The 70,561-nt window shown below is 46.3% G+C and overlaps 3 protein-coding genes across 3 annotated transcripts; 1 reads left to right on the top strand and 2 right to left on the bottom strand.

Moving 5' to 3' along the window:
- Window positions 1-8,442: 8,442 nt before the first annotated feature.
- EXOSC9 (exosome component 9) lies at window positions 8,443-19,722 on the top strand. The gene is made up of 12 exons (XM_048509221.1): window positions 8,443-8,601; window positions 9,186-9,280; window positions 9,687-9,806; window positions 9,911-10,013; window positions 11,140-11,277; window positions 12,242-12,324; window positions 12,531-12,663; window positions 13,751-13,839; window positions 15,905-16,051; window positions 16,832-17,019; window positions 17,901-17,976; window positions 19,525-19,722. Exons 1-12 carry the CDS (start codon window positions 8,536-8,538, stop codon window positions 19,610-19,612), a joined length of 1,326 nt encoding a protein of 441 aa, XP_048365178.1. The 5' UTR covers window positions 8,443-8,535; the 3' UTR covers window positions 19,613-19,722.
- A 3,475-nt stretch (window positions 19,723-23,197) lies between these two features.
- CCNA2 (cyclin A2) lies at window positions 23,198-32,931 on the bottom strand. Its single transcript, XM_048509222.1, has 8 exons — window positions 32,622-32,931; window positions 31,808-32,060; window positions 29,840-29,952; window positions 28,544-28,767; window positions 27,896-28,100; window positions 25,510-25,623; window positions 24,623-24,756; window positions 23,198-24,326 (listed from the first exon to the last, which is right to left on the bottom strand). The coding sequence occupies exons 1-8, from the start codon at window positions 32,778-32,780 to the stop codon at window positions 24,278-24,280; spliced, it is 1,251 nt and encodes a 416-aa protein (XP_048365179.1). The 5' UTR covers window positions 32,781-32,931; the 3' UTR covers window positions 23,198-24,277.
- Window positions 32,932-35,105: 2,174 nt separating this feature from the next.
- On the bottom strand, window positions 35,106-61,988 carry BBS7 (Bardet-Biedl syndrome 7). The gene is made up of 19 exons (XM_048509964.1): window positions 61,844-61,988; window positions 60,321-60,386; window positions 58,527-58,589; window positions 56,223-56,398; window positions 54,449-54,635; window positions 52,835-52,907; window positions 51,475-51,591; window positions 48,301-48,431; window positions 47,653-47,737; window positions 45,177-45,279; window positions 44,374-44,566; window positions 42,209-42,283; window positions 41,450-41,515; window positions 39,586-39,725; window positions 38,504-38,668; window positions 37,655-37,764; window positions 37,453-37,556; window positions 36,726-36,849; window positions 35,106-35,776 (listed from the first exon to the last, which is right to left on the bottom strand). The coding sequence occupies exons 1-19, from the start codon at window positions 61,877-61,879 to the stop codon at window positions 35,640-35,642; spliced, it is 2,151 nt and encodes a 716-aa protein (XP_048365921.1). The 5' UTR covers window positions 61,880-61,988; the 3' UTR covers window positions 35,106-35,639.
- Window positions 61,989-70,561: the final 8,573 nt, after the last annotated feature.

Here is a 70,561-nt window from a genome sequence, read left to right as displayed (position 1 = left end):
GTCAAAAATCCCTGGCAATATATGAAGATCTGAAATATTTATACCATGCTTCAGTGTATTTAGCACCAATCTTTATGTTGACTCTTGTTAAGGGGATTGTTTGGTAGTTAAAGTTTTAAATGCTGTTTAAACTGAGGTAGCATGCTGCAGAGTGCTTACACACAAGGCAGATTCTGAGACAGACTCCCTCTAAGTCAGTCTCGCTCTCTCTGTCTGAACTCTCACAGACCCTATTTGAGCTAAAAGCCTCATATTTTTTTCTCTCTCATCCCCCCTCCCAAAACCTGGCTTCCTAAGCCATTGATTAGCTCTGATTGGTTGTTAGCTACTCTGTACATGCACAAACAGACACACAGGGGAACTGGTAGCTGACAGAAATGGGCAGCACCTCTGCCCATCTGTCAAAAATTGTTCCTGGAATTTCTGGTCACAGCAAGTGTTTCAGTGCTTCACAATGAAATACTTGTTAAATACTATCACATATAATAAAGAAGCAGTCTCATATCAACTTAATAGGCAACCTGATATCATTTTGTGACACTACAGCAATAATTGTAGGGAGAGGGCAGGATGTTTGGTACTTCTGCTGAGTTTATTATCGCATCAGTGTCTGAAAAGATGGAAATGAAGATGTTCAGTAGGTGGGATCTGCCCCTTGTTAAAGTTCCAGTTGCAAGATCATAGGGGAGGGGCAAACCCCTGATGCCTGGTACAGTGTGGTACTGGAGCACTCAGATCTCTACTCCCTTGGTGCTGTTTCCTATGTTCATGAAGAAGCTAAGATGATTAACAAATGGAAGGAAGGTTATCAATAATGAGAGTAAAACCACAACTGTAAGAGTCACAGATTTTACTGAATTGCTTCAGTGGTGGAAGGAGTACAAACAACCTTACTGAAGAACACAGTTGCCAACTTTTATGTTCCCACACAGCCCCTATGCCTGAGAATGCTGCCTGACTGGCGTGCAACAGATGCAGCAATCCTATCATTGCATCTCCATGCTGGGTAGGTCTCTCTACCTGTTACAGCTTTCTCTGCCATGCATTTGGCCAAAGCACAGGAGTCTCATGAGTATCAAAAATGTGCCAACCCTATAGAGAAACAGCTGGGCTCTTTTGTTTTTTGTTTTTCACAACTTAATTTTCTTTGCTGGGGTTAGGGAAGACTTTCTTCCTTGCTTGCTGCCTGCTTCCTTGCTTGCTGCCTGCCCTTGGATGGGGAATGATAAATGAGTTACAGGTATAAAGCCACAGTAGGTTCCTTTGAAAAGGGTCTTAATCTGGGTGTCTGAACAAATGAGAAAAGATGCTCCTGTCAACTAGAATGTTCTTTCATTCTGCATAGCTCAGCCTAGCTCCCCACTTTCCTGATGGTAGACTCCTTATTGTGACAACACTCCCCCATCCACTGCAGGAGTTTTAGGACGCTCTCCATTTTCTGTTAGTTCCGCTGTCATGGGTTTCATAACTGAACCTGACTTTTATCATAAAAGGGAAAAGGAATCACAAGTGTTTGACATTGGCAACTAAAAATATTCATCAATACAGAGGAGTTGTGGTTTATCTGCATGAAGAGTAGCAGCCAGGGCCCCTTTGTTGAAAGCTGCATGTTTCCTGCATCCTTTTTGTGGGGAACATCTGTTAGTCTGTCGGACAAGGAAGGGTTGTTAAACATCTACAGTTCCCCTTGATTGAAGAAAGTAGGGTTCACGTTATGGCTACTGTTGTTTGCATAGTTTGAAATATATCTTTTACATAACTTTGTATGGTCAAGAAGCAGAACACAAATGTTTCCCTTATTTTAATGTATTCTTCCAAAATGACTTCTTATGTTAACTATAAGAAAATGAAGTGGTTTGATTACTTCCAGCCATTTGATTTATAGAATCTTGTTGGACCTAAAATGTCAAGATGATGTCTGCAACAGGCTGCAGTACAACAGGAATAAGGAATATAATGTAAAAAAACTAAAGTGTTTGGGTTTGTTTGTTTGTTTGTAGACCAGGACATTCTCCTTGCTTATAGGATGCTACTAAAAGCCTGACAGCTTCTGGTATGCAAACAAGTGATTTTGTAGCAGAACCAAGCTAAGTGAGTGAAGCTTTAACATTTTAAAATCCTGTGACTGGTGCTGTGATGCTAGCCAATGACAAACTGTGGTGAAAAGATTCTAGGAAAAGTTGAAAGCAGTAGGTGATGAGTAAGCCCCAACATGAGATTCATTGAAAGGGAAGCCATAACACTTAGTTGGCAAAACCTAAACATGTCTGTTAATGATGTGAAGTTTTGGTAGACATTATTCTTAGGGTTTTTGTAAGTTGGAAGTGACAACGCAACATGCACATTCCATTTACAAAATGCCTGTACTACACATGACTACTGGCAAATTGTAATCAGTAAGATTTAAAAGGCAGCCAGCAATTCATTAAAATGTAAATCAAAGCTGGAGCTAATCCTGTTTCTGATAAACATGGTTAGAGGTTTTTGCCTGATATTGCAACAGAAACAGAATAGGCCCACAAATGAGAAATAAAACTGATGATAAATTCAACTTGGCACCCCAGGATTATCATATTAAAGATATGAGCTACATGTATTGAAATGAAGGCTTTGATGGGTTTAGCCTGAGCCTTTTATGATGTGCAAACAGACTTGCTTAATAAAAGCACAACATCTTTTGAGTTCCTCTGAAGTGTTTGAAGCTTAAATGGTCCTGAGTTTGTGTGAGAGAACGCCATTACCTGGGAAATGCTGTTTCCCAAGAAACATCTTTAATGCCCTACCTAGACTTTGTACTAAATTAGGGATGTGAGTAGGCTACTAATGCTAGTAAAGGCTACTAATGTTTCAAGAAAATAGATTGTGTATGCTTCCTTGGTATGATCAGTTTCAAATCAAGTTAGAAAGTATGCTTATGAAGGTTATTTTCTGCAAGTATATCAAGATTATATAAATAGTTGGGTAAAGAACGTAAATTCATGCTACTTGGACTGAACTCACATAAATGCCATTCTAGGATCAGCAGAGCGGGCTTCTTAAAACATTGAATCTATATACTCCAGAGGCAGCCGTGTTATACAGTTGTAGTTAATTTAAAGAGGAGTCTACTAGCCTTTTAAAGATGTACAAAATTTATTGCAAAGTTTTCCCGGCATAAGATTTTGTGAGTCTAAGCTGCACAGGAGTCTATCTGAAGCAACTAAATGTATACCCAGTGTTCAAGCAATGGAAGGAGGAGGGGAAAGACAGTGGGAAGAAGTTACAAGGAGAGGCTGATATAAAACAAGACCCAATTAAAAAGTAATCAGGCCATCCAGGGTGGATGAGAACTACTCCCACTAAGATGTTAAATAAACAGCATACGATTAACATAAAATCTAATTTAGAGAAATAATGTGTAATATTTATGGTTCTCTGATAGGGCCCTGAAACAATGCTAGAGCTGAACATTAGAATTGTAAAGTTGTTATGAATGAAAACACAAACTGCATGATGGAAAAGATCACAGGTTTTGTTCAATTGCTAAGGCAGAAAAACATACCAGTACATTTGCTGACACTGCATTGCATCACCTGCATCACCTACCAAAAACTTTGACGTGACAAATCTATGATCTTCCGCCTTCTCAGCCTCTGACAGTGTAAATGCATTTTTTCTATAAAATATTTGCTTCTACATTATGAGCATGAATTAATTATAAAAGCTCCTGCTAGTTATACGTATGTTACAAGTACTGTAGTAGGATCAATAGGATACTCTCATGGGATGGCTAACTAAAGAAAAGTGATGTAGGGATCTTGTACACCAGAAAACCAATTACGATTTACAAACTGTGGGGGGAAAGAGAGCCAATACTAGAGGCATGTTGCAGAGAACAAATTTCTCTCATAATGCTTGAGGGAGTTGTCACCAACTCCACTGAGGAAAGAAAAGCAACACTTCCTCAAAGAGTATGTTTGAGCTTTGAGATGTTTTTCTGGGTTGCTATTCCTGCTTGTTACAAAACACAGACCTCTGCTCCTTTTCTGAAGATTTTGGATATTCTGTAAATAACACCATGGTTTTTCATTAAAAACTGCAAGTTTTTACCACTTAAAAGTCCAGCAATCCCAAGATACAAGCAACTATTATGAAAATTAGAGGTACAAAAATGTATTTATTGTACAATATGTTTGTTTCTTTCCCACATGGGATTAATTTTGCAGATATTCCACACACTAAAGAGTATAGATAATCCACCAAAAAAAAAAACCCACAACCCAACCCAACCAGGTAGGATAGCTGGTTGTTTTATCTTTTGGAAGTATGACAAGGACTGCTAACAGACAGGAGTGTACGAACCTGCCCCAGCCATGGCGGCAGCAGCAGCAATCAGAATGGAATAGGAGGCAACAGCATCTACATGGCCTGTTTCCATACTACTTGTCCCACTGTTTCTCCCCCATACACAGTTAAAATGTCTCTTCTCTCTGCTGTGTGGGAAGTGGCTGGAGCTTGGTTTTCTACCCACTCAGTCCCTGTCTAGTGAGGTTTATGCTAAAGGTAGTGCAAAACCTGGGGAGTGGGATAAGAAGGAAGGATCCAAATGGATTTCTGATAGTTCTGGTATGATCAGCAATTTCACTTAGTATGATCAGCAATTAGACTGCAAATCGAGTAGGCTTCTAGAACAGGGAGCAGTAGTTATCTTTGATCCTAAGCGTTCTCTCCAATGTGGTCACAGACATCAAGCACCCTGGTTCTCAGAAGAACTGGTTGCTGTGAAGCAATTGAGACAACAGCTAGGCTACAGAGAAAGATTCAAACCAAATCTGCTTGAACATGAGTAAGAGATAATTTTAGAACCTACTCCATTGTAGTAAAAAAAGCATACTTCTCCATATCATTGTGTCCATGTAGTACAGACTGGTACTCTTATTCCAAGTTGTAAGATGCTTTCTTGAGCTATAATGCTTAGCCCACTAATTCCTGTCACATGCTCGCCTGACCCCTGCTTGAGTCCTGGCCCATTAAAACCAGGGTGTGGTGTTATTTCAATGGATGACAAATTTCAGGAGGGCCAGTTCCTTCAGTTTTGCAGAAGGCAATTGTAAAACTTTTGCTGAAAAAGTCAATGCTGAATCAATCACATTTATACGACGATAGGCTAGTCTCAAGGAACATTAGTTTTGAGTATAAACTTGGAGCAAGGTGGTAGCTACTGGGATCCTGGTTTTATGAATGAGAGGGAGAGGATAGGGCTCAGTGGTCGAGCATCTGTTTTGTAAGCAGAAGGCCCTGGATAAATCCCCAGCATCTCCAGTTAAAAGGATTGGGCAGTGGTTGTCAGAGTAGACAGTACTGAACTTAACAGACCAATGGTCTGATTCAATATATGGTAAATCAAAATCAAACATGGCACATAGTGAAATATAATCAACAAACCACAATAGCAAAAAATGCTCATTGTGTGAATGACACACAAGAAAAATCTCATTAAAGTGCATGCCTTATGCCAGCAATGGTAATCAATGTGGCTGTTTTTGTTGATGGCATCTGAAAATGAGAATATTGGCAAGCTGCAGACTCAGTATCACTCTTATAAGATGATTATAATATGCAGAGAAGATAGATGTATCAATGGAAGGTAACTATATAAGGATTATCTTGCCCAATGATTAGAAGAATACAATCTTCTTCTAAAACAGGACATTTTAGATCTGGAGAGAAAGAATTGCATTTGCCACTCGTTTTGTTTTTCTTTTGGTGAGCAGTTCTTACTCATGTAAGTTTGTTCTGTTATTATACCAACTGCTCAAATTACAAGTAAAGTTCAATTTATTAAAAAACTGTGGTCATTCTGTACTCACATAAAAAGTCTAAACTTGGTCTATGCTACCCAAGGGACAAGGAAAAGGTCACATCTCTTAATCTGAAAGACTGTTTCTAAAGATCCAGAGTCTTAGAGGAGTTAAACCAACATATTTCTACATGTGTCTGGTGGGGATAAGTCAGCGTGGTGTAGTGGTTAAGAGCAGGTGGATTCTAATCTGGAGAATCAGGTTTGATTCCACACTCCTCCATCTGAGTGGCAGAGGCTTATCTGATGAACCAAATTTGTTTCCACACTCCTACATTCCTGCTGGGTGACCTTGGGCTAGTCACAGTTCTTCAGAACTCTCTCAGCCACACATACCTCACATGGTGTCTGTTGTGGGGAGAAAAAGGGAAAGGAGTTTGTAAGCCACCTTGAGTCTCCTTATAGGGGAGAAAGGTGGGGTATAAATTCTTTTCTCCCATTATGTCTCTTGAAGGTAGCTATGATCAGCAAGTGAAAATCGGTTGGTGATCCTGAGAGAGGTCTGGTTAGCCTCAACCAGGGCCAGGAGCTTTTTGGTCCTGGCCCCTACCCGGTGGAGCACTCCGTCTTGAAATAATGCAGGATCTAATGTAATTCCATAATATAATTCTATAAGATGGAGCTGTTCTTCCAGACTTATTATGGTAGAGGCAGCTATAGTGATTCCACCATTACACTGCCCCCTTCCCCTTCCTGCTCCCATTGCCTCCTGTAACGGACTTGCCCCACCCTGAAGGGTGGTGTGAAGCAGTCCTGCTTGAAAAGGCCTTAGTGACAGCCAGAGTTAAAGAGAAGGCTCCACTATACAAAAGAACCCACTTGATTGGTTGAGCAGAGGCCCAGTTGCCTTTGGCCAGGGACAGGGGGAGTTAAAGTGCTGGCAGCATAAATAGACAGAGCAGAGCCTGTCAGCAGGTTCACACTCTAAAGAGACTCCGATAGAAATCAGGAAGAGCCAGAGTTTGGCAGAGAGCGATCTGTCAGGTCTGAAGCTGAAGTTAGCTGACAGAAGTCCAGTCACTCTGCTAGCTGAGGAGGCTTGTCAGAGAGAGGAAGCCCTGAGTTTGGTGCAGGGTGACACGCCAGTCAGGGGCTTGACAGTGAAGACTGTCCAGACATAGAGTCTGCCATAACACTGTGTACCACCAGTCTTGGGAAAGGCCCAGTCCAGTGGCAGTTTGGCCAGTTTGGGACAGTGGGAGAGGTAGGCTTGAATGCCAGAATCTCACAGGGCATAGACTGTGTGTGTGTTGATTCAGTGGGGTGAGGTACAGCAAAAGACTAGTGTCTGCCAGTAAAGGAGTTTGATATTTTAAAGAAAAACTTTTCTCTGAAGAGACACCTGCGTGTGTCTGTGTGTGTGTGAAACTAAAGTGCCAACAACGTCTCTGAAACCTAAGTGAAAAGAACCTCTCCGTAACCACCAAGCGTTAGTACCTCTCTGAGCCAGTTTAAGAAGCCTTTCTTTTGTTTTAAAAATAAATTTCAATTACTGTGTTCAAGCTACCATTTGAGATAGCCTGCGTTTGTGTGTTTAAGAGTGGGGAAGTGCCTGTCTGTGAGACTAGAATCCCAGTCAATTTTGAATTCCCTCCATTTTTGTTTATGGGACTCTGAAGGACATTCCCCTCAGTCAAAGAGTGAATGTGAGGTGGGATCCTTTATATATTTGGCAGCCAGGAGCAGTTTTTGGGATTCCTAGTTCCTTCTCTTTTATGGTGGCAGCAGAGAAAAAAAGAAGATCCCTGAACACTAGCCTGGGATATTTTGGGTGGCAAAGGAAAACCCCACTGGTCAGTGTAGTGGGAACCTTGATTGAAGGCCACCCATCCTCGTTACAATTGGTGGCAGTGGTGGGATAATATCTCTCCCTAGCACGGGATATAAGGGTCACCGTTACACCTCCATTTCCTTCCTTTCCTCTTTCTGTCCCTCTCCATCCCTTATTCCCGTTAAGTTTTCCTGTTATTGCCACCATCTGAAATAAACTGTGCATGTTATCAGGAAGATGCGGGCTACTGGTTCAGATAAAATCAGAGTTAACTGTTAATTTTTTAATCTGTATTTATATTTGTATTCGTTTTTTTATATATTGTATTATATTTTATGAAGGTTGGAAATCACCCTAAGCCCAAAACAAGAAGAGTGGTATAAAAGTCGCTTTAATAATAAATTTCTGTAGGCTGGTGTGGCGAGCTCGTCACTGAGATCTAGCGACTTTGGGAACCAGGTAAATGCTGCATCCCCTGTGATAAAAACACCGCCTTTGTTGGCTTTTTATTGTCAGAAAGCAGGATACAGTCGGCCCAATCACTCTTACCCCGAAGTGCCGCACTGCGCTGTTATAAAGATAAAATGCTGGGGAGGAAAACGGTGTCTAAATATCCAAATAAATAAATAAATAAATCAGTCAGTAGTTGTTTTGACTGCAGCCTACTAACATAGCGACGCCTCAGAAAGATATTTACATGGATCTGTTCCAAGGAAAGGCGCTTCTCCTTCTCATCCAGAAGCCTCCATAACCACTGGGACCCACTTCCCTTTCTCTGAAGAAGCGCCGTCCTGGTTACGCGCTAAAGAGGCGCGTGTCTCCTTTGCCGTCGCTTGCCTGTGACGTCCATGGAACGCGCAAGGGAGAAAAGGGGCTTGTATTTAGGCAAGACACGCGGACTCTTCGGGGGAAATCCAGCGCTGTCATGAAGGAGACACCGCAGTCCAACTGCGAGAAGCGTTTCTTGTTGCGCGCCATTGAGGACAGGAAGGTGTGAGGCTCTGGATATTACACGTAGGGCCGCTGGCACAATGCGAAGGGGGCTTAGGATGGGATGTCGCCCCTTTGTATCTCCTGTTGGGTTGGCAGTCTTCTCTCCCTCCCTCCATTTTTAGATGATGCGAGGCTGGGTGGACAGGTGGTCACTTGGCAGTGGCTTTTTGAATGTCGGTGGTAAAAATAGTGTTGGTTAGCAGAATCACTCCTTTTCCAGGCTATTTCTTTTGGGATAACGGCCAATGCAGATTTTATATGGACCAGAAAAGCGTCTTAGAATGTCCTTTACGCCAATCACAAATGCTCATTGAAGAGTTGTTGGAAATTGTCTTGAAAGATCGAGAATGGTGTTTCGACTGGCAAAAGTCGAAATTGAACTCTGCCATGCACTTGTTCAGTGACTGCTCTCTGGGAACAGTCATGTCACAGTTAAGGATGGAACGGAATTGCTAATTGGTGTGAAAGAGTGTGTTTTTGCCGTGTTCTTTTAGGTCTGCGGAATTCTTTTTTTTAAAATGCCTGTTCTTCTTCACAATCTCAGCTACATATCTGTAACGTTGCCCTGTTCTGACATTCTAGCGTCTGGATGGACGTGAGTGCTATGACTACAGAAACATCCGCATTTCCTTTGGCACCGACTATGGCTGCTGCATTGTGGAGCTTGGGAAGACCAGGTTAGTCAAAGTAGGGAAAAGCTCATTGTTCCCATCGACCTCTGTCTCCTTGCCTCCATTTCCATCATAGCATTCTTTCCTCAGATAGAAATAATACCAAGCAGCACTTTGTGAGTCCTACTCATTATAGCAAGTGGAAGTGGGGGTGGGAGTGTAAGGGAGTGAATGTAGGGTCCTAGAAGAAAAGCAGGTTGTAGAATCCAGTTTCTTCTCCCATTTCAGGGAATTTAGATGGATAGTGTCAGTTTCCAAGTTATACCCATGATGCAATTACTACTTTTGCCAGCTAAACTGTGAGAATGGAACTTCAGAAGGGCTCCTTATTTGACTTACTATAATAAAAAGAATGAAACTCCACTGTTTTATTATACTCTTGAATTTTTTGGTCTTTGGTTCTCTTCTGCAGAGTTCTTGGACAAGTTTCATGTGAACTTGTTGCTCCAAAGCCAAATCGTGCAACAGAGGGTATACTTTTCTTTAACCTTGAGCTCTCTCCTATGGCATCGCCTGCTTTTGAGCCTGGCAGGTATGTGAGTTTTTCTTCCCAACGGCAGCAAAAATAGCAAGAAGTAAATTACGGTTCTTGTTTATGCATTTGCTAGTAGTAACTTTTCTCTTTTTAATTTCTAGGCAGTCTGAGCTCCTTGTGAAGCTGAATCGACTATTAGAAAAATGCCTAAGGAATTCCAAGTGTATCGATACGGAATCTCTCTGTGTTGTAGCTGGTGAAAAAGTACGCAATTGCAAAAATTGTAAAGGTTAAAATCAGCCCAATCCAGAGCCCCTAAAAAAAAGCCCAATCCAGAGCCCCTGGTGACTGGAGATGGCATTACTGCCTTCAGAGGGCTTTCTGGCAGCTCAGAATGCAAAAAACCCAATTCTGCTGCTGGAAAGTTTTCCATAGGGCTTAATGACAGACCAGGACCCCAGCCAAGGCGCAACTAGCCACAAACCTGGGGTGGAAGCCAACCAACCTTGGCTCCACCCCTGGGAATGCCCTCCTTTTCCCATTGTTGTCTGATGGGATGCCATTGTAGCTCTGTGGCAGCCTGGACTTCCAGCTTCCACTGCCACGGAGCCTTTGCCCTCTCCACCAACACTGGTGCCCCTTGAACCAGCAGAGGGGGCAAACATGTTGGCACCACCCCATGTTGCCTCTGCAAGAGGATCCCCCCTCCAGAATTGGGCTGTAACTTGTACATATTTGTTATACTTCTTGAATTGTGGTATTGGATGTGCTTAATTTTTTTTTATTTAATTCATATGTTTCATTTTGGAATAGCTTGTAATGTTGATTGATGACGTAGACATGAAGGCTAACCTCAGTTCTGTCAGAAGCACCCATATCATACTCATTTATGCAGTTAACAGCCCAGTCTTGGGTATGGACTTAAATGAGATTCACAGTATGATCCTATGCATAACTCATATTTATTTGCTTTACTAAAGTGTAAGATTGCAGCCTTAAATTTATATTCATACAGTATTTGGCAGATAATTTTTCAGATTTTTGTTGAGAGTTAGAAGAGGCTCTGGACAGTTTTAGATGTACAAGTGATGAGGTACTATTACTATATTCCTTGCTTATTGTTGCATATATTTTCAGGCATTTTTGCATGTATATGAACACTGTGGGAAGGCAGGGTGAAATGTTATTTCTATGATACTTTTCTGGGTTTTTTAACCATAGCTTGGAAACCATCAGACACTAGTATTATATCCCTCTGATTATGATCATACTGTCTCTTTGCTTTATCCTGTATGGCCAATACATAATCAGACTCTTCAGGCTTATAATTTTTGAGTAGTAAAAATACCTAAACTATTCAAATTGAAATGACTTGCTTGTTTTATCTGAGGTGTGGCAAATCCGTGTGGACCTGCATTTGTTGAATCACAACGGAAACATTATTGATGCAGCAAGCATAGCAGCAATAGCGGCTTTGTGCCATTTTCGGCGGCCAGATGTGTCTGTGCAAGGAGAAGAAGTAACACTGGTAAGTTTCCTTGGAACTGAACATTTATGTATAGGTGGACTTGCTTTAATGTTTGTATGAATTGGGGAGGGGCTGTGGCTCAGTGGTAGAGTATCCCCTCTACCTAACACTCTAAAGCAGCAGTGGTGTAGTGGTTAAAAGCAGGTGTACTCTAATCTGGAGGATCCGGGTTTGATTCCCACTCTGCCACTTGGGCTGTGGAGGCTTATCTGGGGAATTCAGATTAGCCTGTGCAACACATGCCAGCTGGGTGAGCTTGGGCTAGTCACAGTTCTTCTGAGCTCTCTCAGCCCCACCTACCTCACAGGGTATTTGTTGTGAGGGGGGAGGGGAAAGGAGTTTGTAAGCCCCTACAGGAGAGAAAGGGGGGGGGGATATAAATCCAACCCTTCTTAAAGAACTACCTGTCTAAGTAGACGGGACTGAATTTGATGGACCGAAAGCTCCAAATTAATAAAAGGCAGCATTGTGCGTATACTTGATCTATTTGAACACTCTATACTAATGCTAAGCATTATTATTGTTTACACTAACAGTAGTTAAGGAATAACTCATCTGTGCTTTGTAAACCTGAGTATTATTTTGCCTAACAGAATAAGAAATGGATAAGATAAATGTATGGCTGGTACACCTAATAAACATGTACATCTAGTACACCTGAACTAGTAATCTTTGCAAGAATGCCAGCATGCACTAGGCGAACTACCAGATACTGATTAGAAGCCCCAACCTAATAGGATATCTGTAAGAATCAGTTTTCTTTTCAAATTGTATTGAACATTAGTCTTAACAGTGATGAAAGGAGCGTGAGCAGTCTGTTTGGGGAGAGTGGTTTATCAATCAAATTATAATAATAAAATATTCATTAACGATTTAGTCAAGTACAATTTACCCACGTATGTGTGTGTATGGTTAGCTTTTTTGATACTTATACAGCTGACTTATTGTACACTGGATTCTTTAGTACACTCCAGAGGAAAGGGATCCTGTCCCACTGAGTATCCACCACATGCCTATCTGTGTAAGCTTTGCTTTCTTCCAACAAGGGTAAGTTAGCATTGTATGCGAACTTTATTTGAAAAATCATCTAGTACTGCACAGCATAACATGACTGATTTTTCATGGGCTTGTGAAATGTACAGAACTAAAGCCCATCCTGTGCACAAACCTTTTGAATTGCTGTTATGTTATCTAGACTGTATTATATTGCCATGGCTCTTTTGCAAATTCTTATTATTTTTAAATAATTTCAGGACCTACCTGTTAGTGGATCCCAGTGAACAGGAGGAACGCGTGATGGACGGCCTCCTTGTGATTGCCATGAATAAGCACCGTGAGATTTGTACTATTCAGTCTAGTGGTGGGATCATGCTTTTAAAAGACCAGGTAAAATAGAAGTTCATGAAGTTTGAGGATTAAATGGTGCATCATTTGTGTATTTTTTAGTGAGTAGTCAGTGTTTCACACAGTTAGTCTTTCCCCCTTTGTTTAAATAGATTTACAACACTTATTTATCATTCCATTTTGAATGTGACAGAAGCTTAAAAGAATTGTTTACAATGGTTGTGAAAGTTTGTATTTAAGAGTGTGTATAAATGTAAGAAAATTTTAAGAAACTACACTTGTTCACCACGTATTGAATACCTTTTGTGTAGACAAGTTCTCTATACTGCAAATATAAACGATACAAATAAGATATTTGAATTGAATTTACCTACTAATTACATTGTTTGCTAAAAAATAAAACCACTTGTCATGTAAACATGAAAGACTTCTACTCGGACTCACATATTACATAGCAAAAATATTTGTTTATTGAGATGTATATACACTCTCTTTCTCTTAACACAATCAGGATCCTGGGTAACAACAATACAAAAGTAACCACCTGTTAAAATAATTAAGCTTCAAATGAACTTTGTGAAACTTGTTTTTCTAAAATAAGAACTTCTTACTTCTTTTGAATGCTGCTAATACCTTACTTTTTGCCCAAGTATAATCAGAAAAATCTCAGTTTTCTCTCTCCCAAACTGATTTGTTACAACAATAACTTGCATAATTAATTAAGTTTACTAGCTGAAAAAGTCAGTTAATTTTAAAAGGTGAATTGCAAATATTAGAATATCCTATTGGACTCCTGATTGCTTCTTTCCTCTCGATAAGATATAAATCATGGAGGATTCACTTAGTTTAACAAAATGAAATACATACCTTTTATGCAGATTGACTATTGTTCCAGATTCAATTTTTAAAATTCCATTTTAAATTTGATTGTAGAAGTCTTATTTTAACATGTTACACCAGCAGTTTCAACCAGGCAAACAATTCTGCCTCTGCAGAAGCCCAGAGACTATTCCTGTATAGGCTGAAATATACCTTGAGCTTCTGTTGTGGTGATTCTTTTTCTGAGCTTCAGATAAATCAGTTAAAACTTGTATTTACCTATGTCATAATATTGATTTATTTACCACAGGTTCTGGTCTGCAGTAAAATAACAGGGGTTAAAGTTGCAGAAATCACAGAACTAATTCAGAAAGCCTTGGCAAATGATCAAAAAGTCAGGTTAGTTGTGAGAATTTTAAGTATTGCTTGTACACATATACATCACTAACTTTTCATAGAATCATAGAGTTGGAAGAGACCACAAGGGCCATCAAGTCCAACCCCCTGTCAAGCAGGAGCACACAATTAAAGCACTCCCTTTTCCCTTTTAAAGTCAATAAATTGGAGGCTATCAAATTGACTTGGTGAATCACATGATATAAAACCCGCCTAGCAGATTTCTTGTTTTTAAAAAAGTGAAAAAGGCCTACTGGTATTATTGGGAACTGCCCTAGGATCATTATGTGTATGAAAAAGATGACATTTATCTTTCAAGTAAGTAAATGTTCTGACTTGTACATATCAGAGCTGTAGCCTGCACAAGAAAGTAAGTAAGTAATGTTCTGTAAGTAAATGTTCAAGTAAGTAAATGTTCTGACTTTTACATATCAGAGCTGTAGCCTGCACAACTCAATGCATGGCAGCTGTAAAAAAGGCAAACTCTATGCTGGGGATCATTAGAAAAGGAATTGATAATAAAACTGCAAAGATTGTCATGCCCTTATATAAAGCAGTGGTGCGACCGCACTTGGAGTACTGTGTCCAGTTCTGGTCGCCGCATCTCAAAAAGGATATTGAGGAGATAGAAAAAGTGCAGAGAAGGGCAACAAGGATGATTGAGGGACTGGAGCACCTTCCCTATGAGGAGAGGCTACAGCGTTTGGGACTCTTTAGTTTGGAGAGGAGGCGGCTGAGGGGGGATATGATTGAAGTCTACAAATTATGCATGGGGTAGAAAATGTTGACAGAGAGAAATTTTTCTCTCTTTCTCACAATACTAGAACCAGGGGGCATTCATTGAAAATGCTGGGGGGAAGAATTAGGACTAATAAAAGGAAACACTTCTTCACGCAACGTGTGATTGGTGTTTGGAATATGCTGCCACAGGAGGTGGTGATGGCCACTAACCTGGAGAGCTTTAAAAGGGGCTTGGACAGATTTATGGAGGAGAAGTCGATTTATGGCTACCAATCTTGATCCTCTTTGATCTGAGATTGCAAATGCCTTAACAGACCAGGTGATCGGGAGCAACTGCCGCAGAAGGCCATTGTGTTCACATCCTACATGTGAGCTCCCAAAGGCACCTGGTGGGCCATTGCGAGTAGCAGAGAGCTGGACTAGATGGACTTTGGTCTGATCCAGCTGGCTTGTTCTTATGTTCTAAGAATTTTTGGATAAGGCAGAATAACTTCACTTTTCCCCCTTGACATCTTCCAAATTCTTAATTTGTGCCACCCTCATCCCTTGCAGTATTGGAAGATTACTCTTTCAGTCTTCATTTTTGAACCTACAGAGATGTTGATAAAGTAGAACTTTTAGACTTTGTGTATACTACTCTGATTCAGATCATTCTGCGTTGCTGTACTGCAATGAAGGGCTGCATGTGACCAATACATGGCAAAATCCTCTGCCTGACTACATTCAGCATGGATTGGAGTAAAATTTTCAAAATAAAAAGCCCTTTTAAATCAAACCCATTCCTCTGTTGGACATTGTTGCAATGAGGAATGCTGTCCTAATTATGCCATCAGAACACTACAGGCTTCCTGGTAAAGCCCTTTGCCCACCCACATTGCTTGCCCCCTGTGCAGATTTATGGTAGGACCCTGTCATGAAGTCTTCTCATCCCTTCTGCCAGAAGAGTTGGTTTTAACGGACCTTCTTTCTAACAGATTTGGAAGGAGTTTGAACTTAATTGGTTAATGTGCCCTCCTACCCGTTGCCAACATTACTTGTTGGCCAAAACTTATGCAACTCACTCGAACCTTATTGAATTAGTGATCAGTCCTGTGAAGTTTATGTCATGCAGAGAATTTCTAGGAAGAAAATTATCCATTTTTAGGTGCAGGTAAGGATGCTAGTTTCTAGAAAAACTGCAATTTGACACTGTTCTCATACTATAGAAGTACAATACTTTGAAATGCTTAAGAAAAAACAACATGTATATTGAGAACTATGTCAGTTGCAAGACTTCATTAACAGCATTCGATTTGCGCTACTAAAATAATTATTTGTTGTTTTACAGGAAAGAAGGAGGGAAATTTGGATTTGCAGAATCTATTCCAAACCAAAAGATAACTGCGTTTAAAATAGAACAAGCCTCGATTGACACTAATGATGTACAAGAGCAAGCTGAAGAAATTATTGCTAAAGCATCCCCACCTTCAGAAGTGTATCTTTTTATTGCATCATATAACTGAGTTTGGAGGGATAGAGTTCCGTTTCCTGGAAACAGTCTAGCATAGAGCACGCATTGCTTCTCCTCCCTCCATTTTGTCTTTCAAGTCTCTGAATCTTTCCAATATAGTGTCACTCTGCAAACTCTTAAATAAGAAAGTGACCAAGAACAACATGAAAGGCTCTGTCTGTTATACCCAGCAGATATCCTATAGACTTTATATCGGATTAAGAAGCAAAACGATGCCACATTTGCATTTTATAAATGCAGTACTGTGTATGTGCAGTTCCAGAATAAAAAAAACACCTCACTGCCTTCTCTTCGTGTAATGAGGTCGGGGACTGGGCTTAGGCAGCAGCCTTAGTGTGACAGATAAATTGATTCTTCCAAACTTTGATTCTTATAGTAGGATTTCAAGAATGTTCTAGAACTGACATTCAGCATCAGAGGAACAAATAGTTCAAAATAATCTATGTAATTCTGAACTGAGCTATAGAATATGGATCAAGATAGGAACTGATGCTGGGTAGAGTTCTCTGCACAGCTGAAGAAGAAAACCTCAGAAAAATCTGAACACTAAAATACATTTGGGGGACTAAAACTACCCAAAATAATAGATACAATTGTATAACTTTCCCTTTGAGCTCTATGTTATTACTCCAAACTGTAGTGTGAAATGTTATGGAGTCAGAGCTGTAACCTAGCCATGTAACCCATCATTCTGTTTCCATACTGGTTTTTGTATGATTTCTGGATTTTTCTTAATGAACTCAGTTTGGCCAACCCAGTGTTATGGGCTCCTGGCACTGCTCAGATTGGTGAAGGGGGTGAGAATTCGTGGGGAGATTTTGCGGAATCTGAAAAGGAAGAGGAGGAGGAAATTGCTCAGGATAAGTCTCCAACAACAGAAGACCACAGTATGGAAACGGGAGATACTAGTGCTGGCACAAAAAACAAGAAAGGTTAGTATGTTTATGAACAATATGTCTTTTGAAAAGATCTTGAAATGGAAAGGAAGAAGTGGTTTCAAATTACAGGTTTCTGCAGATCTACTGAATAAGGAATTCTTGATTACAATCCTATACTGCTGTATGAATGCCCAAGAGAGAAATAAATGTAGCTGACAGTGTTTGGAAGGTTTTATGCAGCTGATTTTACAGCAAAATGGCAAACCAGTTTTCCATTTAAAACCTCTATGTCTAATCTGCTAGGTGATCAGTTGAAGTAAAAATTGCCAAAACACTTCCATCTGTGCATGCTTATTTGTGACTGTCTGGAACTAGCTGACCTAAATCGCTGGCTTTGAACAGTATTAAATTAGAATTGAGAAGACTATACAGATGCATTAGTGCCTTGCATAATATCATATCTATTATTTTGTAATCCCAAAAACTGTTATAGTGAAGGAAACCAAAGTAGTGTGTTTTGTATTGTATTTGCATTACTTTGTTAGTGAAGGATAGAAAAAAATGAAGTAGGTGACAGCAAATAGACAATTAAAAAACATACTAGTTAGTGCTGAAGTGATAATCCTGTGACAGAGTTCTTTTGGCAGCACTGTATGTCATTCTACATTTGACCTAGGACACATGCCATGAAACAGAACATTAATGTTATCCTTATCTTGTGGTTGTTCTAGATCACTTGGAAAATGTATGTGTCTACACCAGTTTCTGCTCAGGAAGGCCTGGGGTATAAAATTTCATAAAACGCAGAACAATGTAATTAGTAGTTTGGAGAGGATCATTCAGGGTACTCTTTTAAACTAGTTTCTGTGGTAAATTAATGGTAAATCAGTCCTTGGAAATAATGTACCAAACCGCAATCTTCTTGTATCTTCAAGATGAGACAATTGTGTTATCTGACAGTGAAGAGGAAGATGTTATCATTCTGGAGCCAGAAGGGGCACAAAAGAACAGGTAATTTAAACTATTCTTTCCTTAATTAGCTGTTTTGCACAAGAATTAGTTAATATAGGGTGGAAGATGAGCCATACAAAAGTTAAAGTGGAATAGGAGGAAATAGGCCAGAGGGACTGGCTGAAATTCAGAGGCATGTTCAAGATGAAGCTGGAAGAAGGTGAGGGGGAGACGTTTGATGACAAATACTGAATATGGGTGAGAGAAGTTCATGTGCTTGAAATCTAGGCTTGTGAGCAGGCACAGTAACCCCTTTAGACTGGCCCTAATTGTTACTAAACTGCTTCTAATTATGTGCCCATATCTTTTGGAACAGACCAAAAATCCACATCAGAGGAATAAAAGTACTACCAATCTGACTCATAGGACTGAAAAAATAAATTTGATCTCGTTTAAGGGCATTGATGGTTCAGACAGTGAGGAGTTTTCCTGATTAGATTAATAGTCCAACCCACAGCCTTAGGAGACTGGAGACAGCGCTACTGCCATGCCACTACATCGCTCACAGAGGGCTGTCCAGTGGCATGGGGAGGCAGAAAATGCAAGCCCCTCTCCCTGCCACTGGAAAGCCCTCCAGATGGACATCCCCAGGCCACAGCATATCAGCCCACAAAGCAGGAGTGGAAGCCAACTAACGTCAGTTCTACCCCAGGAATGCCCCAGTCCATCCCCCCACCACACCAGTATCCAATTGGAATGCCAGTTCATCTCTTCAGCAGCCTGGACTTGGGGGTTCGCCACTGCAGAGCTGAGGGCCAAGTGGCCACTGGCACCTTTGCCCCTTCCCCCAGTGCAGGCTCTCCTTGTGCTGGTAGAGGGGGCAAATTCATCAGCACAGCCCTGTGCTGGCTCCACAACAAGATTTACCACCACCCCTGGTAGGATTGCGCTGCAAATATCAGAGGTAGAAAGGAAATAAATAGTTTCTACTGTTGATGTGCTGTGAGGATTTTGAGAGGAAACTTCATGCTGAAAGGAGAAAATATAAATTCATAAACTTTAGGTGTCCCTCAGCAGTTACGTGATACCGCTATTTTGGAAATTATTAGAAATGTATTAATCGTACAAATAGATAATGCTGTCTCTTCACCCCACCCTTGTGAATTCCAGAGGTGATCAGCATGTGTAAATATGATGTGAATTCTAGTGCCAGGAATGCTAGCTACGTTTCAGTGATGTTCATGACAGCACCAAAAAATGCACAATTCTCTGTGCAATTCTAGATTATGCTTTTCAAGAAGAGGAGCGAATTGGTCATAAAGGATTCAGCATTTGTTTGACAGCCAGTTCGCAATCGTCATGGAAATCTCTGAAGGGTGGGGAAGGAGAATATACAGTCAGGGCTTAAACTTTATTCATGATGGCTTATTGCCAGTTAAGTGGACGTAGGATTGGAGCTTTGATTTGACACAGTTTAGCTCAGGTAAACAGACTGCTTAGTGAACCAATATTGTGAACCAATATTGTGTTCTGTTCTATTGCTATAATTGCAAAAAAGTGTTGGGCTGGACTTTTGCACATACTGAAGTACTTGTTTTCTCCATACAGAACAGAGACCTCTTGCAAACAGGACATCACAAGTCAAAAACCAGATAGCAAAAAGAAGCGAAAAAGTTATTCTCTAAAAAAACGTTAATGCAGAATTTTTTGTATATTAATGCTTTCCTTGTACAAACCCAGATTATTTTGCGTCTTTTTGGTAACCTTGTTTATCTTAAGTTATAATAAAACATTGCTATTTCATAAGTAGCGTGTATAGAATGAAGTGACTTTTCCCCCTAATAAGCGTGTTGGTATTACCAGATCTCATGATCAGACTTCAAGAGCGGGGCCTCCTTATTATACAATTCAGCTGACATTTCTGAGGACCCGTTGCTTTCCATCAACTTCCAATTTTAAACTTAAATGCCACACATTTCCTCTGCTCCTTTTGTATATATAAATTTATTCTGTTTGCTATTTCCATATTTCACAGAGATTATAGTACTGAGAGTTCTCTGTGTGTAATCTGGATTAATGCTGAAAGCGGTGCTTGGCCCTCGGTTTCTCGTATAATAGATATTTTCAATGCATTGTTCATGACATAAAATAATATACCTAAATATAAAATATAAATTTGGCTTTTAAAAAATAGTTTAATTAAGAAATCAACAAGTTGTGCCTGCAGTTTTTCAATACTGCTCCAAATGTGCCGTTGATTTGAAGTGGGCCAACGGTGATCAGCTTTAGTTTCTTGTGGAATAATAGGAAGTTTTGTCAAAAGTGCACGATTAACACAAGAGGGATTCTTCCAACTGTTATTTCTCAGCAAATCCTACAGGCGTCCAGAAGCCTCCGACACAATCTTAAGAGACACGGCATACGCCTACTGGGTGTGCACTCTAGTAAAAGTTCAGCTTTTGCTGTCTCTTTGCTAGTATTGCAAGTTAATTGATCAGCACTATCGTGGCAGTTGTACTGTAGGAAAATGAACTGCCTTAGGGTCTTTTTTTGTTTCTTTTACAAACAGCCCACCTTCTTCATCTGTGTAGCTGTGCCTGATGGTTTGCCTTAGGCTGTAGGAAGACTTCCCTCTAGAAGTCTGTAAAAGCAGATAGCTGGGATTGGTTCAGTGATTGCCAGGACACATCTTGAGTATGGAAATATGCAATCACAGGAAAAGGAATTAGGCAGATCAGCTTTCTTTTGTACAGGAAGTAATATTGTTCACTCTCCCTATTTGTGCTTTCACCTTCCATTATGAGTAAACCAGCCCTACCAAAGTGAACAACAAAGGGATATTCTGGAGATAATCTGGGTATGTTTGTCTCTTGTTGGTACTGCAGTTCTCATTATTGCCCTGAAGTTGGTGGCTACTTTTGAAATGGCTAGCTTTCTTTTCTGATGAATTACGCTGGCCACAGACACATCCTTTTATTGTTGTGCGTATATATGTATCCTACCATACACTAGAGCAGATAACGTTTTGAGTCGTTGGGCACATTTCAGAAGTGAAATTAATCACAGAGCACTATAGTTGTGCATGCTTGGCTGTTTTTTATTTTTAACTCATGTCCCAAACTCCCCTCCATTGTTGAAATAAGAATAACCTTGCTTCCGGTCCATGCACCCCAAGTCTCCTTTTATGCCTCTAGAAAGCCACCTTTCCACTTGTTCATACTGAAAGTTCTCTTCAAGATCCTGACAGCCACCTGTTGGAGCAGTTGCTATCCTCAAGGTAGACACACCAGATTGTCTAGATGGTTCAAAGCATGAAACTACTTCCCTTTGTAAAGGTAAAGGGTCAGTAACAGGATGACATCACATTTACTAGGCAAATTATGTTTATGGGGTGGTTTGCCATTATCTTCCTATCATCTACCCCTAGCAAGCTGGGTACTCATTGTACCAAACTCAAGGCTGGAAGACTGTGTCAACTAGGAGCTGGCTATCTGAAACTGACTTGCATAGGGATCAAACTTGTGAACTGAGCTCAATTGCAGTAGTGCAGCTTACTACTGTGTGCCATGGGGCTCCTACTTTCCTTTGTAGCAGCAAAGTAGTGGAAGATTCCAAAAGGGTAGAAGTATTTGATGGAAAGTAGGTGTCAGTGGAACAAGGTCTGTTCTCTTTCTACTCTTGGAATTACAGGATCTGTTGTTTCTGCACAAAACACACCACATGAGGATATTTTGAGCAGTGGGGATTCCACCCCTCCATTTCAGTGTGAGATGTATCAGATAAACTTAAGATTTTGCAATTACTCACAATCTTTCTGTAGAAGATTGGAGAGATTTCCCAGCACAATATACCTGTGGTCACCAGCAGGAGAACAATGATGCATATCTCGTTAGCAATGACAACACATCTAAGCTACAGTGATGTCCAGCATGTTTTTGCTATCTCACCTTTATGGGCACTTCTGCACTTTCAGGAAAAGGCAGTTGTCAGCAAGAATTTAGTCTGGAATTTAGTACGCCTTTTATTTATACCAAGACTTCCATGCTTTCCATACAAGTATATACATCCTTGATATGTAATGCTACTACCCCTTCCTTGTATGGCTATCTCCTTTAAATAAGCTGCACCCCTCAATCCTAATATTCCAGTTGTGAATGTCATCCTACTAAGGATTATTACTAATTACAGTAATCAAGTGTACAACTCTAGCCTGACCCCTTTGCCCATTCCAGGATATACAATATGTCCTTCACTTCCATATACATTTTAGAGGACAAAAGTCACCCTTTTCCTTGAAGCGACTTATGGCAGAAGGAAAGCAAGTAGCAGACGTTTCTAGTTTTCTTGCTCCTTGAAGTTACATCAAGCTATAGTCCGTGGTGGTATTCAGCAGGTTCGCACCACTTCGGCAGAACTGGTTGTTAAAATGGTCCTTGTGAACAACCAGCTGTTAAATTATTTGAATCCCACCACCGGAACCGTTGTTAAATTACTTGAATCCCACCACTGTCTATAGTATATAAGTTTCCTAGCAGGATTCTAGATGTTTGAAGCTTCAAGGACAGATGTTTTTATCCTCTCTTCCCAAGTGAAGCAACCAACATGGTTCCTCGCCATCCATTTTGTCTCGAGAACACACGGAGACTACACTGGAGACAACTAATCCTGCATCCCCCCAGGGAGCTTCATTACTGTGGCTGAGCATGTTAAAATGCAAACTACAGCAGAAGGAGAATCAGTCAGTACTCCCAATGGCATTCAGTGCAATAGCAACTATGCACTCTGTAGGAAAAACTGCTAGTGTTACACCAAATATGAACCCTAATATCCTCCCACCCTGTTCGTGTTCTTCACTGGAACTGCAATGCAGACAAGGGCTTGCTGTTCCTATCATCGTTACTGGAGTTGAGATCAACTGAGCCACTATATAGGCACAAGGGCTTTGCCCAGAGCAGGGGTCTGCAACCTTCAGATGTTCATGGACTACAATTCCCATCAGCCCCTGCCAGCATGACCTATTGGGCTGATGGGATTTGTAGTCCATGAACATCTGGAGAGCTGCAGGTTGCAGACCCATGGCCCAGAAGAACTGGGCAAAGTTAAGCAGAAAAACTCTAGATCAAACTATTACAACATCCAGCTAGTTTTTCTACTGTTGTCTTTGTAATTCTGATACGAAGAGTTGTCTTTTCTCTGCAATTCTTCTCCCTTTACACCTCTTAACCCCATCTCAAAACTGGAGTTGGTGCTTGTCATTATAGCTATAAAGCTGCTCGAGACAGTCTTTTTAGAGGATTTTATTGGCCATTTTCAAGATAGTTTACATTTTCTCTCCCCGAGGATTGGTTTACTTGTAAGCACAGCAAGCAGCATTAGTCTCGTTTACAAGAATTCAGTTGTTGGTACAAGTAAAAAATACCCCTTCTTACAAATATAGAAAACCTTTTGAACTAGGGCTTATTTACACAAGATGCCCACTACTTCTTCCCCGTGTCTGTACACCCAATTGTAGTAAAAGTAGACTTGAACCGTTGGCCTTTACTGCCTACAGTAAGAACGTAGTGAGATGTACCACATGCAGAGCCCTGCTAAGTTGGCCCTTTTTGTACTAGTGAAGGGGAGCATCGTTCAGCACTGCATTATTGTAACTCTAGTCTTGAACACATCGCCATCGCATCTATATGTCAGAAAGCCATGCCTACCCCGACAAACAGCAAACAAGGTTTAAGCGTCACAGGAAATACAGCCGAGGCAGTTTTTCAGCCTCCTGATGCCTGTTTTCACAGCAAGAGAGCTACCAATTGTTTTCTGGACCCTGAACTGCAGTTTTTCGTAAGCACATTTGACACCTTGTAGTTATGCAGTGCTGCTGTATAAGCTTTAACAGGTGTCATCTAGCCGGCTTGAGATCTTCGCCATAGCTGGAAAAAGTCATAATAGCATCATTTACTAATTTTAAACAATGGCTAGCTGACATGCTAAAATATCTCGTAATAACTTAAAAGCCTGGAGAAAGGCCGACTCGTGTTATCCCAAGCATGCTAATGGATTCCAAGCTATCTTGATTTGCCATTTAGCATCGAAAGCCCTCCTTAGGTGCTGCTCTTCTCATTAAAACTATGAGGACTGACTTAAGTGGTTGACCTGCATGGTTTGTTTTCCCAGAACTTTAAAGAGCACCACCTAAGTACATAAAACAAGATTGCATTTACAAAAGTTTACATTAAAACGTTATAAAAAGTAGAAAACTTCATAATTTTCTGTGGTAATATACCAGAGTGATTGAAGTGTTAAGTAAAAGTTTAAAACTGTACATTGCTGTTCTGGGTAATATACACTGAAAGTCTCAGTCTCTTGATTGTTATAGGTTTAGTCTCTCTGGTGGTTCAATGAGCGATACTGCATTGTACCTGAAAAAGAGACAAAGTTATGCTTAAATATATAAGCACAGTGTATGAAGGTAACAGATTTATATCTTGCTTTTCTTCTCAATGTTGATTGGAAACAGATTACAATATTGTTGATCTCCTTTCTGTTTTCTCCCCCACAACCACCCTGTAAAACCTGCTAGGATGAATCAGTGGCAGGCCCAGTTACCAAGCACACCAAGAGTACTCAGTCAAGTTAGCGACACTTGAACAGAAGATATCTCGTGATATTACAATTTACCCAGACTATTAGTTCTAATTTATCTGCAGGCACTTACTTTATGGCCTTGTATTTCTCTCTTACAGACTGTTGTGTGTGCTGCGTTGCTCTGTGGTAGGTCGTGTGGAGGTCCATGAGGCAAGGCTGAAGACTTTCTATTGTGTACCCTGTCACTTCAACAAGACATTCAGGCTGCCAGGGAAAACAGTGTTAGTTACTCAATGACTGCCTTTGTGGTAGTCTACATCAAGAACAGGGCTGCTCTTGTAACTGCAGAGGTCAAGAAAAAGTTTGGTGGCATCTACACCAACAGTAGCTCTCCCTTTCCTGGGTAGGAAAGACTGATTATTGTAAAGTTCTGCTTTTCCAGCATGTGTGAACAGAAGAAGAGTATACATACATTAGCCTTTATTGGCATAATCACAGAAGAGAATAAAGCATCTAGACTCTAGGCAGTGATTCAAGGGTTGCATTACAGGAGTTTAGGCATGCCGTGCTCCTCCACACCACCATTTTGCTTGTATGTTACAGGACATTTAAACTGTCAACCTAAACATCACTGCAGTGAGATAAGGATGTAAATAGAAGGATGCAACACTGCTTAAGATGAGCAGTTGGTCTTCCAACCGCCTTAGATGGGAAGTTAGTAACATACAGTTATGATCAGACTTGAGATTCCTAGTATTGTGAAGGGTAAGCCATTTGTTTAGCACCAGAAAAATCAAGCTCAAGGCTCTTGAACTTTAGCATAAGAACATTTAAGATTGTGGATCTATGCACTTTAATTGGACTTTCATCAAAGCAAAGTTGCACAGGATTTGCTGGTGCCCTGCCTTGTCAACTGTATATAACTAAAAATTAATCTACTTAAAACAAGCATAAAGTTTATCCTCAACAGTTTCAGGTATTATTGCATATTTAAGGGCTGTGTGCTTGCATACTTACCCAAGTTCTTCCAGTAATTGTGTAGTCTGCTATATGAAATGCTGCTGCAGCAATGACTGATGGCAAGTATTTCAGGAACGGGTCTGCATCAATTAGGCTTAACTCTCCTAAATACTGTAGAGGGAGGAAAAAGTTTGCTTTCTTTGCAAAACCAAAACATCTCTGTAGATCTTATAAAAGATATGTAGAACTATGCCGTTTATCATGGTAGTCTTACGTATGGCGGAACTACCTAGGCTAGTATTTCCCAACCTTTTCGACATTGCAGTATACTTGACCTTGCTCTTCATAGCTCACAGTACTCGGTAGCTGGTATGCCCCTGCAACCCACCCCGCTTTCCCCTACCAGTGCCCCTGCTTTCCACCCCCCACCCCAGAGGCGTATCTAAGGAAAATGGAGCCCGGGTCAATAATCTGGGTTTTCTGCCTCCTTCTGCCCCCCCCCCCCCGCGATGGGCTTAAGTGAGGCTGTAGCGGATCCTACACCCCTTTCTCACGGCGCACCACTTACCTGGTTCCAGGTCTGTGGCTCGAGGGTCAGAGAGGTGTGGCATGGGGTAAATTGGAAGGTGAGGATAGGGGGAGGGTGGGTAGATGGTGACTGGGGATGGCAGGAGAGTTGAAAGGGAAGGCTTAGGGCAGCAGATTGGGAGAGGGTGGAACAGAGAGGTTTGAGCTGAAGGAGGGTGGAAAGGTGAGACTTGGGGTGGGGAAGAAAAGAAAGGTAAGGGTTGGGATGGAGGGAGGGAGGGTTGGCAGGTGAGTATTAGGGTGGGGGAGGGTTGTTCGGTGTGGTTATGGGTGGGGGAGGGTGGAATTCAGATGACTGGGGTGGGAAAAGGAGGCAGGGAGACTTTACCGAGCCTATGGATGGCCTGGCTGGAGTTTTTGGGGGGTGGGGGAGGGGGCTTTCTGGGTGTCTGGGAGCAGAGGCCATCCTGTACCCCAGACTCCAGTCCCGAACCCTCACCATTGTCAGGGAGGGGTGCCAGGGAGGCTGGCAGGGGGGTGGCGGCGGCAGCAAGCACGCTCCTGGGTGGCACAAGAAACCAAGGTGCCACCGGTCTCCAAGCGCTGTCAGGGCTATGGATGGATGGCCCTCTGGGGCCACAGCACAGCGGAGGGGTGAGGGCGGATGGCAAGGGAGAGTGGCCGGTAGCATTCTTATGGTACGTTTGGGAGGTGCTCACAGCACCCCAGAGTACTGCAGAACTCTGGTTGGAAATCTCTAACCTAGGCCTTCAAGGGCTCACCTAGGAGCCTATTCTGAACTATGCATTTATTTATATATATCTCTCTCCCCAGTGGGGACGCAAAGTGGCTCACAGTGCAATCTAGGGGGAAGGAGTAGCTGTAGATTCCATCACTGCCAGCCCAACAGCATAGGGAGCACCCATGCCGTTGAGGTGCACAGTAACAGCAGCTGCAGGGTGTTGTGGGCTCCATGGTGCCTGAATGTGGAATGCAGCCCGCACCAGCATTTATGAGGGCATTATTGACTTTAGTCGGCTTCCGAATGGCTTTCAGTCTAGTAATGCCCCCTTCAGATGCTGGCAACTTACACCAGCAAAAGACCAGGCGTAGCCCATTGGAACCAAACAGTGAGTGTTTGGCTTTTGCAATTTCTGCATTTTTCGTCATTTCTTCATCTCTCTGTTCCTTTGAAGACGCCACGAATATATTGTTGCTGGGGGCTGTGAAACCACCCCACTCCTAGCATTGTGTAGTGGTTAAGAGGTTGATTCTAATCTGGAGAACTGGGTTTGATTCCCCACTCCTCCACCTGAGTGACAGAACCAGATACATTTCTGCACACCTACATTCCTGCTGGGTGATCTCGGGCTAGTCACAGTTCTTCGGAACTCTCTTAGATCCACCTACCTCCCTTGGTGTCTGTTGTAGGGAGAGGAAAGGAGTTTGTAAACCACCTTGAGTCTCTTTACAGGAGAGAAAGGTGGCATATAAATCCAAACACTCCTCCTTCCTGTGGATTGGGCTACCTAAATATTGTTCTCATAAAAATAAACCTGTGAAGTGGGTCAGGTTGAGAGTTTGGGAAAGGGTTTGATCTTAGTTCAGTACGCCCTTCACTATGCCATGCCTTGTGGACGCCCTGGTATAAAGGAAACCACATCAAATTAAAGTTCTCCACAGAAGGGCAATAGCTCTGCTCCCTTTTCCCATGAAACACAGGCACTTCAGGTTTTATTTAAAGCTCAGTGTCAGAAACCATCTGCTTTCAGCCTTCAAGTGGAAATATAGCCGTCCAAGTTACAAAAAAAGAAAGGAAAACATTGTGCCTCTCAAACCTTAATGTCTTTTGCCAAGGGATCCCCTGAACTCTTCCCCAAATTTAATATCTTTCCCAAAGAATGAAGACACTCACCGTTGCCAGGTTTTCTACTTGAGAATTAGCTGGTTGGTGTAAGAAGTACTGAGAAAGAAATTGGTTTATAGTTGGTGCTGCCAAATCAAATGACAGAACTTTTAGAACTAAGTGCTCCATCCTTAGGACTTGTTTCTTTGTATAAGTGTCATCTGTGATGTAAACAAATTCTGCCACTTCGGGAGGGTAGATTTCTTCAAACTTCCTACAACAGAAAGAAAAGAGTGCTGTCTACACCTCATTTCACAGACCCCCTCATTCTTATACTTTATATATTAATGCATTATTATCATGAAGCACAGTGGTCAGTCATTATGTTTGCTTGGAGCTGACAAGAACTTGCAAAATCAAATTAAATCTTTCAGCTGCAAGGACTGCTTGAGGAACCCTTGAAGGTGGCTGGGACACAATCCCTCGTACGTAGTAATATTCCAGGAAAGCACCATCCAAAGTTGTCACATGATTTTATAGAGGTAACTGTCTTAAGCTCAGTTTTGTGTTTCGGATACCCTGGATTTGCATCAGTGCAGAACATACTTTGATTTTTGTACTGGGAGAATAGATGGTAGAATGCACAAGCTTTGTTCTGGGAGACAGGGAACGGCATCCCCTCTGTGCGGCTTCCTGAAATGAGCTTGGTTTACTTACGATGCTAACAGCATGGCTGCAGTTCCTACAAGCTGAAGCTTCCCTCGCAGCACCGACATTGAAGAAAGAAACCTGTCGATGTAATTTACAGCCAGGTGCAAAGTCTCATTCTGCAATCTGTATTCTTCGCCAACTTCCACCAGCCAATCCACAAGAATTGCCCGCATGTTATTTGTAATGTCCGGCTGTTTCTTCATGTAACCCACTTTAGGCCTGCATTTCATCTGATGAAGAGAAAGCACTTCATAATTTGTTTTTTCATATCGTCTGTCCGCTGCACAGGAAGTCAGTTTGCAGCTAACCGTATTGGGAAATTGCTAGCAGATAGCAGAAGATGCCATCAGAAGTCATGAAGTCTTCACTATTTTAGCCCCAACTTTAGATTTTGTACAGAAAAAGACTACCTGGAATACCATCACAACTGATGGGCAGCCATTTTTATCAAAGTTAAACATAACTCAATCTTATTTAGATAGGAGCTCTGAACCAACTGTAATATAGAGACTGCGTTAAGATACCTGTCCTTATCTTCTTTAACACATCTCTTCCCACACAGTGAGAAGCACCCAGAAGACGCTTAATGTTAAACATCAAGTCATTTGCATGGCTGCAGTTTACCAGCTTATCTCATTGGGTTAGATCACCAGTCACCAATTCTATATGGAGGTTAGGTGTGTGGGCAAGCAACGCTGTAGCAGCCAGCATCAAAGAGCCACCAACGATATTACTTATCGATTTGAGGCCCCCACCCCAGCAATTTTTGTTCCCTTCCTAATAGGGTGGAAAGAATCCCTCTTCCCACATTTCAGACAGGCTGGACAAGGTTCTCTTTCCATAAAGCAAGTAAAAAATTTAGAACAGCTGATACAGATCCCTCATTTCTCATGCTGAGACACCAGGAGCGGGTTTACCACATGTGGGCCTGGTCAACACAGGCCACATAATTAAGCGGTAGAAGGTTAAAAAGATGGCACTATTTCACATTTTGAGAATCTTCCCTATTAAAATTCCCTGCAATTCCAGCAGGCAACGTTATGCTCATTTTCTGTCTGCAGGGAGTTTATGAAAAGGAACAGTCAATGCAATGTAGTCTATTCTAGGAGCTCATTCTACCAAATGTCTCGACCAGCCTTTGTTTTATACAATGCTCCCAACAATGTTCCTTGGGTCAAGTCATAAGGTAAGAAAAGGGAGTTGGCTTAATATTCTAGCAACAACAGAACAACATTTACAAGGTTTGAAAAGCTCAAATAGGCAACAGTTCTCCCCCCTTCCCTCTGAAGGGGGCCGATTTACCTCCATTTCCCTGAGGTACTTAAAGATGTCTTCAACGTAGTCAGGTACATGGTTAACATTTACTCTTTCTTCTACTTCTTGGACTATTGACATGTCCATAATACTTGGTGATCCTAAAATGGAAGATACAGAAAGACAGCTCAAGTTCTTAGTCTCATGAAGCCATATAAGTGGAAAATAGAGATGAACGTGAGAGATGTCAATGTAACGTATCAGGGTCTCAATGCATGGTTCTGTTTTAGCATCTTCTCCCCAGCTCAGCCATCTGAGCTCAATGCATGGTTCTGTTTTAGCATCTTCTCCCCAGCTCAGCCATCTGAGCCTCTAGTGCTGGTTCCATTCTGAGCATCAGTGTGTCACAGCCAACTTCACTAGTCTACATTCTTTCTGTATGGGAAAGAGCCACCTCCCCCATGCTGTAAAAAAATGCAGGCAGCCATGCTGGTACAAAACTAAATTTCATCTCACAGACTGCAATAGATTCTATCATGGCCAAACAAAACACAAGTTGAAAATTTCTAACTCACACTGAGAGTTAAACACAAAATAACAAGGAGAAGGAAGAGGACACATTTCAAGGCTTGGCCTCAAGATCCTTTTTCATGAATAGTACCAAGAAAACTAGAGTTAAGTGACGTCTTACTCTATCATGAAACTAATCAGATTGTAAATCTGGCCTTTGGGAAGACATTTGCATGATGTTCGAAGTAACCCATCAGATGGATAAAAAGTCACTTTCAGAAGTTCTAGAGATACCAGAGCCCCTTCTTCCTTCATGAAAACTGTATAATGGATAACTCTAATAATTAGTTTCCTGCCTACAAGTGAGTTCCTATGACCAGAACTGGTAGGCTGCCAATTTAAGCAATCCAGACCAGGGTACAATGGCAAAGAAGTAGAATTAGAGCAAGACAAGAGAGAGTTAAGGAGCAGCACTTCTATTCTTGACTATATGCTACAGATTTGAACACTTTACAGCCACATGTATATATGTGTGCTTGTCTCATTTGTACCCAAGTCAATACCTTCACAGGTAGATGCTGCACTTTTTAAAAACTCAAGGCAAAAAGGTTACCCACTCCTGATCTATACCTACTGCAAACAAATTGGAGTATTAGAATAATTTCGGCAAAAGGAGTATTAGACAGAATAATTTTGAAAGTGTGAGTTTATTCACAGGAATTTGAGGAATTCAGCTATTGTTCCAGTGTAAATCAATATAACCAACAATGTATCCAAAAGCAATTAAAATCTTCTAAGTGGGAGAACAAAAGGGTGCAAAAAACCCCTAGTTGCTCGCATGTCAAGAAGCCACCTAGCCCTATAACAGCATTCTCAAATCAACCACTGTTGTGACAACAGCTGCCTTGTTAAGCAGTACTGAGCTGGATCTTGTCAAAAAGCTCAGTGCTTGGAAGTCTTTTTGTGCATGGAAACAGATCTTTGCTGTCTCCTCTTGGAGCAATTGAAAAATGCCTCTTCAAAGGTTGCTCTTGAGGGATGGGGAACCCCCAAGAGCACCATGAAGGGAGAACTGGCAAAAATAACACCCTTCTCCACAGATCTTCCTAACGTAATTGTTTTCAGACATTTTCTTTTGGAACTGAAATTGACCATAGCACACTATTCTCATGGTTCATTACTTAAATTTTTCATAGATGATTACAAAGGGCAATACTTAATTGTTGTCGATAACACCCACACAACCTCAGCATGTTCAACCCAAAACAATCAGTGAAGGCCAGCAAAGCTGCAACCAGTGGCGTAGCGCCAATGGGGCGGAGGATGCCCCAGGCGTACGCATGGCCAGGGCGTTCCAGGGGTGGGCAGCACCATGGACGGGGCGCCAGGGGCGCCCTGGGCACAGTTTCCCCTTGCTCTGCCCCTGGTTGCAACAATTCACTGCTTGAAAAGAATGAAGTGTTACTGTGCAAAGCTCGTTCCTGCCAGACACAGAGTGATTCTCACCAGAGCCAAGATCCATTGGATTATCTATAGGCGTCAGAGGTTTCCTGCTTCCCAGGGAAACCACAGCCGCTTCCAAGCCCAGGTACTCCTCACTAAGTAAAGTCTTTTTAGGTGCACCATTTTTCTTCGGTCTCGTGCTCTCAGGCTCATCCAGATGAATGGTAAAGGCAGGCTGCTTGATTCCCATTTTGCCCACTGGGATGCTGACGTAGTTCTCATCGTTGGTACTCCACGGTACTTGACAGAGAGGCACCTACACCGCGAAAAGTGCATCATTAGTGACTACAAACTCTGCCTTCACCTAGTGTCCCCTCCACCACAGTGCTGTTCACCACATCTCATGGCACCACCTAGAGAACCATCCCCCCCATCACCAGCTCTTTAAGCAAAGAGAAAGCTTACCAGTACCTATGACGGCAACAGGGTTAGCGCTCTGTTAGGACGCACCACGGGCGCCAAAACGCTCCTTGTCACCCAGGTCCCCCCAGCAGGGGGCGGAGAGGTCCCGAATTCAGGAGCAGGGCCCTCCCAGCACTGCACAGAAGCCATAAGCACCAACGCCTCTTCCTCTCCCAACCAACGCTCTTTTCCCTCCAGAATTTCAAAAGCCACGACGCGAACGTAAAGCAGTGGGGGATGTTGCCCCCATTCCAGACCCAGATATGGAGGACCGGGGGGGTGGGGGAGAGAGGCCTAAAAGGAAGAAGCCCAGCTAAGATGGCGGGTGGGGGGAGGGCAGGCCAAAGTCTCCTCCGTGGGAAAAGGGAAGGGAGTAGCCGGTCCCCCCCCCCCCGCTCTTCCTCGCTTCTTGTACCTGCGGCTGGACCAAGCGATGTTGATTGTCCCGCAGAAGTCCCAGCACGGTCCGGGTGCCCGGGGCGGCGGCGGCCAAGTGTGGAGCGCCTTTGGGCCGCGGGGGCACATTCTCCTGGTTCTCTCGGTCCGAAGCGGCGGCGGCGGCGCCCGTCAGCATGCCGAGAGCAGCGCTTGACTTACGAGCTCGGCAGAAAAGAAGGCGCCAAACCGCGCGACTGCCGAGACTCCGAGGCACGCAGCAGCTGTTCGCTCTCCAGGCCCGCTCCGCTTCTCGCAGTTCAAGTAGCCCGCGACTATTGAATCAGCCAATGGGAGCACACGTCTGCTACGTCAGCACGCCACGGCTACCCGGAAGGGTCTAAAAAGGTTTGAAACGCGAAAGGCGGACGGATAGGTATGACGTCAAGTGATTGTGCGACGCCCAATAGTCGGCGTCCCGCCGCTGGTGGAGTCGGGCGAGGGCTCGCTTTGTTTTGTATATGTCAGTGAAGGGCATGGGAGGTCGAGTGATAAAGTTCTTGCAGGGAAGGCTTTCAGGGCCGGCTTCAACTTGTGATCTACCAGACCACGGGCACACAGCCCGGAAAACCCACCACAACCAGTTCTTGCAGGGAAGTTTTTTGTTTCAAGACAAATTGATTAATTTACATTTCAAATGAATCAGTTTTGTTCCTAATCTGTTTCTTCATGCACACCCATATATAGTAATGGGAATTAACTTGATCTGGTCGCCAGCCACACATCCTTACACTTAAAGGATCTTTTGTAGCTCGTTCGTGGCTGCTTAGTCTTGCTCTCCTCCTGATTTCTTGGTTGCAATCTCCTTTTTGGTTGATGATGGAGCAAAGACTAGAAACTTATAACAATTTCAGTGTGTTCACGCCTAGTCTTAAAGTTGCATAATTCTGCAACCGCCATTTTATAATGCTATAGAGAGGCAACTGCAAGATTGAGGAGTAGTTTTCCAATGTGATGGCAATGCATTTTAAGTACTCAGGAGCACCCTTTATCATTCATTCGTGTACTGAGTAAGGTGAAGATCAGTTTACCCTGCCTCATACCTGCAGTCCTCTGCTTGTTTACTCTGAACTAAGTTCCACTTTTATTCAATGAGACCTACTTCTAGGAGATTGCAATGATCCCAACCTTCTGAACACATTTAGACCTGTCTTCAACTCTTTTGTTCCACTTCATTTGGCAAAGACCCCATAGCGCCGTGGTGGCGAACCTTTGGCACTCCAGATGTTATGGACTACAATTCCCATTGTGGGAATTGTAGTCCATAACATCTGGAGTGCCAAAGGCTAGCCACCACTGCCATAGCTTCACCAGAATCACTTTCTTTAAGTCAATCAATTTGAGCAGGTCTGTGAGCTGTAGAAGGCCAGAAAACATAGGGTTGCCAGCTTTAAGTTGGGAAATATCTGCACATTTTGGAGTGGAGCCTGAGGAGGGTGGGGTTTTAATTACTGCTAATTACTTTAGGCATTTTTTTCTACTGTTTTTACTTTAATCACAAAATTAGGTTTTGTAATTAGGTTAAGAAATTTAGCAATAAAGAGAATAAAGAACTGAATACAAGACCTATAGGCAAACCAAGAGCTACTTGATATCACTTAGCATACACACACAAGGCCTAATTCCATAGCAAATGGGTAAGCAACCAGTAGTGTTAAACAACTTTTTCATCAAGTACACACACTATCACAACTCCATTTGGGCTAGATCTCACAATCATAACAGCAATTTAACAAAACTGATAGTTTCTTTTTCTCAGAGAACTAGTTATTTTTGTACTAAAACAAAGAACAGTTCACAGTGAAAGCTACAACATTAGAATCAATCGTGAAAACAGCCATAGTTATATAGAGCTGAGGTCAGCAACTACGGTAATTTGAAACTAGAGTCATACTGCCAAAAGAGAAAGGACTGAAAGTGGGGACCTGTCCACTGAGTTATTCCCACACCAGCTGCAACAGAGGCAAAGGGATTTTAAACTCTTTTACCCCTGTGTAAACAGTAACACAGGCATTCCTTTAGATTAATTAGTACCATATTACTATGTTTTTGTTTATGTATGAGAGTGAAAAGCCAAGGGATAAAATTCAAGTTCAGTAACATCTTAAAGACCTTTACAGGTTTTGAATCCATTTTCACCCTTCTTAATACAAACATATTTAATACAAACAATATACCGGTAGGCTGGGAAAAGCAATGGCAGACCATCCCATAAATAAAGTCTGCCTAGTAAACGTCATAATGGGTCAGTAAGGACCCAATGCTTTCAAGCAACATAATATTCCATCCAAAATTCTTTCAAATTATTTAACTTGAAACTGAGTCAGCCAGTTTCTACTAAGCTGGGCGTTCCCACCCATGGTCAGGCAAAAGCAATCCATACCTCCTCCTGTATGTTTTTGGCCACATTATTTCACTTGATCATTTTTTGAATGCTCATAACACTATTTTCCAGAGACCAACACACATTAAATTTTTTATTTAATAGAATAATTAACCTAGTTTAAAAAACAGTTTCTTATTTCTTTTCTATATACATTATTGTCTATGATACATGGAAAATGCAGTACTGTAACATTCAATATATGGGAAATATAGTACAAAATTTCATATGGCTATAGATTTGCAATCTTCAGACTTGCTAATTTCCCCATTACATGGTTGAAAGAAACTATATTCCAAGCATAGTTTCTTCAAATGACCTAACAACGTGGAATATTTTCCAACATTTACTTTAAATAAAAAATATTTTGAGTTAAGTGTACCTGATCCGTCTGCAAATTGTGCTATTTTTTCCAACCTTCATTCAAGGAAAAAAAAAACCCTTGTGTATCATTTCATATATGGTCCATTCTTACCTATTTCAGCCAGTTACTAAACAAAGCCTAATATAGGAACATGAGACCCTCTTCTGCCAAGTTAAATTCATCAAAGTCACAGCCACTCATATTTAAATGAACATCCGATTCTCCTAGTTTGCTGTTCAAATTCTTGTAAGTTAGGAAGCGCTATCAAAAAAGGCAAGCAGAGCGTCTTGATCATAGCTTCCCAAAATTTCCAAGAGGAGAGGAACCTTGGTTTTGACATTAGTGCCTTTGAATTTAAATTTATCTATAAAGAGATCTGTAATCATACCTGAAAAATCAAAAGATACAAAATTATTATCAGAAAACAAATTTTGTAGGTATTGTAGGTATTTACAGCTGTCTAACAGATCTTTTGATCAATGACAAGAATTAATTTTAGCATGGAAAATATCAAGGAAAATGAAGGTGTGTTAGAAATCATAACATAAGGAAAAATGTGGAACTACTGAGATAAGAAAAACTTGTAATTAACTTTTGAGTAATATATACTATGCCTCATACATTCAGGACCACCTATTCCAGTACAAATCTACCTGCTACCTTCTATTTTATATATGTAAGTTAGATACCTTTTTAATTAGTTTTATGATGTCTTTTATTATGCTGTTTTACTAGTTGTCCTGATTGGGACCAAAGTCAGGATATAAATAATGTAAATATTCTCCTATAATATTTTGTATGTCTGCAGTGGCATCACTTGTTTCTTTCTTTTTCGTTATGTTCCTGATATGCCAGTAATAATTCTTGCACATTTCCCTTATGTTTGAGCTTTCTTCTTGTAACATTGCATAGTTACATACTTATTATATGCTTCTGCAACTCTCTGGCACTGAGAGATTGATAATAAGGTCAGAGAAACTATTATTCCTAAGCACTGAAGTTAATCATCACACCCATTCAGAATGGGTGAACATTTGGTATTTCAACAAAGGGTCAGAGTTATGCATCAGCAGAATGGACCACACTGATCTGGTTTTTCCATTCAAGTGGAGCACAAAACTACTGGTCCTGAGAGAGACTATGTACACAGCAGAACTCCTGCATTTGTGCTGCAGAGTGTTCATGAATGCTGCCCTGAAAGTTGACATTTTACCCCTTAAGGGTAAACAGCAGGTAAAGGCAACAGGTGTTTCACATTTATCTGTGGAGAAGCCACTATTACCAAACAAAGAACAGAAATACCAGTAGAAGTGGCAAAGCGGTGTTAATGAACCAACCATAAAGTCGTTCAAGAGATGCAGGTTGTTTTTCATGTTCTTTGAGCAGCTGGTCTGCCTCTTCCACAATATTGCGGTATTCTGGAATCAGGAAGTCCATATTTCCTTCATGAGTCTGTAATTCCTTAAACAAACAAAACATTTAGAAGAAGATTAACTCTCTAACCTTTGACAGGGATAAGGAGTAGACAAATATCTTGACCTTTTAAACAAGTGATGTTCATAATCCTTTGCTAAGAATCTCCATCTTTGACAATAGTTTGGAGAAGATGCATTTCTGAGATTTCTACACACTTTCTCACATCCATAAAGGCAAAAGAGCTTCTCACAAGAAGCATATTCAAGATCTTATCTGGACAATGAAATATCACTGATGTCTGTATATTATATAGGATAATTTGTAGTATCCAGAAAATATTTATATATATATATTTTAAGCTGCATACTGATAATAGTATTTTGGTGCACATACACACATATATTTATACCACACCTTCCATATAATATTGAGGCAGTTTAATTGTTTTAATAATAACAATAACAGTAACAAGATACAACAATAAGAATAGCCTGAGGCATTGTCACAAGCTGTTCCATACCAGTCTTAAAGCATTTCCAACAGCTCAGATACAGTTTGAAACAAAATCCATAACAAGAAAAATTATTCTGCAGTTTTTCCACATCACCTATAATTTTTAAGCAAAGCAGAAGAACAGCAGAGACTTACTTTCAAAGCATCTATCAGTTCAACTTTCTTAGCCAACATCAGCTGGTATTCTAACTTTGGGTGGATTAGCTTTAAGGTGTGGTTCACAGATGCTTCATTTATATCTAAGTGAAAATCCGAAGAAAGCAGTTCAAGAATATGAGTATGTACTTTATATAATAAAAAGGTTACACAAAAATGGAGGATAAAACCAAAGCCTTACCACATGATATACTCAGGTTAATCTTTCTTTTGGTGGCTTCTTTGGAGAGCACATCTTTTAGAATGGATATTGTAGATATATTATCAGATTTGAAGTAGCCCTCCCCTTTCCTATGTAAAGGACGTCAGAAATAACAATTTGAAAGAGCACTGTCCATGCACTTTACTTGTATAAGATTCAACTTCTAAGTCACATAAGATGTGCGTCTACATCTCGCTCACTTAGAAAGAAACATTCTGCCAGAAATACATTTGGAGGACTGCACATAACAGTCCAGCTCGAGCTCACCAGAGCTTGGAAGCTAAGAAGTGTTGGCCATGGTTAATATTTAGATGGGAGCCAGCAAGAAAGATGAGAGGTGCTATGCAGAGAAAGGCTATGGCAAAGCATATCTGCTCATCTTTTGCCTTGAAAACTTCATGAAACAGCAGCTTATCTCAGTTGCATCCTGGTGGCACTTAATTGCTTGACGTGAAATAAAAAATGACGCAGTGATTAAACCATTTCTGTAATGAATGTTTTCAAAGTAATCAAGCAATTTGTCCTTTACACAGGACTTTATTTCCTATACTATTTGCAGGCCTGCCATATTAAAGAAGTCTCCATTCTAATCTCAACACTCTTCAACTGAAGGTGTATTAAAATCAATACAACTTTCCCCAAATAAATATGTTTACAGTATACAGAAGCAGCAAGGCTTCGGAGAAAACATACTAGTTTAAGCAAAAGGAAGAAACACATTTTTGCTGTAAACCCCTTCCTGTCCTTAACTGGGAACTGCATTTTAGCATTTTATTTACTACCTTGTAAGCAAAAACAGCATGCTTAAGCAACTGTAGTTCATTTTACCGGTAAGTACATTCAAGCTGTGTATCCAAAAAGGTGTTTTGAAAGTAGAGGCTGATGCTCTCTCCCACTGGTATCTTTTCAGGGACTTCAGGCAAACAAAACACAACCCAGGAATGAACTTCAGCAAAACTAAATGGTCCTTTGAGAATTAAGGTATTCATGGGTCTGAAAAGAAACACAGTAATGGTCACTAGGAAGTAAATGTCTACTGGACTAGGTGAAGTTGGATATAAAAAGGTTTGGATTGTATCCAACTGCTGTTCTGCTGGTGAGAATAAATCTTTGCTGCTTCCCTCAGGACCCTTGTGTGAGTCCTAAAAAGGCAGAAAGGGGATCTGCATAGACTGAAAGGGGAGGGGGAATTCAGTGCTAGGGGAATCAGGCAATATCACCCGCTCTTCCATACAAAAATAGCAGGTCAGTGGTACAGTTCATTTGAACAAATCATGTTTAAAAACTCATTTTATCTAAAAGTGGCAAGCATTAAGAGGAAGCCTGAAAACATACCTGCAGCCAGGAACTATTAATATCCTCTCATATTAAATGCACCCTCTGATAGGCAGGACACAAGAATTTTGGATCATGACAGAAAGATGTGTTTCAGGAGATTAATGTGACAGGGATAGGGTTAAAGATAAAAGTAGTGCCTTCCCCCCCCCCCCCCCCCCCCGCCCCGATCCTAAGCATAATTACGTGCTCTGAATTCTACAGGAATCAAAGTTTTTTGAGTACAGTGAATCAAAGATAGAGATAGAAAAGACAACAAAGTCACAAAGAAAGACCAACTCAGCCTACACGTAGCAACCATCCTGTCAAAGTGCTATTCAGCTCAGGATCTCCATCCTTGAACTTGGTTGTATCTTTTAAAATTTTAAGCAATATAATCCTTCTTTAAAGCACTGACTCAAGCCAAACCAATACAATACCCAACAACACTGACACAAATTGCCATGAATTTTCTTTACAGATACTGTAGGTGAGCTCTTTGAGAAACTGACACCAACACAGCACTGAAGTGCAGCACACTTGGGTAAATAAGCCCAAAGCTTAAACTAAAATGTGCCCGTTGCTTGTGAAGATACCTGTCGGGGTCAATACAGTGGGTCCGCTGATGAAGTGAGAGTGGCTTAATCTGATACTGTTGAACTTGACAGGTTTTTGGCTGCACTCTTGGGATTACGTACGCTTGTAGGGTTCCATAACGACCTTCAATTGACAGAATCTACATCAAAATCAGGACAAAGGATAAAGAAAGTGAATACTGCAGATTAATATCAAACCCTCAAATCACCTCTAAATTGGGCAGAGAGTGTATCATACCATACACTGTATTGTTTGCAACCAAAGGCCATTACAATCTAAAGCCCCAACTATTAAAATATACCAATATAAAACAATATACAATAATTAAAACACTATACAACAACTGTAAGACAATTATAATATCCTACTGAGTGATATTGTTTGGATGTCCAGTCATTACATTGTAGAAGTAAATTTAGAATTGAGTTTCTTTTTATAGTCCAGGCAAATGAAAACAAGTTGTAAGTGATTATGGGGTCAGCGTCCAATAGCAGAAAAACCAGACTATCAGGAACTGAAGGTAAATTTTGACCCATAAGAAATTTAATAATAAATTTGGTCCTTGACGCATTATACAGTGGGGAAAATAAAATATATCATGGACCAATAAGGCCGATAACACTGTTTGAAAGCACAGCTGGGTAAAAGCCACTCTGAGGCTTTGTCTGTAATTGTTACTAAATACTCTGATCTCCACTGCCCTTTTTTGAACAACTTAAACAGTGGATAAAATTTAGATTGCTCAATTAAATAAATATTGATCCAAGAATAATTTTCAAAGACCCAATTCCTTAGATCAGATCCACCTGATAAAGTTCTGAGCAGGTGATCTGGGATGGAATACTAATTTCAAATATTATTGTAGCAGGAGAATTGGAATATGTCTGTTTTTAACGTTGACTGAAAATATAAATTGGAAGTGAACCACGCGCGTTAGACCTGCATTTCAACCAGAATTTCAATAGGATTAAATTTAACAGATGGGAGTCCAAGTGCCATTGGGGATCCTTTCGGTAAGATTAAAATATGCCTATAAAATAATTTTGCATCCATTCCAAATTGAGAATCAGTTTTTCATTCCAATCCCATCTCTCAATGCCATAAAGCAGGGGTCTTCAAACTATGGCCCTCCAGATGTTCATGGACTACAATTCCCATCAGCCCCTGCCAGCATGGCCAAGTGGTAGGACTCATGGGAATTGTAGTTTATGAACATCTGGAGGGCCATAGTTTGAAGACCCCTGCCATAAAGCAAGTGAGGTAAAGCCTTGCATGCAAATAAGATGACTCGTATTATTTTAAGGGTAGAGGTTTTTATTGTTGCTAAATGATTTTTCTAACTCCCCAAATTCCTAGAGCAAGTCAAATCCCAGGTATTTGAATGAACTGTACCGACTTATAGGCCGGATCATGACGCCAATGAAGAATCCTTTTTCCCTAAAGACTACAACTTTGGTCTTGTTGTAGTTTATATTCAGAGCTTCCTCTTTACACGATTCTTAAAGATTATACAACAGTCTTTTTATGCCCGAGCATGCAAAATTAGCACCATATTATCTGAAATGTCCTAAAGAGGGAGGACAAGCATAAGGGGGGGAAAAGAAATGTTTTCAAAACAGGTAATGTTACATCACCACTGTCAGTTTATAATTAAGAAGAAACTGAAGATCTCTAATAACATCTGCTGAACGGTCATAGATTTTACACAATGAATTGTTATTTAGTACCATTGTAAAATATGTTACAGAACTTGGAAGGACAGGGTAAAGAACTCTTTTGAAAAGTGGGATTTAACAGATGCAATGAGCATGTGAACATTTTGAGTAATACAACTTCAAAGCATACAAGTATCAGAAGTTTTACCTTAAGTTCCAACCTTGTTGTGTTTGCTTGACACCGATATGTAGCAAGGAGAAAATTGCCATTTGGCTAAGGAAAAGTAAGAATTAGAAACAATGAGAATTAAACATTTTGTTTGGCCTCAAAATTGATTTTGTTAACACACAAAGCAGTCCATGGCACAGGTCAGAAGTATGGCAAACCATGGTCTGTTTCAACAGGTATGAGCCTTAAAGGTGCTTCAGGTTTCCTCTTATGATGCTGGCAACAGTGGCTTAGAATGGCAGATCCTAAGCTGGTGAGGGAGGTAAAGAGGTAAACTACAGTTTGAGAAATCCGAGGTCTGATGCATTGTTCAATCACTGGGGTGGTCCTGAGTAGTCAATCTCAGCCTGGTCTGTCTTTCCAGCTTGGTACACATGGTTGATTTTATTAATAGAACCAATGGATGACTCCAAGTGTCCCACAATACATCCTTTTTTGTGTGTCCCATTGGCTTTTTGGTTGGCAGACTGCTCTGCAGTGCAACAGGTGGCAATTCTAGTCCTTTTATTTTGCTATGATACTATGATCTTTTTGGCAAAAAGGTGACTTTGCCTTATTCTCATGTTTTCCCCAGGGTTTCCCATCTGAGTTTTTCCTCAGTGAGCTCATATCTCGTCACAATATCTCCCTTCTCCTTCATGAAAAAAGTTCACTGGAATATAATCCATAAAATCCAAGTGTATTAAGCTGATCTACAAACTGTGGTTTGGGATTGATGCGGATCTGGGTTTTACATACCTCAGATTCACAGTCAACGACACTCACAACAGCTGAATTTTTATCCACATCCTTTAGGTCTATTGGAACATCACACTATGGAGACAAACAGTCGCAGATTAGAGGAAAAAATGGCCATAGACATTTTTTGAATACAGGTAAATTATATTGCCTGAGACACCTAAAGGTAAAGTAGATATTACATCTCTACCTGTGCATCACCACAAACAGTTCACTTATTTACATAAAAGAAAAATTTACATAAATGTACAAAAAAGGAAAAATGCAAATATATGAGAAGGAGCGAAAGGACCCAGTGTGGTATAGTTGTTAGAGTTGAGGAACTAGGATCAGAGAGACCCAGGATTTCAATCCCCACTCTGCCGTAGAGGCTTGCTGGGTGACCTTGAGCCAGCCACAAACTCACAGACTAACCTTACTCACAGGGCATCACAGAAATTACTTTGGGTCCCCATGAGAGAAAAGGGTGGATTATAAAATGAGTAAATAAATGTCAAGAAGGAAATGGATTGAAATCAATACAAGCTTAAACCACACCCATGATGGAGAATTCGGCATAGATGGAAAAACCCCAAGTATACAGAAAACTATAGGAGTTCCAAATTAAATCTAGGGGGGAAATCTCCCCCCACCCCTCCCGGGCAGTGGACAGGAGTGGCAGGAGGACACCGCTCAGGCTTAAAAGGGGAAGGTCGCGGGCCCAGCTCACCCAGTTAAGCTTAAGAGGAAGAATGCATACCAAGGAAGCATTAGGATGCCACCTTTTTTGCCGTGAAGTCACATCTGACTCAATGCCACCACCTGGTGGGGTTTTCAAGGCAAGAAACAGCCAAGGTGGTTTGCAATTGCCTGCCTCTGTGTCATGCCTTGGAGGTCAAATACCTGACAAGGTCAGCTCTGCTTAGCTTCTGAAATCTGAGGAGATCAGGCTAACCTGGGCTATTCAGGTCAGGAGGATGTCACTGACTCCCCTTCTTTTAATTGGAGATGGGATAGGGTAAAAATTGCCACGGTAGGTGCAGTCAAATATATACCTCATGTTCCTGATATTTTATCCTATACTAATACTAATATCCTTTTTAAGGTGTTAAAGGAGGGAAGGCTGCTCCCTTTCCATTTTGGATGGGAAATTCCATAACTCATCAACACCTTCTGAACAACTATTTAAGCTGCAAAAGGGAAGGCTTCTGTAACACTCAAGTTCCAGGATGATTTCACTCCCTGTGCCCAGTTTACAACCCTTATCCTGTTAAGGGAACTTTCTCCCTTTGCAGCTAAAATGGTTTTATTGAGAATGGAATGATTTTCTTCAGTCCAAAACGGTGCTATTTTGTCAAGCACTAGAGCTGCAAAAGGGTAGTCACCTTCCCACTTCCACTCAAAGGATATAGAGAGATAGAAACTGGAGTTGGGGATGCATGAATGAAGCTATCTCTCTCCTCCAATATTCCAATTTTAATTTACTAAAGTTGAAAAGCAAGAAGAAGAATTGTGGGGAAGGAGAAGAGAAGTGGGGATTTTCTCTCTTCCATGATTCCTTACAACTTCACCAGTGGTTACTGGCAAATGCTGGCAAATGCTCAATGCAAACTTAGGCTGAAATCCTGAAGTTCCAATATCAGAAATGGACAACAAAAATATATTAGTGGACTAGAGCCATATAGCACAACCCAAATTGAAGCCTCATTGAAATATATTACAAGCACCCTCACTAATTTCAATGAGATTCAGTACTACTAAGCTTTTTTCTGGGTTGCTTCCATAGCTTCAGATCAGTCCTTGAAGTCATAACACTCATCTCGGTTTCCAGAAGATCTAGGGCAGGGGTAGGGAACCTGCGGCTCTCCAGATGTTCAGAAACTACAATTCCCATCAGCCCCTACCAGCATTGGCCATGCTGACAGAGGCTGATGGGAATTGTAGTTCCTGAACATCTGGAGAGCCGCAGGTTCCCTACCCCTGATCTAGGGGAAAGTCACCCCTCTTCCCCAGGAAATATCTGCCATTCTATGGAAATTCAGAGATCGGGTTAAGTCATTTTTACTTGGTGAATTTGTAGTTTTCAGACAACTGAATTCTACAAGGCAAGCAAGTCAACCAGGACACTGGATTAAAAAAAGAAAAGATTCCAGATGCAGATCTGCCAAGCTACTTTAACTACTCACTTGCAGCAAAACTGTATCAATAGCTGCCTGGACTTCCAAGACAAGACTGTAGCTGGCATCATCTCTGTTTAGGGTAAACTTATCATTTATACTAAATGTTGGGACTGTTGAAATGGCAGTGCTGGACTGAGAGTTCTGCTGGTACTTCTCACGCTCCTGAAGTACTTTGACCTGCAGATGTTCCAAATCATTCCTACAGCAAACAACAGGATGGCAAGTGAACAATTACAAGCGGTTATAGCTTGTGTTTTTCTGCTTTTGTTCTATTAGGAAAATATTTGGGTAATATAAGCTTTAATGCAACAGGTTCTTGAAACTATCTACCAACATTTTTAGTTTTCAGTCTCCTCCCACCCCGATCTGTTCCTAGTACAATTCTATTAGTTATAATGTTATATTGGGATTAAGAACCCCAGCAGCAGATGTTGTATCACAGTGGTCAACCAGATGTTATGTTATGAAATAGACATGTACATGATGTGTTAAGAGGTTTTTTTAAATTAAATATTGAAGGGGGGGGGAAATAAATGTCTTTCAATACAGGAGCATAGCAACAATTTAATGTCTGAAAGACAAGAATTCCATGGGAGTTTATACAAAACTAAATGGTGCAGTTAAATCCACACCTTGAACTCTGGCACAATTAATGAGCCATGGAAACTCAATGTCACAATTATTTTTGTGGGCTCCCCCCTACCCCCAACATGACCTGGCTGATGAACTTAGATTTAGTTTACGAAAGGTGAAATTAACAAGCTAGTCACAGTATTCTTCTTTTGTGCTAAAACAACAAATTCTATTACCTTAAGGACGTAACCTTGTTCTGCATTTCAAGACTCATCTTTACTTCGTCTCCTGATCCACATTCTCTACGGATAGGCTCCGTAGTCAGTCCTGACACCCACCCTAAAAAACATGTATGGCAAATTATGAAAATGTTCAAGATACATTATTATCAAAAGAGTTCCACTGCCAGGCACTACGAGGCTTAGATCAGGGATCTGAGAATCTCAATCCAAAGGCCTTAGGGGGTTTCATACACCTGCTGACCACAGGGCTTATTTTAGACATCCTGTCTGCTATCTGCATTTGAAGGGATTCTGAGCACATACATTGCAGCTTGCTAGTGTTAAGTCCCATTCTAGTCTAGCCTTAATAGTTCCGGAAGGCATTGAAATGAAGGAAAATATGGAAGTTGGTGGCTGCATCTGGTCAGCACAAGCGACCCCATAGCTCACCCTGACTGTGTTTGAAATGGGGGAACCACCAGTCAAGCAGATGCAGCACAGTCAGCATCTCCTTTCTTTGAATACTGCTTCCTTTCTTTGAATGCTGCTTCCCATATTCTAGCAAAAGGTGAGCACAGATGCAGAAACGCCCTTACATTTCTACCCAACTGGTGCTTTGGGATATCCAATATCGCTATGAAGCTAGCACAGGATTAAAACAATCCAGAGCGCCAGTCATTAAACGCGCTGCCAGTTCACTGTAGGAGGAAAGTTTCTCCATCATTCGGCCACCTGCTAACATTGTTTCTAGGTCAGCAGTGAATGTGGAATTTAAGGCTGTTATCCAATTAATTTTTTCAAGAAACAATTAACCAGCTTTTAAACTTTCAGACTGAAATGATGCCATTAATTATGCACTGATGAATCCTATTAAATTCAGCAATATTTGTAATGTTGCAGCCTTCGGCTCAAGACAGAATAGTTCAAGAGAAAAGTTTAAATAGTTGATTTTTAATGTTCATTTTGAACAAAAGATCTTGCATGTAATCTTGACTGCTTTAATATATGAAATATGTACCATCTGTAAAGATCTGCACAGAGATACAGATGTGTGTAATCTGTAATGGTGTTACTGTCCCTTTAAACTCAAAGACACCAAAGCTCACACAACATCTCAGCCTTAAAAAACTCTGGTCGTATTTTACCCATTCATGCTACAGATTATCAAAAAGTACAAGGTCACAAAACGAGGCTACTGTTAAGCTGCTTGTTTATTTGTCACACTTTATTGACACCTATTGTCATACTTCAATTGTAAGAGTTTATGCTCTGAAAAAATTTATTTGTGTAAACCCACCCACTGTTTTTGGTCAAGAAGGTTTTTTTAACTCTTTCTTTCAGTGAGTTGTATAAGAAGGGTTTTCTTCAAAATATACATGACGGCTTGTTTTGCGACCTTGAACTTCTCTCAGTACACATCAATATGTATATCCCTTTATAGATTGTATATATTTCACACATTACAGTAGTCAGGGTTATTTGCATTATCCATTTAGCTGAATTGTGCTTAGTTTTGACTTGTTCCTTGTTCCATACCATCAGGCTTTTTTTTTGTTCTGAGTACAAAATACCTTAACATTAAACAAAACGGAAAAGTAGAAGAAATTAAGAATGACTGCAAGTGACAATATTTTTCTTATGTTCTTTGTTAGAGTTAAGTGCTTGCTATCATTTTCTAAATGTTTATGCATGAGCACTGAATAAGGTGATTGGTTCATGCATAAGAAAACCAAGCTCTTATTCATCCACCAGGCTCATAGGATGGCCTTGAGTAACTTACTGGGTTGGATCCACCCAGCTTTTCTGCCGGTGAAAAAGGAAGAATGGTGTCCTCTTTGACCACCCAAAAGGCTAGGATGGGGATCATAGAACCTGAATGTACAAAAGCCATGTGGCAGCTGTAGCAATAATGTAGTGGAACCGAGGAAAGGTGGGATAGACATGATTTCATAAATAAATAAAAGGGAACTGGATGATTATAAAAGACCTTCCCAATCCTAATGCTAGCACTGAGTCCCACAAGCCCCAGACATCCATGGGAGAGTGTTTCAGTCATCCTTGTCCTCCACTTCCAGAAGCAAGAGCTGGCATGTCCCACTCAGCAGATTTCCCTTTGAATTATGATGGGCCCAGTTAGCCCTTCTACTGGCTCCATTCCTCTGGAATCGAGAGGGGGGAAGCGGCTGTGGGAAGCTGCTGTCACCACTATTGAAACTCAGCCATGACTCATCCAATTGCCTCATCCTGATCTGCCTTCCAGCTGATTGTCAGGCAGTGGGCCACCAAATATAGCCTTAAAGTCATAGCTTTTGTTGCTAACTTGATGAGTGGTCACCAAGGGTGGTCACCAATTCGATAAAAGCTGTACTACATAATGAAAATGTCTCACTCAACTTCTTCCTCCTGTCATAATTATTTTATCTCTATATATACTTAACACACATATACATATATGATAAATCCATTTGTTTTGAAGTATTTATAAAGTAACCTGAATATGTTGATGTTATGATTTCATCATAGCCTTCCTTCCCAACACAGCCACCTTGGACAGATGTGACACTCTCTGAAAAGGCCTGAAAAGAACACAAAACCCACTAGAGGCACAAACTTATTTTCCCATTTAAAGGATAAAACCCGTAATTCCCCAGTTTGTCTGGGCTATGACATTCCAGAACATCACAATGGCATTTTACATCATGCAAACCAGTACATGATGTCCATGAAACAATTCTATAACAAACTCTGTGTCAAATATTACACCAAAACCTCTCTCATCTTTATGACTGCTTTGATAGGTACAGGGTTCAAGAGGTTAGTTTTCACTGCTCTAAAAGGCTTGGATCCAAACTAGCACTCACACAGGAACAAGGATTTTCACCCATGGAGATTGACTTCCCAGTCTCTTCCCTCCAGTAATATCATGAAATAACCCCCAAATCCTTTTCTATGCTCTTAGAATAGAAGGGGGGGGGGGGGAGAGAGAGAGAGAGAATTTGGGTCTGCAACAGGAAGTGGAGCACGGAAGTCCTCATGGCTACAAAAACATTAGTTTGGCTCAAAGTAGGGGTCTCCAAAAAAGCTGTACTGGGGATCCTGAGACTTACTTGGGAATTTGGAGTTGTCACAATAAACTTACATGTTCATGTCGCAGAACGGGGCTGTTTGCATTTTCAAAGTTATAGATTTCTAAAATTCCATCATCTCTACCAATAAGCAATTCCTTAACTCCATCTCCTAAAATGTCAAAGCTATCCATACATAAGATACCTGGAAAACAGAAAATGAATATCAAATCAAGTAATCGTTTCAGTTTATAAACCACAAAGGTAATGATGCACAGAAAAATCTACAAAGAATTTCAAGCAGAGCATTATCTAAGGCATGATTGGTCAACGTAAGAGTCAATATACACCATTGCCATGTGTGAACTCATTCCTTCTTCATTATGAATATCAAAATATGGATCACAAGACATATCTGCCTTACCAAAGATCAGAACTCCACTCTTATATGTTGTCTGTGTGAATCTGACAGGTTAAATTTGGAATTGATACCTAGCTAGTTTAATTGAAGGATTTGTATAGTGTAGAAAAAGTACTACTTAGGGCATAATATAAAGGCTCTGAAAATGGAGTGGGGAGCAGACAGCATAAATTACACCTAGTTTTCAAATCAAATTTTTAGAGCAAGGTGGATAATCTTTTCTACCGATTAAAAACTGCTTCCATTTTCTTGCACTCGCATGCAATTGCATTCAGGAAATGTTTGCATTATGAAAGAACATTTATTTTTAGTGCAGTTATTTCTGTAAGTTCATTTCCATGCTGAAGATAATAAACCTGGAACATCGAGACCTTCCATCAGAATTCTTATATATGCAGTTAAGCTGCTCTGCAACAGTTTTGCCATTCACTAGAATGACTGGATGTTGTTTCTGGCTTTGGTTGGCCTTTCAGATTTCCATCCTCTTTATTTATTTCTTGTTTGCCCTCTCATGAGAACAGCAATATGCACAATCAAGGAAAAGTCTGATTGCATGGTAAGACCTGCAATCAGACTTGCTTCATTTGTATTTTTTCATCAAATCTGAATCGAAGCAAAAAAAAAGAACCCCAAGAAAAAATAGACTTGCTGACCATCTATGCTAGGGAAAATGGAGAAAGAAAAAGGTAGGCTGAGTCACAGAGGGATTTTTCTTCCTCTTCTTGGAAAGTGACATTAGCTAATTTGTTATTTCTCAGTGTCAGAACTCTAGTTATACACAGATTCTTCTATGGCAGTGGTGGCGAACCTTTGGCATTCCAGATGTTATGGACTACAATTCCCATCAGCCCTTGCCAGCCTGGAGAGCCAAAGGTTCGCCACCACGGTTCTATGGTGTCAGTATGGGATCTGACAGATTACATTTATAACAGATGCCTTCAACAAGTTTTTATTACTGATTAAATGGGTTCTTTGGGAGCATCTGTATGACACTGTATCCCAAATTTACATTTTCTGGGTCTTCCCCTGCTTTGCTTTGATACAATTTTTACCAAACCAGGGTCGATCCAAGCTGTTTGGAAAGATCACAGGAAGCAAGCACCTTTCCACAATGCATGCAAAATGAGCATTTTTGAAAATTCCAGTCACACTTGTACTATTTTCCTTATCTTTGCTCCCACTGCTGCTATCAATACTCAAAAATATCTGCATTTACAACCAGTTCAGACCATTGGGTATAATCTTCAATTCTATACATAGGTTTATCTGTCCTATGATTACATAGGCCGTTTCTGCACGGCCAGAGGCAGCAGCTTCCCACCAGCTTAAATGAAGCTGGTGGAGTGTCGGGACCGTTCGCACGGTCTTGTGCAGGCAGTCTTGACGCTGATGCTGCCCGCAGAGGCGGCTCCACACAGAGCCACCCAAAGTGTGAGGAAGACACTTACTGTACCTTTGCAGCTCCGGACAGCTGGAAAGACACACACACACCCCACCCCGGTCTTTCCAGCCGTCCGGAGCTGCACAGAAAGCAAAGGTAAGTGTCAACCTCACACCAGAGAGGCCAAAAGCAGCGCCCTAACCCCAGTGCGGTTTGCACCACGCCAGCTGGAAGACAGCGCACTGTTTTCCCGCCGGAGGCTGGCTCATGACGCTGCTGCACAGCACCCCAGGGACCGTGTTTTTTCCGTCCCTGGGGCGCTGTTTTTTGGCCATGCGGAAACGACCATAGAGTTATTTCTAGTGGTAATACAGCAGTTCTTCCTGCACTTTCCTTGAATCAACCCCAAGCAGTCCTCTCCCCACTGGGGGGGGGGGGGGGGGCTTGAAAAATAATTGGCAATTGCTTTAGTACAATAATGTTATAAGGTTCCTGAAATGATTTAAATGTTGTGGGTGTATGTAAGTGGAAAGTAAGTACAAGGGGGAGTGAGAGGGGAATGAGAGTACAGTGTGATTGGCTGATTCTGAAGAGTGCCTGAGAGAAGTGCAATGCTGAAGACAGACTATGACAGAGAGAGAACAGGGAATGACAGAGCAAGACCAGTGTGTGACAGAGTGCATCGGAGAGAGTGTCAAAGCCCTGTTTGCGAGAACAGAAATCTGACAGAGAGAGTCAGAGTGAGAGAAGTTAGAGAAAGTATTGAACTTAACAGATATGAGAAGACAGTGTTGAATTAAACAGAGACTGAATGTGACACTTATTAGAGTGAAGTTGGTGGTAAGGTTAGCATTGAGAAAAGAATCAGATCTAGTGGACTGATGTTAAGTGAAAGTGACCTCAGAAGAAGTTGTTTCCTCAGTTTGTTTCATTTTATTGTAAATATTTATCTTGAAACCTTGAAGTTATAGAACAGTCATAAATAAAATTTTAATTTGTTTGGAGTAACCTGGAATTCCACCCTTTTTCCTCAGGACCATACAGTCCTTCCACATTGCCTTAAAAGCTCGTAGATACTACCAGACAGAAAATGATAAAGGGGGGGGGGGGTTCAAATTTATATTCCAGGTGGCAGCAGTCATATGGAGACAAAGTCAGGGATTAAACGTAAGTTGGCATCAATTATATCATTTTATTTAGAAAGAATAACAGCGGACGTCACAGTTCTGTTGCCAGTCTACTAGCTCCTCTGATTTTCTTGCCCTCATTAAAAAAAGTCATCTCCAGCCCTTTTTTGTTGTATAGATATAAGGGGTGCTACTCTCTCTATATATTTCTGCAACAGAAAGGGGTAGAGTCTTAAAGCACTCTGGGGATGGCAATTATAAAGAAAATAATGAATTTTACTGCCTCACCTATAACAACATAAGGCACTGAGACACCTACCTCCTCTTTTCTTCTCATTTTCAATCCTCCATTTTTCAACTGGAGAAACTGGAGAAATTTGTATCAGACCTATTTTACCATCAGATGTCCCAAAAAGAACTTCTTCACTAGAATCACCTATGAATACAAAATAAAATGACATTGGATAAAGAATATGTAGCATGATTCTGCATCCTTCGCTTCAAAACGCCTTGGCAATTTTTGTAATGGTTTCTTATGGGAGAGTCTTAAAAATATCACAGCATAAGGAGCTGCTTGCTGTAGAGAATATGGTTCTATAATGGGTAGTCCTGCCAATCCCAAAAAACCATCTGCCACCATGTCCCACTGACAGCCATTGTCACTGTCCTCAACATCCCTCTTCAAAGAAGGACGGAGACAAGAATGTTGGAAATTTCCAGATGGATCCAAGGCAAAACAGCCATCTGATCTCATCCTACCAGCTGTAAATGGAGACTTTTCTTGAAGGTTTTCCTAAGATGGTCAGAATGGGGATTCCAGCAAGAAATTTACACTGAAAAAAAGGGTCTGGGGGTGGAGGTTTGAATCTTCCCTTGTTCAGTGCTTGGATCCCAGTAAATCTCCCCCTTCTTAGTGACTGGCATTCTGTGAAGTTCAGAGAGAGATGACAGTCAAGGATATCCAATGGACCCAGAGCAAAATGAACCAATCAGATCATTCCAGAATGACTTGTGGGTCATTCAATTTAAATGCTTGGAAAAATAAGTCAGAGACATGTATACCCATTTACAGAAAACAAGTAGTCTCAGTGTGCTTTCTCCTTCATATGGCAACAGGCATTTGGACAACACCCCGGCCAAAAATATCTACAGTGATGTCATATCCCAGTGTTTCTAGAAACATAGATGCGTGAGAAGTCTCTTGCCACTACACTGGAGCTATTCCAGTTACAGATGACCTCAAGGTAAGTTCTACCCCCTCTTAACATTAGTTACGGTAAGATAAAGCTAGAAGGACAATGGATACCATACTATAACTTCTAGCTACCATGACCAAATGCCAGTTTGGTTTTTATTACCACAATATTATTTATAATTAAGTTACTGTAGTATATCCACAGTTAATTAATTAAGGGATGTTTTAATGGTGGTATTTAATGTTCTATGTTTTTAGGGTTGTAATGTTTTAAAGGGGCTTTTAACCCCATTATGGAAGTTGCCCTGGGACTTTGGTGTAGGGCGTGGTATAAATGGAATAAATAAATAATAAATTACTAGAATCATTCTTAATACAAAGTTCTAACCCCAAGAACTTGGACAATAGTATTTAAAAATTTCAACTGCAACAAAGGTTCTTTAGTTAAAAATATCTTCATTCTGCATTGGTAAATTATACTTACCACCATTTCCATCTTTCAAAGCTAGAACAGATGGTGGACCAGGGACTTCCATTTCATACAGCAAATCTGATCCCTCAAGAAAAGGAATTAGGGAACACTGTTAACAGAAATATACTTCTACCCTTGACTTCTTTCAGGTGGAAAGAAATTAAAGACAATTATTGTGTTCCCCTCTTGATCCCAAGATGAAACTTAGGTCAAGTCCATTCAATTCAAACTAGAGTCATGTTCTTATTCGAGCCTATTTACAACAATGAAAAGAACAGGGGGTAAAGTCAAAGGAAAGCTGAGCACAAGGAGAATGGAACATGATGAAGGTACTGATCACAAGCTAGAGCTGAAAAAAATGAATTTGTGCTCAGCACAGGGTGAAAAAAACTGCGAAGGGAACTAATCGCAGGGATCACGGAAGTGGGGAAGCTACAGGCATGAAGATCTAGGCCATTAATCATGGTCAATCCTGAAGAAACAGGTGACTAGTCCAATTCCCAGGACTGCCAGTCTTCCTTCTGAACATCAAAAGTAATGAAACACAGCTGAGCAACTCTGAACATGCCAGTTTTCATGTGATCCTACCCTAAGGTCCTTCAAATAAAAGGGGGAACCTTTGAGCCACACTAGCTCCTGTCATTTTATGTAATTAACACCTTTATGAATTAATAGATTTACTCTGTTCAATTTATCATATTACTCCTTTTTTGTCGTCTGTGAATGTCAAGACCTTCATAAGTACTAGCCTGTAATTCTGAAAGAACTGAACGTCTAACCTGGGCTCTTCTGCACATGCAGAATAATGAACTTTGAATCCACTTTCAATGCACTTTGCAGCAGGATTTTACTGTGAAGAATAGCAAAACCCACTTTCAAACAATTGTGAAAGTGGATTGAAAGTGCATTAATCTGCATGTGCAGAACGGGCCCTAATATTAACTAACATAGCATCAAGAGTTAAAGATATCACTAAAAGAATTTTGCTGTAATCTCAACAATAGCTAATGTGATGCTTGTTCTCTCTTTATGTGTGTGTGTGCGCACACGCAACTACATTAAAACAGATTATAACTTTTTGATTTCAAATCTTATAACAATTCATTCAATTCAAAGATTTGTTTTTTGAAAGTAACAGAAATCTCCACAGTTATGTGGCATATTGATTTATAATATATGAATGACATCATAAGCACTGTTATTAACACATTTTACAAAATAAAGTGACACTGAGTGACATGCATACACATGAATTTGAAATATAAATGGATTAAAGAAACAGAACCGTGGAATGCTTAGTAATTTTTAATACATACAATATTTGTAATGTTCAATTTTCAAAAAGAACATTCTTACATTTAAAAAGAAAGCTTTATTTGGGTTCCAGTTGTCTTGTAACATGTGTGTATGCATCATGAATCAAGAGTCAGCTACAGTTCTTGTCAAAGGGATGTGTGTTGACTGAAGTACATGAGGCCTTCTACAACTGCCCTGAGGTAATTTTGGAGCCAGGATTAGAATAAAAATCCCAAAATAAAACACATTTTCTTTCTATTAATAGTGTATTTGCTGTCTATTTCCCTCTACTGCTATCATTATATGATAATGGCAACAAGTAAGGTTTACCTGCAAAACCCTAAGGACTCTGTCTTGACAAGCCAATACTGGAGTAATGCAAGACAGTTTCTCTACTGGAAGACAGAGAACATCATTGATTTTATCTCCTGATAGGAAGTAGTGCTGGTCCTTACAGTCACAGTAGTGATTATAGATATAACTTGCACAAAGAAAGAGATCTGATCCAGATATATACCTAAAAAGAACAATCATCATATTCAATACTCTCACAACATAATTGCCACCAAATGTGATCATTCTTTAAATGCTGTGAACAGAAGTTTCAGCCCTGTAACTTGTCAAGTTTGTTGAGAACACTTGAGGAACAATCCTAAGCAGATCGACTCAGAAGTTAGCCCTGTGTTATTCAGTGTCTTTCAGATCACAACTTTAGGCACAAACTCTGCATGCTACACAAAATATGCATAGCAGCAGCCCAATTAAAAAGCCTTAGGGCAATTTCCAGTGATGGTGAAAACTGTCGCAAAGTGACACACACAAACTTAACCCCGAGCTGACTAGCAAAAAGTTTTGTTACTGGTTGCATTATCATATCTATACAGTAACACAAAAAACAGTTCCATAGGACTAGCTGTGTTAATCTGCTATAGCAAAATTAAACAAAAATCAAATGGCATCTCAAAGATTAGGAAAATGTATTACAGTATAACTTTAATCAGGAGTCACTTTCTCAGATGAACAGAGTGTATATTCATTTGGAAGATACACTTGCATCCACAGCTGTAAGCCTCAGACAGGCATTTGTTACCAAAAGAGGCCAGAAGACCCAGTTTATCATGACACAAGTAATCGCAACTACACTGGAGGGAACGGATACAGCAAGATCTGATCAAGAAAGTAAAACATCCACTTAGCTGTAGATGAGCTGGCAAGGTCCAGTCCAGGGGTCTGCAACCTGTGGCTCTTCAGATGTTCATGGACTACAATTCCTATCAGCCCCTGCCAATTGGCCATGCAAGCAGGGGCTGATGGGATTTGTAGTCCACAAACATCTGGAGAGCCACAGGTTGCAGACCCCTGGTCAAGTCTAATCAAGTAGAGTATAAGTTGAAATGTACTTCACAAAACTCAAATCCAGCCACAAAAATCACAGAAACTTGGTCTTGATAAACTAGTTAACACACCCACACAAAAAAAGAAGGGAGGGTTTTTTTTCCAGGTTTAGCTAAGATTTACCATGAAAACAGTGTATGTGTATCTCTAGAAATGCAGAACGTATTATGTACTTTAATATTCTTTAATATTAATAAAGTTACATAGCTATTACTGTTATCTTTCTGCTTATAGGAAGCACATACTAGCACATTTTAGTACAAATAAAAACAAAAGGTTCTTATGACACATCAATATTTCATAAATTTGGATGGTTATGTCAAACAACCCTACATTCTTCCTTTCCATCAATTACAATAAAGGAATATGCACGCCAAGTATGGATGGTTTTGTGGAAAACCTCAATTAGAGGACTAATTTAATTTAACAGCTGAAGCACTGCTTTGACCTTATCTTTCAATTGATATTTGAATGATTCAATGAATTTTCATATTTATTATTATAACAACTCCTATTAAGTCAGAGCTCATGAACATATTTGGCTGAAAATCTTAATATGCATGCATGGCAGAGAAGCAGTCCTTGATAGAAAACTATAGAAATGGCGAGTGGGTTGGATCCAGGCTACAGAGGAATTCCTCTAGTCACGGAATGCATAATTACAGTGATACTTCTAACTACTATTCATGTGACTTGTCAACATACTTACATAGCTTTAATGTTCTCAGTGAGATTGGTATCAAATGAAAGAAATGGTTTCCCTCTCTTTGTAAAACCTCGAACTTCAGATCCTGAAGCTACAAAAATCTTCTCCTGAAGTGTATTGAGGGCACCTCCCAATTCTAGCCTTGCAATCTTTTCTCCTGGCAAAGTCTTGAATACCGGCTGAAAGAAATTAAAAAATAACATTCTGTGCCATTACAAAACATGGCATAATGTCATTCTAAATTCATGACAAACGATGCATTCCTTTAGGTGCACTTTTAATGATTTCACACAGTGTAAGTTTCAGAAAACAGACTACACTTTATCAAATAGTAGCTTACAACTAATATTTGTTAATGACAACAACATTAATTTACCATCTAATACGCACAACTGCAATGTATCCCAAAAACTGGAAGTAAAAAGACAACTGATAAAACCGAATAGGCAACCTAATCCTAAAAGTCTGACAAAATAGAAGGCCTTGCATGTTTTCCTGAGTGGATAAGTCATCAGATACTAAGAATTACAAGTAAGAATATCTAGTAACTCAAAAATCTAATAATGTTTCAACACATTTTTGCATGGGCAATAACAACTCTGTTTTGTTCCCTATTACCTCTTATGATACATGAATAGTCCTACAGTTTTTCACTTATTTTATCATTCTTGGCTAGAGTAACCAGTACTTGGTGATGGGGAACAGCTCTGACTGCTGTTATGTATTCTTATGTACTTGCTCTTCTGATGGGAGAAAATTCAAATATATTGTCGAAGGCTTTCACGGCCGGAATCACTTGGGTGCTGTGTGGTTTCCGGCCTGTATGGCCGTGTTCTAGCAGCATTCTCTCCTGACGTTTCGCCTGCATCTGTGGCTGGCATCCTCTGAAGATGCCAGCCACAGATGCAGGTGAAACGTCAGGCGAGAATGCTGCTAGAACACGGTTATACAGCCCGGAAACCACACAGCACCCAAAATTCAAATAATTTCTGTATTTGTTTAGAAAATTTTTATTCCACCTCTCTAGGAACCTGCCCAAGGCAGTTTATAGCTCACCACAAAGCTGAAGTAATAGGTTTGGTAGTTAACAATTGAGAACAGAATTTGCTAATTGTTATGAAACTTCTTCATGCATTTGTCAGAGGAGTGCTCCCACAGCAAACTTTAATAGAACCTATTCCTCTGAGATGCCAGCCGACTCCTGCTTTACAGGAGTCTGGTTTTATTTTGAACTATCAATTGGGTTTATTTCTTTGCCAGAGGAATAAAGAGAATGGTAAAGAATTCGAAAAAATTCAGCAAAACAATTGCAAACAAAATTCTGCAAAATCCGTAAGAGAAACAATAACAAAAATGGTGATAATGAGGCAGTCATAGTCTCAACAAGACCCGGGTTCCACAAGGACTTCAAAGTTACAGGATTCCTATCACCACTTGCATTTCCTTTTGTATGCAAGTACAAGTGATTGACAGGGAAGCACAGAACTCCAAATAAGCTCTGACTTTGACAGAAACAAGTACCTGGAAGTGCTTTTACACCCAACCTTTTCCCATGAGCTCACTTTCCATGTGAGGAATGTAAGTCAAACTTAAGTGAAGGCTCCGATTAAGATCAGCCTGATCTCCATGACCGATCTTAAGAAAAGAACAAAGACACATTGGGAGAGGCATTCAGGTACACATGTCCCAAATGGACTGAGCTAGGTGTGCTTATACCAGCACTAGAATGCTACAGCTGCCAAAGTACAAGCTGAAGGTTTTGTTTTGCACCACCTCATTCCTGTAATTTACAGGGGCATTTTGCACAGCCACATTGTGGTATTTCACACTCAACACTGCAAAAGACTTGTTCTGCAGGAATAACATTAACCAGCGTGTTAGATGTAACTGGTAGGTGCCTCTATCTATTAAACTAGTAGGTGCCTCTATTAAAATATTAAAATCCTATGCTACCACATGAAGGAAATTAATGGCATCTGAGAGCCAAGTTCAAAGGGGGTGGGGTGAATCCGCTTATGGAAGTGGCATGCAGTAGGGCCAATGGGTTTGCCCTCCCTGGGGCACTTGCCTGAAAGAGGGGCGATTCTGCTAACATTTGCTGCCCCACCCCCGGCATTGGAATACCACTCTGAATCCCATACCAGCGACCCAGGGCCCCCACCACTGCTCCCAGCATAGCGGAGGTGGGCTGGGGGCATGGAAGGAGCCCCTAAATAACTTCATTAATGTATAGGCTTTTCAAGATTATCAATAATGTGAAGCAATATGCCGCAAGAACTGTGTAAACAATTACAGGAAACTACTTACCACAGCTTCTCCTTTTTTGATCCCAAAACAGGTAACAACACCGTCCTGATCTCCAATGACAACCTTAAAGCAAAGCAATATGAAGCCATGTTGGCATCACACTTTAAAGAATCTAAAGAAAAGTCATTCTATGCAGTTCAGGAAGATGATATCCAACAACACTCTCTACTCCTTCCCCATTTTGCCAACGAAGACCAGTCAGCTCCCAAAGCTTCAATTGGACACAGCCTCCATGCAGCTGGCTATGGACTGTGGAGACCACAATTAGGAAGCATTCACTAAAGGAAAACTCAGGGCTACTCTCTTGAGAACATGCCCAGCATCTTCTGGACCCTGTGACCAGTCTAACCAGGCCGCACCCAAGGAGGCTAAGAGAGAGAATAAAGAAAGTCCTGCCCAAGAGAAGAGTCATTGAGGACTGAGGGATTCTCTAAGGACAGGGCCTTCCTCAGAGGCTCATAGCCCAGATGCAGCCAGGCTTCAATAAGCTGAGGAAGGAGGGTCTTCACTGCTGCAATATGAGCACAGGGAATTTCCATAGGGATGTAGGATGGATGAAGAGAAAAACAGAAACTAAAATGATGGGACTGGTTTCTTAAGAGCCATTGCTCTGACAAGCCTGAAGTGGGCAGCACAGAGGGGAGCTGGAGGAATGACCCCATCATAGGGAAGTGATGAAACTTCACCAGGAGATGATATGTTCCTGGGAGCTGTATAAAAGAAGCTGCTGAATAAGGTAGAAGTGGAACTATATTTCTAGGTGCATATTTAATTTCAGTTAGGAAGACAGGGCCATGGCGAAAGGATCACCAACTAGGCTACTGTGCCCCATGCTCACAGACCTACACTCCTGGAACAAACTATGCTTTCTATTTTAATTAGTGTATACATACACCATAGGATAAATATGACACCTATAGGATGCTGTGCTAATACAAAGTCTGTTGTATTAGTTAGGACTGGAATAAACATTAGTTCCCCTGGATTTTTCAAAAATATGCTTCACTGAAGTCACTATTTACTCTCCTGTTTCCTTGCAAATGCATGTATTATTTTTCCTATCTAGTGTGATCTGCTGCTGAACAGGGAAGTATGCACATGGAATGATGCTGCCTGTGGCTTGATATTAATGTCTAGCACAAAAGGCATATAATTGTTGTCACACAAAACATGCAGAAGCTCACCAGTGCTGTCAGCTTTCAATGACAGCATCTATAAACTGCAGGGTTGGTGTCTAAATCTGCACCCCTTTCAATGAGTATAAGGGGATTAGGGCTATGGTATAACAGAATGGTTTAGGAAGATCCTTCTGTACAGGGAACAGGACTGTAGTCTATACTACTGTTTACAGAATATACTATCTCTTCATTATATTATCCTGATCTTACTACATTGTAAATCCATGTTTTGCATTCCTGATATATCATACCTAAATTTTTTGCACAGCTTCTAATTTGTAATTCTAGTCCTATGGAACTGCTTATTCATATCCCATGCTGTTGGACTGTATCACTTTACACCATACAATTCACCTTGACTCTCAGTGAGGAGGGCAGTCTAGTAAATAAAAGTAAAGACCCTATCAAAGAAGATCACCACTGGGTGAATGAACTAATCTCCCACTTGAAGGAGTCTGCCAAGTGGGTTAACTGTGTAATGTTATGCTAATGAATATGGTAATATTTAGATTGGATTCATTTCTATTATGTATCAGTTACTTGTTCTCAGAGTACAATCTATATCTGTAATATCTGACATAAATACGACACATAATAAAGGAAATAAACTCTCTACCTTCTGCGTTGCTTTGCGTCCTGATGAAGGGAGCAACTTCATTGTTTTCTGAGATGTCACACCCACCTAATAGGGGAAAATAACCCAACCTTTATTATTAAAAAATTTAAGTCTCCCAAAATTAATTGCCATGACTGTAATACAAACACTATTAAGCTGTCTTGTTTTTAAATCTATTTTTATGAGACGACTCGGGCAGTGTTAAGATTCTATCACAAGAGTATTTTTGGAACACCCTTTATGGTTGTCATTAGTTCAGATAGAAAAACATCAGCAACGATACCACAACCAGCTGATATTACAGCATGTCTGAAAAAGGAGCATCGATTGAAATATCCCACTGAAGCGAAGTATGGAGTCATAGGAATCCTATCCCTTAAGAAATCTGTCAACACTATCAGAAACATTCAAGCAATACATTTTTCAAGAAATCTGAAAGGGGCGCATGAGACAAATTAAAACATGCATAATTTATTTGGTAGAGGCAAAAAAAACCAGAGAGAAGTCAGGAGAGGCGAGAAATAGAAAGACAGAGGGAAAGGTAGTATCAAAGATGCGAAACTAACTACAGCTCACACAGCTATGGCAGTGGCAGGCCTCTTATATAAGAGAGGCAACTTTAAGAGGATTTTGCTACTTAAAACTTACACTTAAAGAGTCTTGCACCAACTGCGCTATATTAAGAATATCTAAATTGAATATGTTGCATACGTCATTAAAGCAAAATTAAGTGGAACAAAATTAATGTCTTGCAACATTTGTTACAAGTTTTCCTTATTCTCTGTAATCAGATGCACATCAAAGCACATGCTTCATTTAGTGCACAGAACAGTTGGGCTGTTAAAAAAGGCAAGGTATATGTACTGATAAGCCTTGTGTTGCAGTCCTGTGAGCACATTTACTTGAGAGAAAGACTTAAAGGCCAGGAGGCCTGTATTTTGTTAGACCTTAGTGCAATGTACCAAAGTTATGCAAAAAACGGGACTGGGAAAAACCAAATGTAACCCTAGCTGGAAACTAAAGATCAGCCTGCAAAGAAATTAATAAATCACACTTTCATCACAGAAGTTAAAGGCTACTTCGTGGCAGTCTCCACAGAGACAGTATCCCCGTTTATACATCATAATGTGGTGTGTAAATAATGAACACGGCAAAAGATAAGCAGTTTCTTCAAGTGCAGAAGATGGCAGCTTTAAGTTAAAGAGAACCGGGCTGCACTCGCCAGCCTCTTTGCTTTCTTAGCAAGTTTTCAAACTTTGTAACGGTTAAGATGCTCAGGCAAAATAATAATAAAAATGCTGAAGCAAAAATGGCATTTTTGCCTGTCAGATTGCAATTGAAGCATACACGGATGGCGGGGGGGGGGGGCTCTTAACTGTAGAGTCATCCTCTTTCACACATTGTCAGCCCAGTTTGTAACAGCAAATGGGGAAAGAATGATCTTCTCTCGTCCAAGTGGAATCAACCAAATGGACTCACTGAGTGATACACTCACAAACACGCACACACCGCATTGGTTCTACCTGCAGATAATCCACCCGGGTCAGGTCCAGGTCCATTGCGACCACTTTACTACACGGCTCCTCTTTCGCGGGCACCCGTTCGCCCAAAGCTGCCCTCGCCCGGCTCCACAAGCAGGGCCTACGCTGCCGCCGGCCCTTCCGTAACTATGACGACGCGATCGCTTTACACACGTCCTATCAAGCGCGGCTATCATTGGACGTAACCTGAACTAGGGAGGCTGGCTCGGCTTCGTGTTCGCCTTGTGATTGGCCAAGGAGCTGCCACTCTAAGCAAAATGCATCCTCTACTTACGAGGGCTGTATCAATTGCAAAGCAGATGAGTGGGTGATCTGGTCCTGGGAATCCTGGCGGCGAGGCGGGTGGGATCGCGGCACTCTAACCGTAGCCTGCAAGGAGCTGAATCCCACCTTTTCGCCTTTCCCCTCTTTCAGGCATATGGTGGAGTAAATATTTACATGGTGGAGTAAATATACAGCTAATCCCCCCCCACACACATACACACCCCATTGTGCTTCTTATACCTCCAATTGCATTTGGGGGGGGGGGGGAATTGCCGTGATATTTAAAAGGACTTTTCAGCCCTGGAGGGAGGCATACATGCAAAAGCGGCTTTAACCCTTTCTCCGCCTCTGCTGGGTAGTTGCCACATAATAGCAGGATTGCCCACCTCACGGTGCGGAGATTTGGGAGCGGAGGAATTGCAGTGGAGTCCCACAGAATCCACCCTCCAAAGCAGCTCTTTTTTCCAGGGGAAGTGATCGCTGTAGTCTAGAGACCAGTTGTAATCCGGGCCTCCACGAATTTAGCGTCCCCATGCTAATCTATGTATGTTGTGACTTGCTGTCAATAAATAAACACTGTACTAAAGTATAAATATTTGTTACTGGACAATGCATATTTGGCATGTGTTGCATTAAGATAATGAACAAAATTATTAATGTTAATTTTTAAAACAAGTCGGTATTTGCATTCATGCCTGATTTAGTATCACAGTTACCTCTGCAACTGTATGTGCATGCATGTGTACATATCTCACTACAATTTTATTCCTTTGAGTGGTTGTGTAGGTTGGGGCCCCAATGTATTGCTTTACCTAGGGGGCTATAATGCTGAAGACAGCCCTGTTTATAATTATGGGAGGGAGCCCTATGAATATGTACAGTCTCAATCATGTTGTAGTGGAGGAATGGGCCATTAGTCACACTTAAAAGTATGTAGAAATTGAAGGTATGATTCAAGTAAAATATAATTGAGCTGTTGGTGCCATGCTATTACCTCCCATATCCATTTTACATATCCTGTAGTTTCCACAAGCAGACATTCATAGACATCTTTGAAGAAGATATATTTGGACCAGCTGCTAGACCTGAGAGTTCGGCCGGGGGGGGGGGGGGGGGGGGGGGGTTTTTGGGGGGGGGGGGGGGGGGGGGGGGGGGGGTTTTGGGGGGGGGGGTTGGGGGGGGGGGGGGGCTTTTTGGGGGCGGGGGAGGTGGGGGGGGGGGGGGTGGGGGGGGGGGGGGGGGGGGGGGGGGGGGGGTGGTTGGGGGGGGGGGGGTTTGGGGGGGGGGGGCAGGGGGGGGGGGGGGGTGGGGGGGGGGGGGGGTGGGGGGGGGGGGGGGTGGGGGGGGGGGTGGGTGGGGGGGGGGGGTGGGGGGGGTTGGGGGGGGTGGGGGGGTGGGGGGGTGCGGGGGGTGTGGGTGGGGGGGGGGGGGGGGGGGGGGGGGGGGGGGGGGGGGGGGGGGGGGGTGGGGGGGGGGGGGGGTGGGGGGGGGGGGGGGTGGGGGGGGGGGGGGGTGGGGGGGGGGGGGGGTGGGGGGGGGGGGGGGTGGGGGGGGGGGGGGGTGGGGGGGGGGGGGGGTGGGGGGGGGGGGGGGTGGGGGGGGGGGGGGGTGGGGGGGGGGGGGGGTGGGGGGGGGGGGGGGTGGGGGGGGGGGGGGGTGGGGGGGGGGGGGGGTGGGGGGGGGGGGGGGTGGGGGGGGGGGGGGGTGGGGGGGGGGGGGGGTGGGGGGGGGGGGGGGTGGGGGGGGGGGGGGGTGGGGGGGGGGGGGGGTGGGGGGGGGGGGGGGTGGGGGGGGGGGGGGGTGGGGGGGGGGGGGGGTGGGGGGGGGGGGGGGTGGGGGGGGGGGGGGGTGGGGGGGGGGGGGGGTGGGGGGGGGGGGGGGTGGGGGGGGGGGGGGGTGGGGGGGGGGGGGGGTGGGGGGGGGGGGGGGTGGGGGGGGGGGGGGGTGGGGGGGGGGGGGGGTGGGGGGGGGGGGGGGTGGGGGGGGGGGGGGGTGGGGGGGGGGGGGGGTGGGGGGGGGGGGGGGTGGGGGGGGGGGGGGGTGGGGGGGGGGGGGGGTGGGGGGGGGGGGGGGTGGGGGGGGGGGGGGGTGGGGGGGGGGGGGGGTGGGGGGGGGGGGGGGTGGGGGGGGGGGGGGGTGGGGGGGGGGGGGGGTGGGGGGGGGGGGGGGTGGGGGGGGGGGGGGGTGGGGGGGGGGGGGGGTGGGGGGGGGGGGGGGTGGGGGGGGGGGGGGGTGGGGGGGGGGGGGGGTGGGGGGGGGGGGGGGTGGGGGGGGGGGGGGGTGGGGGGGGGGGGGGGTGGGGGGGGGGGGGGGTGGGGGGGGGGGGGGGTGGGGGGGGGGGGGGGTGGGGGGGGGGGGGGGTGGGGGGGGGGGGGGGTGGGGGGGGGGGGGGGTGGGGGGGGGGGGGGGTGGGGGGGGGGGGGGGTGGGGGGGGGGGGGGGTGGGGGGGGGGGGGGGTGGGGGGGGGGGGGGGTGGGGGGGGGGGGGGGTGGGGGGGGGGGGGGGTGGGGGGGGGGGGGGGTGGGGGGGGGGGGGGGTGGGGGGGGGGGGGGGTGGGGGGGGGGGGGGGTGGGGGGGGGGGGGGGTGGGGGGGGGGGGGGGTGGGGGGGGGGGGGGGTGGGGGGGGGGGGGGGTGGGGGGGGGGGGGGGTGGGGGGGGGGGGGGGTGGGGGGGGGGGGGGGTGGGGGGGGGGGGGGGTGGGGGGGGGGGGGGGTGGGGGGGGGGGGGGGTGGGGGGGGGGGGGGGTGGGGGGGGGGGGGGGTGGGGGGGGGGGGGGGTGGGGGGGGGGGGGGGTGGGGGGGGGGGGGGGTGGGGGGGGGGGGGGGTGGGGGGGGGGGGGGGTGGGGGGGGGGGGGGGTGGGGGGGGGGGGGGGTGGGGGGGGGGGGGGGTGGGGGGGGGGGGGGGTGGGGGGGGGGGGGGGTGGGGGGGGGGGGGGGTGGGGGGGGGGGGGGGTGGGGGGGGGGGGGGGTGGGGGGGGGGGGGGGTGGGGGGGGGGGGGGGTGGGGGGGGGGGGGGGTGGGGGGGGGGGGGGGTGGGGGGGGGGGGGGGTGGGGGGGGGGGGGGGTGGGGGGGGGGGGGGGTGGGGGGGGGGGGGGGTGGGGGGGGGGGGGGGTGGGGGGGGGGGGGGGTGGGGGGGGGGGGGGGTGGGGGGGGGGGGGGGTGGGGGGGGGGGGGGGTGGGGGGGGGGGGGGGTGGGGGGGGGGGGGGGTGGGGGGGGGGGGGGGTGGGGGGGGGGGGGGGTGGGGGGGGGGGGGGGTGGGGGGGGGGGGGGGTGGGGGGGGGGGGGGGTGGGGGGGGGGGGGGGTGGGGGGGGGGGGGGGTGGGGGGGGGGGGGGGTGGGGGGGGGGGGGGGTGGGGGGGGGGGGGGGTGGGGGGGGGGGGGGGTGGGGGGGGGGGGGGGTGGGGGGGGGGGGGGGTGGGGGGGGGGGGGGGTGGGGGGGGGGGGGGGTGGGGGGGGGGGGGGGTGGGGGGGGGGGGGGGTGGGGGGGGGGGGGGGTGGGGGGGGGGGGGGGTGGGGGGGGGGGGGGGTGGGGGGGGGGGGGGGTGGGGGGGGGGGGGGGTGGGGGGGGGGGGGGGTGGGGGGGGGGGGGGGTGGGGGGGGGGGGGGGTGGGGGGGGGGGGGGGTGGGGGGGGGGGGGGGTGGGGGGGGGGGGGGGTGGGGGGGGGGGGGGGTGGGGGGGGGGGGGGGTGGGGGGGGGGGGGGGTGGGGGGGGGGGGGGGTGGGGGGGGGGGGGGGTGGGGGGGGGGGGGGGTGGGGGGGGGGGGGGGTGGGGGGGGGGGGGGGTGGGGGGGGGGGGGGGTGGGGGGGGGGGGGGGTGGGGGGGGGGGGGGGTGGGGGGGGGGGGGGGTGGGGGGGGGGGGGGGTGGGGGGGGGGGGGGGTGGGGGGGGGGGGGGGTGGGGGGGGGGGGGGGTGGGGGGGGGGGGGGGTGGGGGGGGGGGGGGGTGGGGGGGGGGGGGGGTGGGGGGGGGGGGGGGTGGGGGGGGGGGGGGGTGGGGGGGGGGGGGGGTGGGGGGGGGGGGGGGTGGGGGGGGGGGGGGGTGGGGGGGGGGGGGGGTGGGGGGGGGGGGGGGTGGGGGGGGGGGGGGGTGGGGGGGGGGGGGGGTGGGGGGGGGGGGGGGTGGGGGGGGGGGGGGGTGGGGGGGGGGGGGGGTGGGGGGGGGGGGGGGTGGGGGGGGGGGGGGGTGGGGGGGGGGGGGGGTGGGGGGGGGGGGGGGTGGGGGGGGGGGGGGGTGGGGGGGGGGGGGGGTGGGGGGGGGGGGGGGTGGGGGGGGGGGGGGGTGGGGGGGGGGGGGGGTGGGGGGGGGGGGGGGTGGGGGGGGGGGGGGGTGGGGGGGGGGGGGGGTGGGGGGGGGGGGGGGTGGGGGGGGGGGGGGGTGGGGGGGGGGGGGGGTGGGGGGGGGGGGGGGTGGGGGGGGGGGGGGGTGGGGGGGGGGGGGGGTGGGGGGGGGGGGGGGTGGGGGGGGGGGGGGGTGGGGGGGGGGGGGGGTGGGGGGGGGGGGGGGTGGGGGGGGGGGGGGGTGGGGGGGGGGGGGGGTGGGGGGGGGGGGGGGTGGGGGGGGGGGGGGGTGGGGGGGGGGGGGGGTGGGGGGGGGGGGGGGTGGGGGGGGGGGGGGGTGGGGGGGGGGGGGGGTGGGGGGGGGGGGGGGTGGGGGGGGGGGGGGGTGGGGGGGGGGGGGGGTGGGGGGGGGGGGGGGTGGGGGGGGGGGGGGGTGGGGGGGGGGGGGGGTGGGGGGGGGGGGGGGTGGGGGGGGGGGGGGGTGGGGGGGGGGGGGGGTGGGGGGGGGGGGGGGTGGGGGGGGGGGGGGGTGGGGGGGGGGGGGGGTGGGGGGGGGGGGGGGTGGGGGGGGGGGGGGGTGGGGGGGGGGGGGGGTGGGGGGGGGGGGGGGTGGGGGGGGGGGGGGGTGGGGGGGGGGGGGGGTGGGGGGGGGGGGGGGTGGGGGGGGGGGGGGGTGGGGGGGGGGGGGGGTGGGGGGGGGGGGGGGTGGGGGGGGGGGGGGGTGGGGGGGGGGGGGGGTGGGGGGGGGGGGGGGTGGGGGGGGGGGGGGGTGGGGGGGGGGGGGGGTGGGGGGGGGGGGGGGTGGGGGGGGGGGGGGGTGGGGGGGGGGGGGGGTGGGGGGGGGGGGGGGTGGGGGGGGGGGGGGGTGGGGGGGGGGGGGGGTGGGGGGGGGGGGGGGTGGGGGGGGGGGGGGGTGGGGGGGGGGGGGGGTGGGGGGGGGGGGGGGTGGGGGGGGGGGGGGGTGGGGGGGGGGGGGGGTGGGGGGGGGGGGGGGTGGGGGGGGGGGGGGGTGGGGGGGGGGGGGGGTGGGGGGGGGGGGGGGTGGGGGGGGGGGGGGGTGGGGGGGGGGGGGGGTGGGGGGGGGGGGGGGTGGGGGGGGGGGGGGGTGGGGGGGGGGGGGGGTGGGGGGGGGGGGGGGTGGGGGGGGGGGGGGGTGGGGGGGGGGGGGGGTGGGGGGGGGGGGGGGTGGGGGGGGGGGGGGGTGGGGGGGGGGGGGGGTGGGGGGGGGGGGGGGTGGGGGGGGGGGGGGGTGGGGGGGGGGGGGGGTGGGGGGGGGGGGGGGTGGGGGGGGGGGGGGGTGGGGGGGGGGGGGGGTGGGGGGGGGGGGGGGTGGGGGGGGGGGGGGGTGGGGGGGGGGGGGGGTGGGGGGGGGGGGGGGTGGGGGGGGGGGGGGGTGGGGGGGGGGGGGGGTGGGGGGGGGGGGGGGTGGGGGGGGGGGGGGGTGGGGGGGGGGGGGGGTGGGGGGGGGGGGGGGTGGGGGGGGGGGGGGGTGGGGGGGGGGGGGGGTGGGGGGGGGGGGGGGTGGGGGGGGGGGGGGGTGGGGGGGGGGGGGGGTGGGGGGGGGGGGGGGTGGGGGGGGGGGGGGGTGGGGGGGGGGGGGGGTGGGGGGGGGGGGGGGTGGGGGGGGGGGGGGGTGGGGGGGGGGGGGGGTGGGGGGGGGGGGGGGTGGGGGGGGGGGGGGGTGGGGGGGGGGGGGGGTGGGGGGGGGGGGGGGTGGGGGGGGGGGGGGGTGGGGGGGGGGGGGGGTGGGGGGGGGGGGGGGTGGGGGGGGGGGGGGGTGGGGGGGGGGGGGGGTGGGGGGGGGGGGGGGTGGGGGGGGGGGGGGGTGGGGGGGGGGGGGGGTGGGGGGGGGGGGGGGTGGGGGGGGGGGGGGGTGGGGGGGGGGGGGGGTGGGGGGGGGGGGGGGTGGGGGGGGGGGGGGGTGGGGGGGGGGGGGGGTGGGGGGGGGGGGGGGTGGGGGGGGGGGGGGGTGGGGGGGGGGGGGGGTGGGGGGGGGGGGGGGTGGGGGGGGGGGGGGGTGGGGGGGGGGGGGGGTGGGGGGGGGGGGGGGTGGGGGGGGGGGGGGGTGGGGGGGGGGGGGGGTGGGGGGGGGGGGGGGTGGGGGGGGGGGGGGGTGGGGGGGGGGGGGGGTGGGGGGGGGGGGGGGTGGGGGGGGGGGGGGGTGGGGGGGGGGGGGGGTGGGGGGGGGGGGGGGTGGGGGGGGGGGGGGGTGGGGGGGGGGGGGGGTGGGGGGGGGGGGGGGTGGGGGGGGGGGGGGGTGGGGGGGGGGGGGGGTGGGGGGGGGGGGGGGTGGGGGGGGGGGGGGGTGGGGGGGGGGGGGGGTGGGGGGGGGGGGGGGTGGGGGGGGGGGGGGGTGGGGGGGGGGGGGGGTGGGGGGGGGGGGGGGTGGGGGGGGGGGGGGGTGGGGGGGGGGGGGGGTGGGGGGGGGGGGGGGTGGGGGGGGGGGGGGGTGGGGGGGGGGGGGGGTGGGGGGGGGGGGGGGTGGGGGGGGGGGGGGGTGGGGGGGGGGGGGGGTGGGGGGGGGGGGGGGTGGGGGGGGGGGGGGGTGGGGGGGGGGGGGGGTGGGGGGGGGGGGGGGTGGGGGGGGGGGGGGGTGGGGGGGGGGGGGGGTGGGGGGGGGGGGGGGTGGGGGGGGGGGGGGGTGGGGGGGGGGGGGGGTGGGGGGGGGGGGGGGTGGGGGGGGGGGGGGGTGGGGGGGGGGGGGGGTGGGGGGGGGGGGGGGTGGGGGGGGGGGGGGGTGGGGGGGGGGGGGGGTGGGGGGGGGGGGGGGTGGGGGGGGGGGGGGGTGGGGGGGGGGGGGGGTGGGGGGGGGGGGGGGTGGGGGGGGGGGGGGGTGGGGGGGGGGGGGGGTGGGGGGGGGGGGGGGTGGGGGGGGGGGGGGGTGGGGGGGGGGGGGGGTGGGGGGGGGGGGGGGTGGGGGGGGGGGGGGGTGGGGGGGGGGGGGGGTGGGGGGGGGGGGGGGTGGGGGGGGGGGGGGGTGGGGGGGGGGGGGGGTGGGGGGGGGGGGGGGTGGGGGGGGGGGGGGGTGGGGGGGGGGGGGGGTGGGGGGGGGGGGGGGTGGGGGGGGGGGGGGGTGGGGGGGGGGGGGGGTGGGGGGGGGGGGGGGTGGGGGGGGGGGGGGGTGGGGGGGGGGGGGGGTGGGGGGGGGGGGGGGTGGGGGGGGGGGGGGGTGGGGGGGGGGGGGGGTGGGGGGGGGGGGGGGTGGGGGGGGGGGGGGGTGGGGGGGGGGGGGGGTGGGGGGGGGGGGGGGTGGGGGGGGGGGGGGGTGGGGGGGGGGGGGGGTGGGGGGGGGGGGGGGTGGGGGGGGGGGGGGGTGGGGGGGGGGGGGGGTGGGGGGGGGGGGGGGTGGGGGGGGGGGGGGGTGGGGGGGGGGGGGGGTGGGGGGGGGGGGGGGTGGGGGGGGGGGGGGGTGGGGGGGGGGGGGGGTGGGGGGGGGGGGGGGTGGGGGGGGGGGGGGGTGGGGGGGGGGGGGGGTGGGGGGGGGGGGGGGTGGGGGGGGGGGGGGGTGGGGGGGGGGGGGGGTGGGGGGGGGGGGGGGTGGGGGGGGGGGGGGGTGGGGGGGGGGGGGGGTGGGGGGGGGGGGGGGTGGGGGGGGGGGGGGGTGGGGGGGGGGGGGGGTGGGGGGGGGGGGGGGTGGGGGGGGGGGGGGGTGGGGGGGGGGGGGGGTGGGGGGGGGGGGGGGTGGGGGGGGGGGGGGGTGGGGGGGGGGGGGGGTGGGGGGGGGGGGGGGTGGGGGGGGGGGGGGGTGGGGGGGGGGGGGGGTGGGGGGGGGGGGGGGTGGGGGGGGGGGGGGGTGGGGGGGGGGGGGGGTGGGGGGGGGGGGGGGTGGGGGGGGGGGGGGGTGGGGGGGGGGGGGGGTGGGGGGGGGGGGGGGTGGGGGGGGGGGGGGGTGGGGGGGGGGGGGGGTGGGGGGGGGGGGGGGTGGGGGGGGGGGGGGGTGGGGGGGGGGGGGGGTGGGGGGGGGGGGGGGTGGGGGGGGGGGGGGGTGGGGGGGGGGGGGGGTGGGGGGGGGGGGGGGTGGGGGGGGGGGGGGGTGGGGGGGGGGGGGGGTGGGGGGGGGGGGGGGTGGGGGGGGGGGGGGGTGGGGGGGGGGGGGGGTGGGGGGGGGGGGGGGTGGGGGGGGGGGGGGGTGGGGGGGGGGGGGGGTGGGGGGGGGG

The sequence above is a fragment of the Sphaerodactylus townsendi genome, linkage group LG10 (genome assembly GCF_021028975.2).
Source record: "Sphaerodactylus townsendi isolate TG3544 linkage group LG10, MPM_Stown_v2.3, whole genome shotgun sequence".
NCBI classification, from domain to species: Eukaryota; Metazoa; Chordata; class Lepidosauria; order Squamata; family Sphaerodactylidae; genus Sphaerodactylus; species Sphaerodactylus townsendi.
The sequence above is the reverse complement of the archived record's forward strand: the minus strand, read 5'-3'. Positions and strand labels throughout refer to the sequence as shown.

Bases quoted from the DNA above. Each gene is read 5' to 3' on its own strand.
- BBS7 (XM_048509964.1), bottom strand. From the start codon at position 61,879: ATGGACCTGGACCTGACCCGGGTGGATTATCTGCAG. The intron at 60,387-61,843 runs GTAGAACCAATG...TTCCCCTATTAG, and splicing joins CCCGGGTGGATTATCTGCAG to GTGGGTGTGACATCTCAGAA. The intron at 41,516-42,208 runs GTATGTAAAACC...ACTTTTCCTTAG, and splicing joins TCGTTGACTGTGAATCTGAG to CCAAATGGCAATTTTCTCCT.
- EXOSC9 (XM_048509221.1), top strand. From the start codon at position 8,536: ATGAAGGAGACACCGCAGTCCAACTGCGAGAAGCGTTTCTTGTTGCGC. The intron at 11,278-12,241 runs GTAAGTTTCCTT...TGGATTCTTTAG, and splicing joins AAGGAGAAGAAGTAACACTG to TACACTCCAGAGGAAAGGGA. The intron at 16,052-16,831 runs GTATCTTTTTAT...TAATGAACTCAG, and splicing joins GCATCCCCACCTTCAGAAGT to TTTGGCCAACCCAGTGTTAT.
- CCNA2 (XM_048509222.1), bottom strand. From the start codon at position 32,780: ATGCTGACGGGCGCCGCCGCCGCCGCTTCGGACCGAGAGAACCAGGAG. The intron at 28,101-28,543 runs GTAAGTAAACCA...TTTCTGTTGTAG, and splicing joins GCAGCCATGCTGTTAGCATC to GAAGTTTGAAGAAATCTACC. The intron at 24,327-24,622 runs GTAAGTGCCTGC...TCTCTTTTTCAG, and splicing joins GAGAAATACAAGGCCATAAA to GTACAATGCAGTATCGCTCA.